Source organism: Lacerta agilis, chromosome 9, assembly GCF_009819535.1.
Source record: "Lacerta agilis isolate rLacAgi1 chromosome 9, rLacAgi1.pri, whole genome shotgun sequence".
In the NCBI taxonomy this organism is placed as follows: Eukaryota; Metazoa; Chordata; class Lepidosauria; order Squamata; family Lacertidae; genus Lacerta; species Lacerta agilis.
This window is the reverse complement of record NC_046320.1, coordinates 68,316,336-68,386,767: the sequence shown is the minus strand read 5'-3', so window position 1 is coordinate 68,386,767 and position 70,432 is coordinate 68,316,336. Positions and strand designations below refer to the sequence as shown.

Below are 70,432 nucleotides of genomic sequence, written 5' to 3'. Positions count from 1 at the left end.
ACCCCTCCCAGTTTGGTGTCATCTGCAAATTTGATGATCATCCCCTGTATGACTTCACCTAAGTCTTGTTGAACAACATCGGACCCAGGACAGAACCCTACAGCACCCCATTTGTCACTTTCTCCCAGGATTGTGAGGAACCATTGGTGAGTCCTTTTGGGGCTCAGTTAGTCAAACAGCTACAAATCCACCTAACAGTTCACACCCCCTAGCCCACATTTTACCAGCTTCACTGCAAGAATACCAGGGGAGACTTTGTGACCAACTCAAAAGGCTTGCCAGAAGATTAAAGCACAGAAAATTTCATGTATATTTTTTACTCCTTTCTTCCACAGAGGGTTGCACCACTGATGCAGCGTGCATGGATGAAAACAGCGGCAGGAGTCGAATGCCCTCTGAAAGGAACCTAACTTTGCTGGACAGCTCGGCAGGGGATCTCCTCCTCAAACTGATGCACATGGCGAATGCAAACAGGCAGCAACAGGGGAAGCAGCAGTTTTACTGAAGCCCACGGGGAGGCAGCCCCCAGAACACCGGTTCTCCAACTTATCTTTCAGAACGCCCTCAGAAAAAGAAGAATCCGAAGAATACCCTAAGTAGCATAAAGAAGAAATAAAAAATTGGGAGACGGAAATGTAAATACACAGCAAATAATAAAAGTCTTTTATTGCATTGTGTTGCATGTTTTGTCCTGTGTCATTTATGCAGGGAAACACTGGATATTTTCAAATACATGGTGGGGATACTTTGGGCCCCTTAACTCTGGTGATTTATTGCAGCTGTGTTCTGGACACAAATCCACATTGGTAGTGGATTTAGCCTGCTTTAGTTGGTTAGAATAATAGAATCATGGAATTGTAGAGCTGGAAGGGACCATGTGGGTCACCTAGTTCAACATCCTCCTGCAATGCAGAGTGTTTTTGCCCAAGGTGGGGCTCGAACCCATGACCCTGAGATTAAGAGTCTCATGCTCTAACAACTGAGCTATGGTTCTATCTGAACACATTGCTGCTGTCTGGAGGGGCTGCAGTGTTAGAAATGCACAGTAAGAAAATAAACCAAAGGGATTTCTTAAGACTACACACCATTCCCTGTTTCACTTGCATACCATCAGGTGGTAGCATGTAAATATTTTCAGCCAATTCATTGTACAAAAAAAGCTGTGTTGACATCGTGATGAGAAACGTTCAATTTCTCTTCAGTGGCAATTTTAAGCATTAATCCTATGCTTTCAAATTTCACAGTTGGTGAATAGGTCTCGTGGTAATCTTGATCCAGAATCTGTGAAAAACCACGAGCAACTAGTCTCGCCTTGTGCCGAATTACCTTTCCATGTTGGTGAGTCTTGGCCTTAAAGACCCGACGACTATCAATTAACTTCATGGAAGGTTGCATTGGAACCAATTCCCAAGTATTTTTCTTCTTTAAGGAATCACGTCCAGCCTTCATGGCATTAAGCCGAGGCTCAGCACCCTCTGAGGACAAACCTTGAACCTCTTGGAAATTTTCAGGTTCAAAAACCTGTTTTGCATTGCTAGCAAGAGCCATGTTAGCAATAGCCATGTTAGCATACTCACCATCATACCTTTTAGGAGGTTTAGTTTTAGTGGCTCTTTCGCTCCTGCGTATGATACATAAATCCTCAAGATCAGGTCTTTCCTTCTTTGGAGAAAGCCATCCTGTAGTGAAAAGGGGTACCTTTGATTCAGTATCAGACTCATCAGATGGTTTGAGGGATGTTTTGGTGCTTTCGTAATCGGCTGTGTCTGTATCACTACCATCATCACCATCTCCTACACGATCAACATCAGATGCATGAGCTGTATTATCAGAAGCAGGGTGACACTGAAAAATCCCTGTTGTTGTTCAGTCATTCAGTCGTGTCCGACTCTTCATGACCCCATGGACCAGAGCACGCCAGGCACCCCTATCCTCCACTGCCTCCCGCAGTTTGGCCAAACTCATGCCAGTCGCTTCGGGAACACTGTCCAACCATCTTGTCCTCTGTCGTCCCCTTCTCCTTGTGCCCTCCATCTTTCCCAACATCAGGGTCTTTTCTAGGGAGTCTTCTCTTCTCATGAGGTGGCCAAAGTACTGGAGCCTCAACTTCAGGATCTGTCCTTCCAGTGAGGATGGATAATTTGATCTTTTTGCAGTCCATGGGACTCTCAAGAGTCTCCTCCAGCACCATAATTCAAAAGCATCAATTCTTCAGCGATCAGTCTTCTTTATGATCCAGCTCTCACTTCCATACATTACTACTGGGAAAACTATACGGACCTTTGTCGGCAAGGTGATGTCTCTGCTTTTTAAGATGCTGTCTAGGTTTGTCATTGCTTTCATCCCAAGAAGCAGGCATCTTTTAATTTTGTGGCTGCTGTCACTATCTGCAGTGATCATGGAACCCAAGAAAGTAAAATCTCTCACTGCCTCCATTTCTTCCCCTTCTATTTGCCAGGAGGTGATGGGACCAGTGGCCATGATCTTAGTTTTTTTAATGTTGAGCCTCAGACCATATTTTGCACTCTTCTCTTTCACCCTACAGTGTCCCATTTTGCATTGCATTCAATACTCCTAGTCAACCTTATTGTTTTGGTATCAGACATTAACACATGATAAGCACCTTTCTCATAACCAAGAAATATGCCATGCAAACCAGGCTTGCTCAACTTGTTGTCCTGAGGTGCATGAACTCAGACATCTGAACCAAAAATTCTGAGGTGTTTGATGAAAGGCTTTTTTTCTGGAACAGCTTTTCATAAGGAGTGCAACCTATGTCCGATGAGAACCTGCGATTGTAGCAGTAAACAAAACAGTTAACAGCTTCTCCCCAAAAAGGGTCTGGCAAGTTGGCATCATGAAGCAAAGCCTTCATCCCCTGTTGGAGTGTTTGATTCACTCTCTCACAGAGACCATTTTGCCATGGTGACCTGGGACAAGAAACTTGATGCTCAATGCCAAGTTCAGCCAGATATTGCTCAAATCCAGCTGAGCAAAACTCTCCACCTTTATCCGTGAACAAACATTTCACCTGGGTATCATGAACATTTTTCAACAATGCAACAGAAACGCTTAAACCTAGAAAAAGCATCACTTTTATGACCCAGCATGTAGACATAAACATATCTGGAAGATTGGTCAATGAAGACAAAAAATAAATAAGTACCGTGAATTACCTTGGGAACTAGAGGTCCCACAAGGTTGGCATGAAAGAACTGATTAGGCGATGAAGCCTTCCTCCCGGCCATTCTTCCCTTGGGAGCCATTTTGACCTTGTTTTCAGCACAAGAAAGGCATTTCATGTGGTACTTGCAATTCTTCAAGGACATGCCCTCAACCCAACCCGGCATTTTAGCAATGGCTGAAAATGCAAATGACCTAGCTTGTGACAGTAATCATGTACACAATTATCATGCAATTTCACATTTTGTCATATTGCAACATTGCTCATCATTTACAGCATTAGAATGAACATCAGGTATAATAAGGCAACAGAAATAAACTCTTTTCAAATTTGCCATACAAAACGACCTCATTGCCCTTGATAATTTCACACTTGGTCTTAGTGAAACACACTCACAAACCTTGTGAAGTGAGCAGCAGTACGCTCAGACGATTATCTGCCAGGTGTGGGACATAATACGTTCTTGATTGTTGTGTTGAGGCTTTTAAGAAACACAGTCCCTTCTCCCTTGCTCTGCAACAGCCCTCCATCAGCTTGATGAATCTTTCCCTCCTGCATCTCAAGCTGGATGAACAGGCTTCTGTCTTTGCAAAGATGTTGGATGGCGCCTGAGTCAGTGACAAAAGACGACTGCAAACGTTTACTGGAACAGCGTGTGATCAAAGCTTTGGGTTGGGCGGGTCCCTGGGGTTCCCCCCACCCCACCCCATCCTCTGGAACCACATTTAGATTTAGTGCGCTTTTTACAAAACTTCTGTAGATGTCCCACTTCTTCACAGTTGAAGCATCACTGTGCTTTAAAAGCTGTGGCACCCTATGGACTCTGTGCAGATGGCTTGGGAACGTTGCTAGTAGCCCTCTCCTGGCAATGATTGATGGCTACTCTCTGATCCATCTCATTAAGCAAAACACACACACCCCATGATCAACAGTTAGCTGTGCTGCTGGGACAGCTGAGCAGCAATTGAATCAAAGCTTGCATCCAAACTGTTGATAATCATGAAACAGAAAACATATTCAGCAAGCATCACTCCCCACTTCTTAAGCTCCTCCCTAAGGAATGTTAGCTGCGTCAGATGTGATTCCAGATCACAACCAGGCTGAAGCTGCATTCAGCAAAGCTTCTTAAAATATGTGATAGAAGAGCCAGCAGCTGTTCTCAGGTGGATCTCTCTGAGAGCATCCCACATCTGCTGTGCGGTCTTCTTACCTTGCAGATTGATTAATTGGGCGTCAGACTCCTAATGCAATCGTGCCTCTGGCCCTCAAATCTGCAGTAGTCCACGCATCCGTGAGTGGGGCTGGGGCATCCTTCAACATGACATGCCATAGCTTCTCATGCAGCAGCAGACTCTCCATTCGAAAGCTGCATGTGACGTAATTCGTCGCATCAAGGCAAGGAATGTGAAAGCCTCGTTTCCACCCTGTGTTGCGGCCATTTCTACCATTCTCTTCAGCCAGAAAATGCATCCCACAACAGCAGAGATTTATGATTGGCAAAGCACTTCTCTTTCAGGCTAATCAGCAAACTAGCAGCAAAACAGACGTGCCTCATTTGCAGCTGGACTTGAGCCACATTCCATCATGTCGCCATAAATCACACAATTCTGGGCCCATAACTGATAACAGGTCACAGGACGCTCCCCTTGTTCTCGGAGTCCCATACACTGCAGCGACACACATCTGAAAGATATGTGCACGCTTTAGAAGAGTCAGCAAAAACAAGATTGTGCAGGAAATGTGGCATTAAGCATTTTATTTACAACAAAGAAAACAAACAAAACGAAAGAATAATGGTGTGCTGTGAGAGCGTCTTCTCACACATCCTCTCTGTCTGGAGAGAGAGAACAAAGAGCGGAAGTTGTCGACATGAGTTCCACCCTCATACATACAATGGTAAGAAATGTAAACATTGGATCATGTGACCCTTTGCAATAGTTGGCAGTGAAAATACTGGCAATAAATACATCAAACATTAAAAACTTCTGTAAACAGGGGCTGCCTTCAGATGTCTTCTAAAAGTCGGGTAGTTGTTTATTTTCTTGACATCTGATGGGAGGGGATTCCACAGAATCTGCCATGCTGATCTGCCCAGGCAGCCATGGGCCCTCTGAGAGGGGTTCATTGACACGTTTGCAATTCAGAAAACTCCCCCTTGCATATTAATGCCATGTTCCTAAGGTCATTCCCTGTGGGTGTCAGGTCTGGGAAGCGTCATCTGTTGGGAACCACACTGCAGGGGTGGTGTGGGGGCACCTAAGGAGAAGTTGCTCGGAGCTGGGGGGGAGTTGTTTATGCCCAAACAAACCACAACACTGCAAAACAGAGGGAGGAGGGTTGGTGAGGGTCAACTCACCAATGCGCACAACGTTGGAAGCCCCTGGATTAAAACATGGAGGTAGCAAACAGCCTTCACACCCAACAGTCTCATGTTAATGTCTCCAATGCAGCTGTTGAACATTTTGCAAAAGGATGAGAGTTAAGCATCTTCTGCCACTCCCATGCAACTGGGGAGCTAGGCACTGGATATCTCAAGGGGGTCAGTTGTCAGTCATCCCTCTTTTATGTGTGTGGCAGGGAGGGCCTATGGGGATATCCAGGCACGGGTATGTTCTGCTGTGAGGTACACCTCCTCTTTTCTGCTCTGTGGAACCATACAAATCTGATACGGACAAGCAATTGCTATATGTAGCAAGGAAAGAGATTCTGTACCTATTAAATTTCACTGGTTCTGCTCTGTGGAACCATACAAATCTGATACGGACAAGCAATTGCTATATGTAGCAAGGAAAGAGATTCTGTACCTATTAAATTTCACTGGTTCTGCTCTGTGGAACCATATAAATCTGATATGTTTGGCACCAACTTACCTGCAAGGGTTATTCTTACTTGGTTGCCTCCTTGTTGATACCAATGCAGTGGTGCCTTGGTTCTCAAACTTAATCCATTCCGGAAGTCCGTTCCAGACGGCGCACTTTCCCATAGAAACTAATGCAAAATGTGTTATGTACTGAGTTGAATAGGCATCCGCCACATCCGCTCAGCACCATTCCACCCTGCCACCAATGGCCAAGCAGAGCGCATGGTGCAGACCACCAAGGACACCCTACGCCGCATGACGCAAGGGGACTGGGAGTACCGCCTTGCCACATTCCTTCTAGCACAGCACAGCACAGCACCCCCCAGCTCAACGACTGGCCGGAGCCCCGCTGAACTACTAATGGGCCGGCGCCTTGCAATCAGACTGGATTGCAAGGCGCCGGTCCACCCCGACAGAGCTCAGGATGAGGTAGTGGTGGGTGAAGGTAGGAACCCCCGGACCTTTGTGGCCCAGGATCCAGTGTACGCAAAGAATTTTGGGGCAGGCCCGGCATGGGTACCCGCCACAGTCACCAGGGTGACGGGCCCCGTGTCATACGAGGTGCTAACAGAGGGGGGGCAATGCTGGCGCCGCCACTGCGACCAGCTACGGCGACGATTCCCAGGAGAAAACCAGGAGGAGGACAGGTCAGAGGAGTCCCAAGGGAACAGTGGGGCATTGAGACCCGTAGAGCAGGAGGGGCCGGCAGGGGAGGCAGAATCAGTAAATACTGAGAGGACCCGCGAGGCCGGGAGGGCACCAGAACCAGAGCCACGACAGAGCGAGCTGGTTGCGCCAGACCAAACAGCCCCATCACAACCAGCAGCCTCAGAACATGAGCCAGAACCAGAACCCCTGACCAGGGAACAGCCCAGGCCGCAACGCACACGTAGGCGACCAGCGTACCTTGAGGACTATGGATGCAACCTCCCAGGCAGGACTGGAACTTAGAGGGGAGGGGTGTTATGTACTGAGTTGAATAGGATCCAAACTGCAGCAGGCTGATTGGTCCTAGAACAATAGGATTGAGATTGCAGCAGTCTGACTGGTCCCAGAACAATAGGATTGAGATTGCAGCAGTCTGATTGGTCCCAGAACAATAGGATTGAGATTGCAGCAGTCTGGTCCGCAGGAGCCACCCAATCCAGCTCCAGGTGGAAGTGAATCTGCACTCTGATTGGCATACAGGAGTATCCCTGAATTAGCGAATCACGTGGGGCCCATTGTGTAAATAGTGTATATAAAGCAAACGTTTTGGGGGAACTACATTCCTCACTACTATGAGCTGAATAAAGAGCATGAAATTCACACTCGACTCCGAGTATCTTTCAAAATGGATAAATCTATTCCCGACACTTTTAAAAACAACCCCTGAAACAGCAATTTAACATGAATTTTACTATGTAACGAGACCATTGATCCATAAAATGAAAGCAATAAACAACGTACTGCAGTCACACAATCAATCAATCAGTAGCTGAACTGGGTTCCACACAGTCACAAAAACAAAATAAAAAAGAACCGCAAAAACAAAAACACAAAATAAATAGCAAAAACAGACAGACATACACTCAAAACAGAAGTGTGACACTCAAAACGGAGCACATTCGACTTCCAAAAATAGTTTCAAACTGGAACATTTACTTCCAGGTTTGCAGTGTTTGGGTTCCAAGTTGTTTGAGTACCAAGGCATTTGAGAACCAAGGTACCACTATAATTCATTTTCAAAAGCATTTTCTCTGTTACATGCCTGCAGGAATAAAGAGCAGAGGTAGTTTGTTTTGTAGAAAAACTGGACACGGAGGAAGAGTTTAATTTCCTTCATGAGTGTAAATCACCCCAAGAATAAGATAAGCCAACAGGCGCGTGGTCAGCCAAGCCAGTTGCTATGGTAGCAACCCAATGCCATCAATATAAGTAATTCTGGCACATCAGCTCATTGTGTCCAGGGTCTTGTGCTGTGTGTTGGGTTCAATCTTGTGAAGTGAAGGAGTCTGTCCGGAAGTATTGATTTGGACCCTGTGTTACGTCTTCACCTGCTGGAGCAGCAGAGATGCTTTCTACTTGTATGTATGTATCTGCAAAAGCTGTATGTATCTGGAACTGTTTTACTGAAGCGTTGTCTTCTTCAACAGTAAACTATTGGGACCTTAGGCTGCCTCTGTGTGGTGAACGGACCTGGGGGGACTTCCGCAACGTGGGTAGCTCACTTCAGATCGCCAACACATCTCCCTTCCACACTTTCCTTCTTGTGCAAGGCAGGTTACTCATCCCCTGGAGTAATGTTGCACAGAGAAGCTAGGGTGGCTGAAAACGAGGAAGAATCAGTCCCATCTCCACCCCGACCCCTGCAATGAAGACCCAACAGGGAAGTGTGCCTATGTGAATTCTTTGCAGCTTAGTGGTTTATCCCCAGTGGGACTGGGTTATGCTCTCTGCACATGCATAGAGGTATACCACAGGTATGTACTTGGGGAAGCATGTGTCCAAGATGAAGTCCTCGGTGTTGTATCTGCAGGACAACCCCAAAATGTGCTCTAGAGAGGCCTCCAATACTCTGGAGCAGATTTTGAGGGTGTGCCGGGGGCTACAGGCAACAAAAGCAGGGGATTTCACCAGGAAGACGAAGTCTGTTGAGTGAGTGGAATAGCAGCATTGGATATAGAATCACAGTATCACTGAGTTGGAAGGGACACAAAAGGGCCCCCATCCCCCTGCAAGGCAGGAATCTCAATGAAAGAGAATCATATACAGTGCCTGATTTACGTATAAGCTAAACAAGCTATAGCTTAGGGCTTCACTCTCTTGAGGGTCCGCAAAAAAATAAAAGGGGAAAAAACTGGATGTACATTTCCAAAATATAAGATAAAAAACAAATAAAACCTACATACAGCAACAGTATTTTGTTTTGTGTAGGCTCCTATGGTGCTAGCCTGCTCCCTAAAATATCACTGGTTTGCTCATTTCTCTATATAGGGTGCCTACATTCCGCATGTGCAAATGGCTTTAGATACCTATTAGGTCCATAAATTACCATATAGCATATATTCAACACAAAAGACAGCGACAATTTGTTGTTGACAAAGGACAGCTGGACATATAAAGGACCCCATTACCTTCAGTAGCTTAGGGCTTCATCAAACCTGAATCCGGCCCTGATAATATGACTCTCAGTTTCCTACCTGCAAGATTAGCAAAAAGAAGAAAACCCCATGACTGTTGGAGCCAGTCCACTGTTCTAACACAAGAGGTGTTCATGTGGAATATTACCTGAACCAAGGGGTCAAAGCCCATACTGTAGGACTGTCCCATTTGAAGAGGGACACCCTAGATTTACTGAAGCTGTTTGGGCTTCTGATACCAATCCCAGATGCCCTGTTTGGGCTCCAACGTTCTGGCTGCACATTTCTATTTTTTTCTTTTCTTTTTAAAATCTTTTGCATTGATTTTCAAAGAAATAAACATACAACATTAAATAGTACAAAATCCAAATATCGAGATTACTCTGAATCTCCTGGCTTCCCCCCATCCCTTCCATGGGTCCTATTGATTCTATTTTCAGCTGCATATCAATACTTCTCCAATTTTTCATCTTCCTAAGTTATCAATACCTTCTATACCTACTAGTGTATTTAAAATAATGCTAATGTTTTGACCTGTTTCCAATGATTTTGTATATACATTATAAACATTTCCCATTCTTCTTTTAAATTTCTTGTCTTCTTGATTCCTGAGCTTCTGGAAGTATGTCTGTTTTGTGGTGGCTGCAATGGTGGCAGAGAAGGAGGATGCAAAGGGAGGGAGGGAGTTGAGGGGGCGGGGCCAGAGTGAGAGGGCGGGGCCTCCATTGAGGTCATGATGACAGAAGTGTTGCATGGATGCAAAGGGAAGCTGCGAAGGGTATAAAGAGGGAGGTGGTCCAGGAAGGAGGCAGATGCAGGAGGCAGAAGCCAGGAGAGGAAGGCAGCCTGCGAGAGAGATTTGCATGCCCACCAAGATGCCTGAGACATCTCTTCCAGTCTATGTCCTCTGCCTACTCACATTGTCCTCAGCTTCCTACATCCAGATCTGGACTAGGCAAGAAAAGAGAGCATTCCCAGACACAGAAATCAGACAGGTAGGAGAGAGAGAGGGGGGGGGATCTCAGTTGATGCACCTGCAAATTTCAATTGATGCTCCAGTCTCCGAAAGAAACTACTTTTCTGCTTCTTTGCTAGTTAAGGGGGAATTGTTCCAAAGGTGTCTTTGTGTGCTTAATCCTTTTTCTGCTTTGCTCTGCCTCTCAGACCCGTTAGCTGCTCTAAAGGGATGGAGCTCTGCTCCTTATGGATGTGCAACTACTATAGCGAAAGAGTGAAGGAACGCTCACTCAAGGCTGCAGAGACAACCATGCCATTAAAGGACATTTAAAGCGCACCCACCCCAAATCCTGGGAATGGCAGTCTACCCCTCACAGAGCTACAATTCTCAGGACCCTTAAAGGTAAAGGTAAAGGGACCCCTGACCGTTAGGTCCAGTCGCAGACGACTCTGGCGTTGCGGAGCTCATCTCGCTTTACTAGCCGAGGGAGCCGGCGTACAGCTTCTGGGTCATGTGGCCAGCGTGACTAAGCCGCTTCTGGCGAACCAGAGCAGCGCATGGAAACGCCGTTTACCTGCCCACTGGAGCGGTACCTATTTATCTGCTTGCACTTCGACGTGTTTTCGAACTGCTAGGTTGGCAGGAGCTGGGACCAAGCAATGGGAGCTCACCCCGTTGCGGGGATTCGAACCGGCGACCTTTTGATCAGCAAGCCCTAGGCTCTGTGGTTTAACCCACAGCGCCACCCACTGTCCTCCTCAGGACTCTTAACGAACTACAATTCCCAGGATTGTTTAGGTGCTTTAGATGTGTTCTGAACACACGGGGAGTGCGCTGCCATAGATTATATGTCTATATGAGAGGGAGATACAACAGGCGTTGCCAACTGATAGGAAGCTTCTAGCCCTGCTGCTTTTAACCACTTTCTCTGCACACAGACCAGTGCAGCGTTGCCAACTGATAGGAAGAAAAGAGCCTGGTCTGCTCTTGTGCCTTTAGCAGCAACCTAAAGTGAGCATACCTGTAGTCACGTTGCCGTAGCCAAACTCAAACTCAGCACCACCCCTCACTCTCTGTCTCTCAGTGCATCACCTGTGGTCCTGAAGAGAAAGGAAACTGCTTTGGCCCCCGCATCTGCTGCGGAGAAGAATTTGGCTGCCTCATTGACACCCCGGAAACTCTGCGCTGCCTGGAGGAAAATGACCTGCCTGACCCCTGCATGTCTGGCTGGGACTTCTGCGGTGCAGATGGGAAGTGTGCAGTCCCAGGCACATGCTGCGGTGTTGGTAAGGGTATCTGATGAAGCTCACCAAGAGGGAGTCCTGGAGAGAGGAAGAGGGGGGAACGTGAGTCAGAAAAGTCACTGAAATATATTCAAGTGTGAATTTCATGATCTTTATTCAGCTCATAGTAGCAAGGAATGAATCTTTCCCCAAAACGTCTGCTGCATATACATTATTTACACAATGGTCCCCACGTGATTGGCTAATTCTGGGCTACTCCTGTGGCCCAATCAGGTTGCTGATTCACTTCATCCAGGAGCCTGATTGGCTGCTCTTGCAGGCCAATCAGGTCGCTGCTTCACTTCCACCTGGAGCTGGATTGGGTGGCTCCTGTGGACCAATCAGACTGCTGCATTCTAGACCCTATTGTTCTAGAATTCAGCTCAGTACATAACAGTCACATTAACTGCTACAAGTCATGACCATAGCATACTGCCTTTCTTCCACAGACAGCTGCTACAATGATGCCGAGTGCGTTCATCCGGAGTAGGCAACCCCCAGAACACCAGTTCTCCAACTTATCTTTCAGAACACCCTCAGAAAAAGAAGAATCCGAAGAACAGGGGTTGGCAGGGTTTACCTTGCCTGGACCCATTCAGTCCAACAGAGATCACTCTGTGGGCCAGATTGTGAGCGTGCGCACCCACAATTTCTGGCGCCTGCACAGACGCTATTTCCAGCGTCTGCATCAGTTTAGATGGTGTGCGTGGACTCGCTGAGCGGGCAGCTCGGTTCAGGGCGGCTCTTGGGCTGGTTAAAAGACCCCCATGGGCCACTTCCAGCCCATGGGCATTAGGTTGCCTACCCCTGCCGAAGAATACCCTAAATAGCATAAAGAAGAAATAAAAATTGGGAGACGAAAATGTAAATACACAGCAAATAATAAAAGTCTTTTATTGCATTGTGCTGCATGTTTTGTCCTGTGTCATTTATGCAGGGAAACGCTTGATATTTTCAAATACATGGTGGGGATACTTTGGGCCCCTTAACTCTGGTGATTTATTGCAGCTGTGTTCTGGACACAAATCCACATTGGTAGTGGATTTAGCCTGCTTTTGTTGGTTAGAATATTACAATCATGGAATTGTAGAGCTGGAAGGGACCACATGGGTCATTTAGTTCAACCACCTCCTGCAATGTAGAGTTTTTTTTGCCCAAGGTGGGGCTTGAACCTATGACCCTGAGATTAAGTCTCATGCTCTAACAACTGAGCTATGGTTCTATCTGAACACATTGCTGCTGTCCAGAGGGGCTGCAGCGTAACAAAGGCACAGTGAAAAAATAAACTGGAGCATTTGTGGATGAAAAAGTTATGGGATTTCCGCAGGTAGTTGCACGATATGCCCTGATTGGAAATGCAAGGCTGGAAGCCAGCACAGGGTGTGGGGGGGGGGGAATGGGAAAATTATTTCTTTACTTTCTCTTCTTGTTTTTTAAGTTAGGAAATTTTTGCTTTTAAGTTATGTCTTTTATGTATTTGCAAAATTATCAATAAAAAGTTAAAAAAAGGAAATGCAAGGGTGGATCTAGAAACTGGGGGGGGGGAGAGAGAGAGAGAGAGAGAGAGAGAGAGAGAGAGAGAGAGAGAGAGAGAACCCGATATAAATAAGTCAGGAATTAGATCGTTATTGCAAAAGAACAAAAAAACTGTAGAAAATCATGTTTTAAATTTTCCTGCTCTCTGGTGCCACCTGGTGTTGCATGTTTATAGCACATTCAAATTGCTGTTTTTTTTTTTTATTGAAGTGGCTGAGTCCCAAATGTGAGTCCACCCGAAAACTTTTGCAGGCACAAGCATCACTGATAGCCCAATGGAGTGTGACCACCCTGATAACATCATGTGCACAATTCATCATGCATGTGCAATAAAAAGAAAAGACCCTTTGAACTCTGTCCCAGAAAAACCTCTTTGTTACTGCCATAAAGTACTATGGCAAGGTCCAGCTGGCAATGCAGCACTGACATCTTATTTTGGTCCGAGCTTAAGGTAATAGGCTGCGAGTCGGACACCTCCAGGGAACATCCATACTACAGATTGAAAACTGGTTTAACCCTGGAACATGTGGGTTGAGGCCCACTGGCTACCCTCAACTGGTTTAGCCGGCCAGTGGAAGCTGTTCCCTGAGTGTGGCTGCTGTCGCATACTGACAGTTTCTAGGAGCCACAGGTAGGAGCTGAGTGCAAGATGGGGACCAAAGGTGGACAAACTACCCCAGAAGGTGGTGTTACCCACCAGGTGTACCAACCCTCCCCTAGAATAGAATAGAATAGAATAGAATAGAATAGAATAGAATAGAATAGAATAGAACAGAAATTTATTGTCATTGTCTCCTTGCGGGAAACAACGAAATTCCTCGGTTGCTGTATCAACTCAAATAAGGCACTCCACATAATTTAATATAACACCCCATGCATCCAACCTGAGTATAAGTGGGTAGTAATAAATTTATTTATACATACATACATACATACATACCGCACCCATCTGGCTGGGTTTCCCCAGCCACTCTGGGTGGCTCCTAATAGAATATTAAAAACACGATAAAAAACAGATCACTGGACGATCCCCTTGTTCTCGGAGTCCCACATACACAGCAGCAACACACACCCGAAAGATATGTGTGCACATTAGCAGAGTCAGCAAAAACAAAATTCTGCAGGAAATGTAGCGACAAGCATTTTATTTACAACAAAGAAAACAAACAAAACAAAATAATCATGGTGTGCTGTGAGAGCGTCTTCTCACACATCCTCTCTGTCTGGAGAGAGAGAGAATAAAGAGCGGAAGTTGTCGTCTTGACTTCCGCCCACATACACACAGTGATAAGAAATGGAAACATTGGATCCTGTGACCCTTTGCAATAGTTGGCAGTGAAAATACTGGCAATAAATACATCAAACATTAAAAACTTCTGTAAACAGGGCTGCCTTCAGATGTCTTCTAAAAGTCGGGTAGTTGTTTATTTTCTTGACATCTGATGGGAGGGGATTCCACAGAATCTGCCATGCTGATCTGCCCTGGCAGCTACAGGCCCTCTGAGAGGGGTTCGTTGATGCGTTTGCAATTCACAAAATTCCCCCTTGCATATTAATGTCATGTTCCTAAGGTCATTCCCTGCTGGTGTCAGGTCTGGGAAGCGTCTTCCTTTGGGAACCACACTGCAGGGGTGGCATGGGGGGCACCTAAGGAGAAGTTGCTCGGAGCTGGGGGGGAGTTGCTTGGGCCCAAACAAACCACAACACTGCAAAACAGAGGGAGGAGGGTTGGTGAGGGTCAACTCACCAATGCGCACAACGTTGGAAGCCCCTGAATTAAAACATGGAGGTAGCAAACAGCCTTCACACCCAACAGTCTCGTGTTAATGTCTCCAATGCAGCTGTTGAACATTTTGCAAAAGGATGAGAGTTAAGCATCTTCTGCCACTACTATGCAACTGGGGAGCTAGGCACTGGATATCTCAAGGGGGTCAGTTGTCAGTCATCCCTCTTTTGTGTGTGTGGCAGGTAGGGCCTATGGGGATATCCAGGCACGGGTATGTTCTGCTGTGAGGTACACCTCCTCTTTTCTGCTCTGTGGAACCATACAAATCTGATACGGACAAGCAGTTGCTATATGCAGCACGGAAAGAGATTCTGTACCTATTAAATTTCACTGGTTCTGCTCTGTGGAACAATACAAATCCGATACGGACAAGCAATTGCTATATGTAGCAAGGGAAGAGATTCTGTACCTATTAAATTTCACTGGTTCTGCTCTGTGGAACCATACAAATCTGATACGGACAAGCAGTTGCTATATGCAGCAGGGAAAGAGATTTTGTACCTTTTAAATTTTACTGGTTGGCATCTGTCTGTCTTGCGAGACAATGGAGTGTGCCTCTGCCTTAGCAGCACCGAAATGACCTCCCTGGGGTGCAAACCTGGGCAGGATGGATAATAACCCTGCCCAGATGACAACACCCTCCTCTCAGCCTTGCTGATGTGGTCCAAAGGAAAGCAGAGCAAGATGTTTGGCACCAACTTACCTGCAGGGGTTATTCTTACCTGCTTGCTGATACCAATACAGTGGTACCTTGGTTCTCTTTTTTAATCCGTTCCGGAAGTCCGTTCCAGACGGCGCGCTTTCCCATAGAAACTCATGCAAAATGGATTGCTCTGTTCCAGACACTTTTAAAAACAACCCCTGAAACAGCAATTTAACATGAATTTTACAATCTAACGAGACCGTTGATCCATAAAATGAAAGCAATAAACAGTGTACTGCAGTCACACAATCCATCAATCAGTAGCTGAACTGGGTTCCACACAGTCACAAAAAAGAGGCGCAAAAACAAAAACAGAAAATATATAGCAAAAACAGACAGACATCAGCGTAGCACTCAAAACGTAAGTGTGGCGCTCAGACTGGAAGCATAAGACTCAAAACGGAGCACGTTCGACTTCCAAAAAAAGTTCAAAGTTCATTGTGTCTGGGGTCTTGTGATGGAGTCTGTCTGGAAGTGTTGAGTCGGAGTCTGTGTTACGTCTTCAACTGCTGGAGCAGCAGAGATACTTTCTACTGGTATGTATGTATCTGCAAAAGCTGTATGTATCAACATCCGGAACTGTTTTATTAAAGCCTTATCTTTTGCAACAGTAAACTATTGGGACCTTAGGCTGCCTTTGTGGGGTGAGCGGACCTGGGGGCAACTTCCGCTACGTGGGTATCTAACCTCAGATCACCAACACATCTCCCTTCCAGACTTTCCTCCTTGTGCAAGGCAAGTTACTCATCTCCCGGAATAACGTTGCACAGAGAAGCTAGGGTGGCTGAAAATGAGGAAGAATCAGTCCCATCTGCACCCCCCTAAATCTGTCCTTGATCATATGACTCTCAGTTTCCTACCTGCAAGATTAGCAAAAAGAAGAAAACCCCACAACTGTTGGAGCCAGTCCACTGTTCTAATACAAAGGGCGTTCATGTGGAATATTACTTGAACCAAGGGGTCAAAGCCCATACTGTGCGACTGTCCCATTTGAAGTGGGACACCCTAGATTTACTGAAGCTGTTTGGGCTTCTGATACCAATCCCAGATGCCCTGTTTGGGCTCCAACGTTCTGGCTGCACATTTCTCTTTTTAAAATCTTTTTCATTGATTTTCAAAGATATACCTGTAAACATACAACATAAAACAGTACAAAATCCAAATATTGAGATTACTTTGAATCTCCTGACTCTCCCCCATGCCTCCCATGGGTCCTTTTAATTCAATTTTCAGCTGTATAGAAGTACTTCTCCAATTTTCCATCTTCCTAAGTTACCTGTAAGATCTATTACATTACAAGTGTATTTAAAATCCTGCTAATGTTTTGACCTGTTTTCAATGATTTTGTATATACATTATAAACATTTCCCATTCTTCTTTTAAATTTCTTGTCTTGAATCCTGAGCTTCTGGAAGTATGGCTGTTTGTGGTGAGTGCAATTGTGGCAGAGTAGGAGGATGCAAAGGGAGGGAGGGAGGTAGTTGAGGGGCGGGGCCAGAGTGAGAGGGCGGGGCCTCCATCGAGGTCATGATGATAGAAGTGTTGCATAGATGCAAAGGGGAGCTACAGGGGGTATAAAGAGGGAGGGCGTCCAGGAAGGAGGCAGATGCAGGAGGCAGAAGCCAGGAGAGGAAGGCAGCCTGTGAGTGAGATTTGCATGCCCCCCCAAGATGCCTGAGACATATCTTCCAGTCTATGTCCTCTGCCTACTCACCTTGTCCTCAGCTTCCTACATCCAGAACACACCTTGGCGAGGAAAGAGAGCATTCCCAGACACAGAAATCAGACAGGTAGGAGAGAGAGAGAGAGAGAGAGAGAGAGAGAGAGAGAGAGAGAGGATCTCAGTTGATGCACATGCAAATCTCAATTGATGCTCCCGTCTCCGAAAAAACTGCTTTTCTGCTTTTTTTCTAGTTATGGGGGAATTGTTACTTTTTCTGCTTTGCTCTGCCTCTCGGACTTGTTAGCTGCTCTGCAGGGATGGAGCTCTGCTCCTTAGGGAAGTGAGAGAGGTGCTGCAATTACGGATATCGAAAGAGTGAAGGAATGCTCACTCAAGGCTGCAGAAACAACCATACCATTAAAGGACATTTAAAGCACACCCACCCCAAATCCTGGGAATGGCAGTCTACCCCTCACAGAGCCTCAGGACCCTTAAAGGTAATGGTAAAGGGACCCCTGACCATTATGTCCAGTCGCAGATGACTTTGGGGTTGCGGCGCTCATCTCACTTTACTGGCCGAGGGAGCCGGCGTACAGCTTCCGGGTCATGTGGCTAGCATGACTAAGCCGCTTCTGGCGAACCAGAGCAGAGCACGGAAACGCCGTTTACCTTCCTGCCAGAGCGGTACCTATTTATCTGCTTGCACTTTGACGTGCTTTCGAACTGCTAGGTGGGCAGGAGCTGGGACCAAGCAATGGGAGCTCACCACGGGCCTTAGGATACCTACCCCTGCATTAGCTGCTCTGCAGGGATGGAGCTCTGCTCCTTAGGGAAGTGAGAGAGGTGCTGCAACTACGGATAGCGAAAGAGTGAAGGAACGCTCACTCAAGGCTGCAGAAACAACCATACCATTAAAGGACATTTAAAGCGCACCCACCCTAAATCCTGGGAATGGCAGTCTACCCCTCACAGAACTACAATTCTCAGGACCCTTAACGAACTACAATTCCCAGGATTATTTAGGTGCTTTAAATGTGTTCTGAACACACGGGGAGTGCGCTGCCATAGATTATATGTCTATATGAGAGGGAGATAAGACAGTAAGCATCTTAGGAAAGACTTTAGTTTGTGTCTTAGATTGTCGAGATGCTGATGCATCTACATTTATTCCGGCACAATCTCAGAAAGAGGCGAACCCTCTACTAGTAATGGTGTGGGGATCTCGAAGCACAGCTTGGAACCTTCCAAGCCGGCCCATTTCTATAGCCTGTGTTAAGCGCTGCCCTGCTCTGTGCTTCTATTCCCTTGCAGCGCTAGCAGAGCCAAGTGTGGTTGCTTGGGGTTCAGATTTGGCCCACAGCTTGCCACTAACCCATAGGTTAGATATGTTCCAGTCACCCTGCTTTATTTATCTGTGAGCTGGACATTGTGAAACCCTCCCTCGAGGGAAGCAATGAGGTCATGCTCTGTGCGCAGCTCACGCACTAGAAACGTTGCAGATTAGATTTATAAGCATTTTTCATACCAGCACTCGTATTGAAGCATTTACTCCCTTTTGATGCTCTTTTTCCAAGCAGCATAGCGAGTTCTCCGCCTTCCTGCAAGAGCTTTCCTTTGCAAAGGCCTCTTCAGTGAGGCACATGCAATTGATGCTTCGATAATTAAATGTGAGTGCGGTGCAAGCCTAGACATAGCTACTCAAAAGTAAGCCTTATTGAGTTCAATAGGACTTGCAACCAGGAAGTAAGTACAGTGGTGCCTCGCAAGACAAAATTAATTCGTTCCGTGTGTGCTGTCGTATAGCGGAAATTTCATCTTGCGAAGCACAGTTCGAGGGAAATTTGTCTTGCGAGTCACCCTTTCGTTTGCGGATGCCTTTCGTCTAGCGAGTTTTTCGTCTAGCAAGGCATTCGTCTTGCAAGGTACCACTGTTCAGGATTGCAACCTTGATCGCCAAAAGCAAGGGTGGGGAAGCGGAGGTCCTCCAGATGTTGTTGGACTACAACTCCCAGTATCCTCCGGGGCATTTGGCCATGTTCCCTGGGGCTGATGTGAGCTGCAATGCAATATCAGCTAGATAGCCACATGTCCGCCATCCCTGACTTCAAGCTTCTAGCCCTGCTGCTTTTAACCACTTTCCCTGCACACAGACCAGTGCAGCGTTGCCAACTGATAGGAAGAAAAGAGCCTAGTCTGCTCTTGTGCCATAAGCAGCAACTTAAAGTGAGCATACCTGTAGTCACGTTGCCGTAGCCAAACTCAAACTCAGCACAACCCTTCTCTCTCTCTCTCTCAGTGCATCACCTGTGGTCCTGAAGAGGAAGGAAACTGCTTTGGCCCCAGCATCTGCTGTGGAGAAGAATTTGGCTGCCTCATTGAAACCCCGGAAACTTTGCACTGCCTAGAGGAAAATAACCTGCCTGACCCCTGCATGTCCGGCTGGAAGTTCTGCAGTGAAGGAGGAAGATGTGCAGTCTCTGGAATATGCTGCGGTGTCGGTAAGGGTATCTGATGAAGCTCACCAAGAGGGAGTCCTGGAGAGAGGAAGAGGGGGGAATGTGAGTCAGAAAAGTCACATTAACTGCTACAAGTCATGACCAAGGGTCATTTAGTACAACCCCTGCAATGCAGGAATCCCAACTAGATCATACAAGACTGATGGCCACCCAACTAACCTTTAAAAACTTCCACTGCCAAGCGGCTCTTGCGCTCAGAGAGTTCTTCCGAATGTTTAGTCAGAATCTCCTGTTTTGTATTTGAATCTATTCCTTTGGGTCCTGGAGCAGCAGAGAGAATCTTGCTCCGTCTTCCATGGGACAGACCTTCAGATATTTGAAGACGGCTCATATCACCTCTCGGTCTTCTCTTCCCCAGGCTAAACATACCCAACACTCCTTCAACCATTCCTCATAAGGCTAGATTTCCAGATCCTTGGCCACCCTGTTTGCCCTCTTCTGAACACATTCCAGCATGTCAATATCTTTCTTAAACTGTGGTGACCAGAGTTGGACACAATGATCCAGGTTGGGTCTGAGCAAGGCACAATAGAGTGGCACTGTTACTTCCTTTGACCTGGACACTGGACTTCTGTTGATGCAGCCTAGAACAGTATTCACTTTTTTGGCTGTTGCATCACGCTGTTCTCTCCTTCTAAGCTTGTGGTCTACTAAAACGCCAAGATCCTTTTCAAATGTACTACAGTCAAGCCAGGTGTCACCCATCCTATATTTGTGCATCTGGTTATTCCTGCTTATGTGTCAAACCTTACATTTGTACAGTAGTAGCTCTGGATGCGAACGGGATCCGTTCCGGAGCCCCATTCGCATCATGAGCAGAACGCAACCAGCAGCGCCGCTTCTGCGCATGCGCGTAGCATCATTGTGCATGTCTGTGCATGCGCGAACCGCCGAACACGGATGTAACCTATTCCGGTATTTCCGGGTTCGGCACGTTCGTAACCCGCAGTGGCAGTAACACGAGGTATGACTGTACCTATGGAAATTCATTTTTAAAAAAAGTTTGGGCCCACTTCTCCAATCTGTGAAACTCATTTTCAATCCTGATTCTCTGAGGTCTTAGCTACTACAGTCTAGCCCAGTGTTTTTCAACCTTTTTTGGGCAAAGGCACACTTGTTTCATGAAAAAAATCACGAGGCCCACCACCATTAGAAAATGTTAAAAAATTTAACTCTGTGCCTATATTGACTATATATAAAGTAATTCTCTTGAATAGGAATCAAATAAACAAATTTTTCCCTCGGCACACCAGGCACTGTCTAGCCAAGTGTCACCCATCCTATATTTGTGCATCTGGTTATTCCTGCTTATGTGTCAAACCTTACATTTGTCCCTATGGAAATCCATCTTTAATAAAATGTTTGGGCCCAGTTCTCCAATCTGTGAAACTCCTCTTCAATCCTGATTCTCTGAGGTCTCAGCTACCCGGCCCAGTTTGGTGTCATCTGCAAATTTGATGATCATCCCCTCTATGCCTTCACCTAAGTCTTGTTGAACTACAACGGACCCAGGACAGAACCCTACAGCACCCCATTTGTCACTTTCTCCCAGGATTGTGAGGAACCATTGGGGAGTCCTTTTTGGGCTCAGTTAGTCAAACAGCTACAAATCCACCTAACAGTTCACACCCTCTAGCCCACATTTTACCAGCTTCACTGCAAGAATACCAGGGGAGACTTTGTGACCAACCCAAAAGGCTTAGCAGAAGATTAAAGCACAGAAAAATTCATTTTTTTTTTACTCCTTTCTTCCACAGAGAGCTGCTATGAAGATGCGGAGTGCGTTCATCCAGAGTAGGCAACCCCCAGGACATTGGTTTTCCAACTTATCTTTCAGAACACCCTCAGAAAAAGAAGAATCCAAAGAATATCCTAAATAGCATAAAGAAGAAATAAAAATTGGGAGATGAAAATGAAAACACAGCACATAATAAAAGTCTTTTGTTGTATGTTTTGTCCTGTGTCATTTATGCTGGGAAACGCTTGATATTTTCTTTTTTCTTTTTTAATAAGAATTTATTAAATTTTCCAATAAAACAAACAATACAAAACACAATAAAACAACAACAAACAAAAAAACCTACAATACTACAAAAACTACAAAAATACAAAAAATCTAACTATCTTTATCATATTCATAACATTATATTGGGACCTCCTCACATCCTCTCTTCTGTGTTCATTTCTAATCTTCTTTAGTAACTTTGTAACATTGTAAATCTTCTTTCTCACCTATTATTATCATTATTAACATTAATCAACATTTAACTCTATTATAATCCTAGTAGAATCCACATAACATAATTCTATCTACTTCTTATATCCTATTTGAAACTAACTTCTATCAATACTGTCTCTAATGCTTTAATCACGCTGGTTTCTGGGTCTTGTAGGGATAACACGAGGTCATCGGCAAAGGCTCTCAATTTATATTCTTTCTCTCCCACCCTTATTCATTTTATATGTTGTTCAGTTCTAATCATATTCAGTAGGACCTCCAGGACCGTTTTAAAGAGTAGGGGGGAGATAGGGCAACCTTGTCTCGTTCCTTTTTCGATTCTAATTTCTTCAGATATCACGTTATTTAATATAATTTTTGCTTTTTGTTCTTTATATATGGCATTTATGCCATTCAAATATCTTTGACCGACCTCCATCTTTTCCAAATTTTTCTTCATAAAACTCCAATAAATTTTGTCAAAGGCCTTCTCGGCATCTATAAACATCAGAGCAGCTTGTGTATTTATCTTTTTTCCAGTCTTTCCAATATATCCACGATATTTCTATTCATATGTCTACCAGGCAAAAAACCTGCTTGATCTTTGTAGATATATTCCTTCAATACTCTCTTTAACCTTGTAGCCATGACATTCGCAAAGATTTTATAGTCCACATTTAAAAGTGCTATCGGTCGGTAATTCTTCATCTGCGTTTTATCAGTCTCTGGTTTCAAAATCAACGTGATATATACTTCTTTCCATGAGTCTGGTGCCCTACCTCCCCCTAACATTCCATTACATACTTCTGTCAATGGTTGAATCAACCAGTCTTTCAACATCTTATAATATTTTGCAGTCAGTCCATCTGGTCCTGGGGCCTTGCAAATTTGCATTGTCTTAATTGCTTGTTCAATCTCTTGACTTGTAATAGGGTGGTTGAGTAATGCAGATTTTTCTTCTGGGATTTTGTGCAATCCATTCTTTTCCAAGAACTGTTCAATAGCATTCTCCTCTTGATTCTCTTGTTTGTACAATTGTTTATAAAAATTTTGAAAGCATTTTCTAATCTCCTCTGGATTCTCCACATTCCTTTCCTTTCCTTTAATATTTGTAATGGTATTCAATTTCTGTCTCTTCTTCAACTGCCAAGCAAGTAATTTTCCACATTTGTTTGCCGACTCAAAAGTTTTTTGCTTCATTAATCTGATTTTCCACTCTATTTCTTGGTTGAGCAGTTTAGAGTATTGGATCTAAACTTGGTTTCTTGGTTGAGCAGTTTAGAGTATTGGAACTGCAAGACTTTTATTAATTTCTGTATTAGTTGGTTCCTGGGGTGTCCTCTTAATTTTTTCTTTTTCAGCCTTATTTGTTCCAACAATCTTTCCTTTTCCAAAATTTGCTCCTTCTTTTTCTTCGCTTTCTCTCTTATGAGGAACCCTCTCATAACTGTTACAGGTGGGTAGCCGTGTTGGTCTGCCATAGTTGAAACAAAATAGAAAATTCTTTCCAGTAACACCTTAGCGACCAACTGAGTTTGTTCTTGGTATGAGCTTTCGTGTGCATGCACACTTCTTCAGATACACTGAAACAAAAGTCACCAGATCCTTAAATACAGTGAGGGAGTGGGGAGGGGTATTACTCTGAAGGGTGGTGGGAATGGGTGATCAGCTGATAGCTGTGGAAAACCTGTTGATGACTCTTAGCGGCTGCAATTAGTCTTGCAGGGAAAGGCAAGGGGTGAGATGGCTATAGATAGCTTTGTTATGTATAATGAGATAAGAATCCAATGTCTTTGTTCAGACCAGGTTTCTCCATGGTTTTAAGTTTGGTGATTAGTTGCAATTCAGCCACTTCTCTTTCCAGTCTATTTCTGAAATTTCTTTGTATTAAGAAAGCTACTTTGAGATCTTTTATAGAATGTCCTGGGAGATTGAAGTGTTCTCCTACTGGTTTCTCTGTCTTGTGATTCCTGATATCAGATTTATGTCCATTTATCCTTTGGTGTAGGGTTTGGCCTGTTTGTCCAATATAGAGAGCTGAAGGAGCAGAGATTTTGTCCAGTTGAAACACAATTACAGGACTGCTCTGTCTGGCATTCAGGCTTTGAAGGGCTACTGTGACCTTAATTAGAAGCTTCCTCCTCCAGAAGAGTTAGTTAGTTCCCCCTGCAATATCAATTGCTTTCCGTTAAGAGTCACCTGGTATTGTTGGCCAATTGCCCCATAATTAACCCATTCCTGTTCTTGCAGTGCAATCATTTTGCTGTAGAGGGAAGAAAGGAAACCATGATGAGAGGAAAGCCAGTAATTAAAAGTCCCCCCGCCTTTCAGGGAAGAGAAATGGCTCAATTCTGAGGCAATTTGTATGTAATGCTTCAGCTGCCCTATGCAATTAAGATGAAATTAGAGGCACATTGGGAGCAGAAGCCTGCAATTAGGAAGCAATTAGAAGCAGAAGTCACAAGAAGGAAACTTCTAATTCAGATTGCAGGGGAACGCTGCTGAACAGATTTCCTTCTGAGTACAGTAAATGTAATAGAAGGAGCTTGGCTTTGGGAATGGGCATTGCCTGATAATATAGCATTCTATATAGTGTTGTACAGAAAGTAAACTTGAATTCCACTTTCAGATGATTGTAGAAAAACACCACAGAAGGGCCATAACATGGAGACAACCTCCAAGCAACAGCCATTCTGACCTAATGTCTCCTTTATTCTCTTCTGGGTCAGGAATAAAAGCTCTTGCATGATTGCCGCTCTCTCTAATGCACCTGCTTTTTTCAGAAATTGCCCTAATGCAGTCTGGAAAACGGATCTTCCTCCTTACCTAACAGCTGCCTTCAAGCCAAGGTTGTTATGACCAGAACAACATACCAAACTAGTGTTTCCCCCTTGCTGGGCTTGAAGAAGAAAATCAACTTAAGGGAAAGCAGAGCTGGTGGGATGGTGTTAAAAAAAGAAACAAGCTGGCCTTCAGATTGGACCACACTCTGCTTTTCAGACCAGCTCTTCATCCAGATTAACCGGCCATTCGGACAGAGTAGTCACCTGCAAAAGAAGCCAGGGCTTTGCACCTTAATATTTAGTACTATTCAAATGCAGGTGTCTTGTGATTGCCCTATACTTAGGACCAATGAGAAATATCTAGTGCCCTTGTTCTGTTAGCGCAAGGATTTGTGTGGACGATAGAAATACTGCCCCCCCCTTTCCTCCACCTCTGCCCACCCCTGCACTTACCCCAGACCAGCCCTGGAGGGTTGGAGGAAGCCCAGAACAGATTTAACAGAGCATGGGATACAAATACAGGTGGGTAGCCGTGTTGGTCTGCCATAGTCAAAACAAAATCGAAAATTCTTTCTAGTAGCACCTTAGAGACCAACTGAGTTTGTTCCTGGTATGAGCTTTCGTGTGCATGCACACTTCTTCAGGTATCTGAAGAAGTGTGCATGCACACGAAAGCTCATACCAGGAACAAACTCAGTTGGTCTCTAAGGTGCTACTAGAAAGAATTTTCGATTTTGTTTTGACCATGGGATACAAAACCAGAGGTGCCACAGTCTCGAATTATGCTTCATTTGGAGATTTCGTTTTGGTAGGGGCAAAAGCTCAGACCCTCCAAGTGCCCCTATTTTCCAGGGACAGTACTGGAGTTATAGAAGTCGTCCCTATAACGATCTAATTCCTGACTTATTTATAGCGGGTCCCCCCCCCCCGGTGTCTAGATACACACTTGCATTTCCAATCAGGGCATACCCTGCCACTACCTGCGGAAATCCCGTAACTTTTTCATCCACAAATGCTCCAGTTTATTTTCTCACTGTGCTTTGTTAGGCTGCAGCCCCTCCGGACAGCAGCAATGTGTTCAGATAGAACCATAGTTCAGTTGTTAGAGCATGAGACTCTTAATCTCAGGGTCATGGGTTCGAGCCCCACCTTGAACTAAATGACCCATGTGGTCCCTATCAGCTCTACAATTCCATGTTTCTATTATTCTAACCAAATAAAGCAGGCTAAATCCACTACCAATGTGGATTTGTGTCCAGAACACAGCTGCAATAAAACACCAGTGTTAAAGGGCACAAAGTATCCCCACCGTGTATTTGAAAATATCAAGCGTATCCCAGCATAAATGACACAGGACAAAACATGCAGCACAATGCAATAAAATACTTTTATTATTTGGTGTGTATTTACATTTCCGTCTCCCAATTTGTATTTCTTCTTTATGCTATTTAGGATATTCTTTGGATTCTTCTTTTTCTGAGGGTGTTCTGAAAGATAAGTTGGAGAACCGATGTTCTGGGGGCTGCCTACTCCGGACGAACGCACTCCGCATCTTCGAAGCAGCTCTCTGTGGAAGAAAGGAGTAAAAAAAAATGAAATTTTCTGTGCTTTAATCTTCTGGCAAGCCTTTTGGGTTGGTCACAAAGTCTCCCCTGGTATTCTTGCAGTGAAGCTGGTAAAATGTGGGCTAGAGGGTGTGAACTGTTAGGTGGATTTGTAGCTGTTTGACTAACTGAGCCCAAAAATGACTCCCCAATGGTTCCTCAGAATCCTGGGAGAAAGTGACAGGCATAGAGGGGATGATCATCAAATTTGCAGACGACACCAAACTGGGAGGGGTAGCTAAGACCTCAGAGAATCAGGATTGAAGATGAGTTTCACAGAGTGGAGAACTGGACTCAAACTTTTTTAAAAAATGAGTTTCCATAGGGACAAATGTAAGGTTTGACACATAAGCAGGAATAACCAGATGCACAAATATAGGATGGGTGACACCTGCCTTGAGTGTAGTACATGTGAAAAGGATCTTGGCGTCTTAGTAGACCACAAGCTTAGCATGAGAGAACAGCGTGATGCAGCAGCAAAGAAAGCGAATACTATTCCAGGCTGCATCAACAGAAGTCCAGTGTCCAGGTCAAAGGAAGTAACAGTGCCACTCTATTGTGCCTTGCTCAGACCCAACCTGGATGATTGTGTCCAACTCTGGTCACCACAGTTTAAGAGAGATATTGACAAGCTGGAATGTGTCATTGCCTGGAATGGTATCAAGAGGATCCTGAGGTATTTGCAGGATACCAGAGCTTTCAAGCTCAGGCTGTCAGCGCAGGGTGACACTACGCTTCAGTGTTCCACTGACGCTGACTGGGCCAATTTGGCTGACAGAAAATCTGTTTCAGGTATGGTTGTGAAGTTTGGAGATGCTGTGATTGGATGGAGATCCAAGAAGCAAAGCCTGATAGCGCTTTCAAGCACAGAAGCAGAATTTGCATCTCTTTCAGACTCAGTTCTACAAGTGTTTGGTTCAGGAGATCGTTGGGGATTGTCCTTTGCCCATCACGGTTTGGGAAGACAATCAGCCCTGCCTGAAGCTCGCGGAGTCAGGCCAATTTAAATCTCAAACGAAACACTTGGACATACGTTTCAGGAACGTTTGTGAGTGTATTAGGACAGGAATGGTTAAGTTGCGGTACTGTCCTAGCCAGGAGAATCTGGCCGATGGGTTCACCAAACCTCTGGGAAACATCAAGCACAAGGTGTTCTGTGATGGGATTGGTCTAGGGTGAACCATTATGCCTATTGTTTCCAGCTGTGGAACAAGAGGGGGTGTTGGAGTAACAGGTTAACACAGGGTTAAACCTGAAGAGGATGTGACGCCCCTACAGCTGGATGTTGACATTGTTGTATTGCTATTGCTTTTCTGTGTGTCGCAGTTCTTTTTGTGTGAGCTCAAGAGCACAATGCAGGAAGAATGTGCTCCAGGCTAATCTGTATATATTTTGTAATAAAGTACAGTGGTGCCCCGCTAGACGAATGCCTCGCTAGACGAAAAACTCGCTAGAAGAACGGCATTCGTCTAGCGGAAGCTGCCCCGCAAAAGGAAAAAGTCAATAGGGCTGCTTCGCAAGACGAAAAAAAAAATTTTGGCGCGAAAACCTCCGCGCTCCATTGCCGCATCGCTAGACGAAAAATTCGCTCTATGAAAAATCTCGGAGAACGAATTATTTTCATCTAGCGGGGCACCACTGTAGTTAGAAGAAAGCTACTGACTCGGAAGCCTTATTAAGCCAACGTTCCAGGGACGAAGCTGTGCTGCTCTGCTAAGACTGCTAATTAAGTGCCTAATGAGGAAGCGCACAGACCCAAGTCGTGAGTACTCGATAGCCTGTGACCAATGGTCTGGAAATCTAGCCTTATGAGGAATGGTTGAAGGAGTGTTGGGTATGTTTAGCCTGGGGAAGAGAAGACCAAGAGGTGATATGAACCGTCTTCAAATATCTGAAGGTCTGTCCCATGGAAGATGGAGCAAGACTCTTCTCTGCTGCTCCAAGACCCAAAAGAACAGGTTCAAATACAAAACAGGAGATTCTGACTAAACATTCGGAAGAACTTTCTGAGTGCAAGAGCCGCTTGGCAGTGGAACTTTCTAAAGGTTATTTGGGTGGCCATCAGTCTTGTATGATCTAGTTGGGATTCCTGCATTGCAGGGGTTGTACTAAATGACCCTTGGTCATGACTTGTAGCAGTTAATGTGACTTTTCTGACTCACATTCCCTCTCTTCCTCTTTCCAGCACTCCCTCGCACACAGATACCCTTACCGAGAGTGCAGCATGTTCCAGGGACTGCACACCCCCCATCTTCACCATGGCAGAACTTCCAGCCGGAAAAGCAGGGGTCAGGCATGTCATTTTCCTCCAAGCAGCGCGGAGTTTCCGGGGTGTCAATGAGGCAGCCAAATTCATCTCCGCAGCAGATGTTGGGGCCAAAGCAGTGTCCTTTCATTTCGGGACCACAGGTGAGACACTGAGAGAGAGGGGGGGTGCTGAGTTTGAGTTTGGCTATGGCAACTTGACTACAGGTATGCTGAACTAGATGGATGTTTGGTCTGATCCATCCAGACCAACGTTCCCTGTCCCACAGCAAGAAGCCAGGTGCTGCCAGGTACCCCACAAGCAGGGGGATCCCTGTCCCTGCCTTAGCTGCTAGTATTTAGAGGTATATTGCCCCTGAAACTGGAGGTTCCATCCAACCATGCTGGCTAACACAGTCCTGTCCCCCAGAATTGATATCTCAAATTCCCCTTTTAAAACCATTTGAGGCTACACTCCTATGCATATTTCCTAGGTGTAAACACCATGGAGTGACATCCTACTTAATGTTACTCAGGTAACATTAAAGGTAAAAGGATCCCTGTGCATTAGGCCCAGTCATGGATGACTCTGGGGTTGCGGAGATTCTCTTTCTCTCTTTCTCTCCTACCTTTCTGACTTCTGGGACTGATCTCTTTCTTCCCTGACCGCAGTTCGGGGGGTAGCAAGCTGAGGACAAGGTGAGTAGGCAGAGGACATAGACTGCAAGAGAGGTCTCAGGCATCTTGGTGGGCATGCAAATCTCGCTTGCAGGCTGCCTTCCTCTCCTGGCTTCTGCCTCCTGCATCTGCCTCCTTCCTGGACCACCTCCCTCTTTATACTCTTTGTAGTTTCCCTTTGCATTGATGCAACACTTCTGTCATCATGACCTCAATGGAGTCCCCGCCCTCTCACTCTGGCCCCGCCCCCTCAACTCCCTCCCTCCCTTTGCATCCTCCTTCTCTGCCACCATTGCAGCCACCACAAAACAGACATACTTCCAGAAGCTCAGGAATCAAGAAGACAATAAATTTAAAAGAAGAATAGGAAATGTTTATAATGTATATACAAAACCATTGGAAACAGGTCAAAATGTTAGCATTATTTTAAATACACTTGAAAGGTATAGAAGGTATAGACAACTTAGGAAGATGAAAAATTGGAGAAGTATTGATATGCAGCTGAAAATAGAATCAATAGGACCCATGGAAGGGATGGGGGGAAGCCAGGAGATTCAGAGTAATCTCGATATTTGGATTTTGTACTGTTTTATGTTGTATGTTTATTTCTTTGAAAATCAATGAAAAAGATTTTTAAAAGAAAAGAAAAAAAGAGAAATGTGCAGCCAGAACATTGGAGCCGAAACGGGGCATCTGGGATTGGTATCAGAAGCCGGAGCAGTTCAGTAAATCTGGGGTGTCCCTCTTCAAATGGGACAGTCGTACAGTATGGGCTTTGACCCCTTGGTCAACATGAACACCTCTTGTATTAGAACCATGGACTGGCCTCAACAGTCGTGGGGTTTTCTTCAGTTTGCTAATCTTTCAGGTAGGAAACCGAGAGTCATATGATTAGGGCCAGATTTAGGTTTGAGGAGGCCCTAAGCTACTGAAGGTAATGGGGCCCTTTATATGTCCAGCTGTCCTTTGTCAACAACAAATTGTCGCTGTTTTTTGTGTTGAATTTATGCTATATGGTAATTTATGGACCTAATAGGTATAGGGTTCCATGATCACTGCAGATGGTGACAGCAGTCACGAAATTAGAAGATGCCTGCTTCTTGGGAGAAAAGCAATGACAAACCTAGACAGCATCTTAAAAAGCAAAGACATCACATTGCCGACAAAGGTCCGTATAGTTAAAGCTATGGTTTTCCCAGTAGTAATGTACGGAAGTGAGAGCTGGACCATCAAGAAGGCTGATTGCCGAAGAATTGATGCTTTTGAATTATGGTGCTGGAGGAGACTCTTGAGAGCCCCATGGACTGCAAGAAGATCAAACCTAGTGCGGACCCGGGGCGCGCCTCCTCCTCCTCCGTGCTTTAACCAGCAGGTCTCCTTTTGCACCCTCGCCTCTTGCAAGCGATTCATGGGGAGATGCGCTCTGGCTGGCTGGCCCTCGGTCTCCCGACGGCCCGGGCGCTTCACTGCCCCGCCGCCCCCCGTCGCCGCTCCGCAAGTGGCAGAGTGGCGGGGGAGGGGGGGAGCAGCCTTCTCTCTCTCTCTCTCTCTCTCTCTCTCCCTTCCGTCCGATCAGGAAACCGATCAGGCTTTACACGTACACATTTCCTTACTTATTTAAAGCTTTTATAAACCTGCCACCGTTAAGAAATGTCGTGACCCTGTGTAATGCGAAATATAAACAAAATTCGATATGAAAAGTTAAAACAGGTCAAACAATTAAAATAAAAATCCTCCTTTAAACGCACCCCCCCCTCGCCAACATAGTAGGGCCTGTGTAGAGGTATAACATGAATCGAAGTAGTCTGTTTCTTTGCCTGGATTTTGCGCGTTTATCTGCTCCAGTTGGTTACGGCGAAGCTAGCTTGCAGGCAAGAAACTTATATCAGGAGGGTAGCTAATATCTGGCTCCTTCCAGATGTTGTGTACTGCAATTTCCCAGCCAGTGACACCAGTGGTAAAGGTGATGGCAACTGTAACCCAAAACGTCTCTGGAGCGCACCCCACATTGGCTACCGATGTTTCTACACATTACTTGGAAGTATGTTGTGTTTATGGCACAGGATCGCCCTTCCCTTTCTGCTGAGCACAGAGGTATTTTTATTGTTGAAATACCAGTTAGCCTTGGGAGAGGAAATATTGCTCCTTCCTTCCTTCCTTCCTTCCTTCTCTCTCTCTCTCTATCACCCTCCCTTCCTTCTCTCTCTCTCTCTCTCTCTCTCTCTCTCCCTTCCTTCCTTCTCTCTCTCACCCTTCCTTCTCTCTCTCTCTCTCTCTCTCTTTCTCACACACCCTTCCTTCCTTCCTTCCTTCCTTCCTTCCTTCCTTCTCTCTCTCTCTCTCTCTCTCTCTCACCCTTCCTTCCTAACTTCTCTCTCTCTCACCCTTCCTTCCTTCCTTCCTTCCTTCCTTCAATTGGCCGGGGACGGGGGGACGGGACGCCAGAAGGTGATCCTGCCTAGGGTGCAAAAAACCCTAGCACCGGCCCTGCATATAGCAATTGCTTGTCCATATCAGATTTGTATGGTTCCACAGAGCAGAACCAGTGAAATTTAATAGGTACAGAATCTCTTTCCTTGCTACATATAGCAATTGCTTGTCTGTATCAGATTTATATGGTTCCACAGAGCAGAACCAGTGAAATTTAATAGGTACAGAATCTCTTTCCTTGCTACATATAGCAATTACTTGTCCATATCGGATTTGTATGGTTCCACAGAGCAGAAGAGGAGGTGTACCTCACAGCAGAACATACCCGTGCCTGGATATCCCCATAGGCCCTCCCTGCCACACACACAAAAGAGGGAGGACTGACAACTGATCCCTTGAGAAATCCAGTGTCTTCCTCCCCAGTTGCAAGTTAGTGGCAGAGAGTGCTTAACACGCATCCGGTTGCAAAATGTTCAACAGCTGCATTGGAGACATTAACATGAGACTGTTGGGTGTGAAGGCTGTTTGCTACCTCCATGTTTTAATTCAGGGGCTTCCAACGTAGTGCCCATTGGTGAGTTGACCCTCACCAACCCTCCTCCCTCTGTTTTGCAGTGTTGTGCTTTGTTTGGGCCCAAGCAACTCCCCCCAACTCCAAGCAACTTCTCCTCAGGTGCCCCCCATGCCACCCCTGCAGTGTGGTTCCCAAAGGAAGACGCTTCCCAGACCTGACACCAGCAGGGAATGAACTTAGGAACGTGGCATTAATATGCAAGGGGGGAATTTTGTGAATTGCAAACACGTCAACAAACCCCTCTCAGAGGGCCCGTTACTGCCCGGGCAGATCAGCATGGCAGATTCTGTGGAACGCCCTCCCATCAGATGTCAAGAAAATAAACAACTATCCAACTTTTTGAAGACACCTGAAGGCAGCCTTGTTTAGGGAAGTTTTTAATGTTTGGTGTGTTCATCGTGTTTTTAATATTCTGTTGGGAGCCGCCCAGAGTGGCTGGGGAAACCCAGCCAGATGGGTGGGGTATAACTAAATAAATAAATAAATAAATAATGCAATGACAAAAGGCCAGACTCCGAAAACATGGGAAGAAGTGTATATCACATTAATTCCCAAACAAGGAACAGATTTAATGACTGTAAAGAATTATAGACCCTTTTGTTGTTAAATAATGATTATAAACTTTTTTGCCAATATTCTAGCAAATTTAATTTGATTTTAAATCAGGTCTTTCTTCCTGGTTGCCAATTGAAAGACAATATGAGAGACATAATTGATATAATTGAAGATTTGGAGACCAGGAATGACAAGCAAGCCGCATTGATTTTCATAGACACAGAAAAGGCATTTGACAACGTTTCTTGGTACTTTATGAAGAAAAATTGGGAATTGATGGGTTTGGGGAGTGGGTTTTTGAAAGGGATAGAAGCAATTTATTCAGAACAAAAAGTGATGTTAATAGTTAATATTTTTTGACAGATAATTTTGAAATTTCTAAAGGAACAAGACACGGGTGTCCATTATCACCTTTATTGTTCATATCCATATGAGAGGTTCTGGTACAAAAGTTAAGAGAGACACAAAGTGTAAAAGGAATGAAAGTGGGCACAAAGGAATACAAGTTAAAAGTCTTTGCCATTGACTTGGTACTAATGTTAGAAAAGCCACAAGCCAGTGTAACAGAAGCAATTGAAGCATTGGGGCAATTAACAGGTTTTAAATTAAATAAAGCCAAAACAAAAATGATGGTTAAAAGTATGAATCAGGAACAAATTAAAAAATTACAAGATAAACAGGAATTTTGGTGGTCAAAAAGGTAAAATATTTGGGTATCTGGTTGACTCCCCAAAACATAAATCTATTTAAAGATAATTATGTATCTGTGTGGAAAGAGGTCAAAAGAAATTTAGAAATATGGGGGAGATTAAAATTGTCATTTTGGGGAAGAATCTCTGTGATAAAGATGAATGTGCTACCCAAAATGTTATTCTTATTTCAGACAATCCCAGTGATTAGTGGAATAGGACAGTTTAAAGATTGGCAAAAAGCATTGTCAAGATTTATCTTGCAGGAGAAGAAACCTAGAATAAAGTATAAACTTCTTACAGATAAAAAAAGAAAGAGGCAGAGTCTTGCTGCCGGATTTAAAGATATATTATGAAGCGTCCTGTCTGATTTGGTCAAAGGATTGGATGAAATTAGAAAACACAGATGTATTAGATTTGGAAGGTTGTGGAAACAGATTTGGGAAGCATGCATATTTGTGATATGACAAAATTAAATTACACAGAGGCTTCCTGAATCATGAAATAAGAAAACCGCTCTATGAAGTATGGGTTAGATATAAAGAATTATTAGAACACAAAACACCATGATGGGTCTCACCAGCAGAAGCAATTTCAGTCAAGAGGTTAAATATGAAAGCCAATTGGCCTACATATAGGGAGTTGTTAATGGAAAGTGATAAAGTGTTAAAAATGAAACCATATGACGAAATGTGTGATAAGTTAACAGGTTGGCTACAGTACCACCAAATAAATGACATATTTAAAAAAGACAAAATGAAGAACGGCTTTGAGACTTTTAGATCAAAGCTGGAAACCGAATTGTTAGACAGTAAAACAAAAATCCTACAAAAAATGTACAAGTTACTTCTAGGATGGCATACAAAAGATGAGGAAATTAAGGAAATACAGTAATAATAAAATGGGCAATTGATATTGGGCATAACACTGAATTTTATAAATGATCAAGGCTATGGAATATGGGTATGAAATTTACTGCATGCATGACATTTAAAAAGATGTTTAGGTACACCTTCCCAAAGAAACCAGAAGCATTTTTGTTAGGAATGGTAGGAGAGGAGGACTTCCAGTCTGTCTGCAGAATGGAATGTCGGTGCGAAATGGATTATCTCAGTGTTTTTCAACCTTTTTTGGGCAAAGGCACACTTGTTTCATGAAAAAAATCACGAGGCACACCACCATTAGAAAATGTTAAAAAATTTAACTCTGTGCCTATATTGACTATATATAAAGTAATTCTCTTGAATAGGAATCAAATAAACACAATTTTTCCCACGGCACACCAGGCGGAACAGTGGTTGAAAAACACTGGATTATTTGATTAAGAGATGACTGTTTCAGGCTATTCTGAACCTGCAGGGGAAGCGCTAGGGCTACACGCTCCCCTGAAAAAGCCCCACGGAAGAGTGGGGTCTCGAGGGGACCAGCCGAACGGGGAGCAACTTGTCACAATCTCCCTGCTACCTCACCGCTGTGTTAGCAGCGAGTGGGGGGGGGGGCAAGAAGCGGCTTAAGACCGTTAAGCTACCAACACGAGTCTGACCAAACTGCGGGAGGCCTGGCATGCTCTGGTCCACGGGGTCACGAAGAGTCGGACACGACTAAACTTCTAAACAACAACAACATGGATGTTCCCTGGAGGTATCTGACTCAGACCCTATTACGTTAAGCTCAGACCAAAATAAGACGTCAGTGGTGCATTGCTGGCCTGCCCTTGACATAGTAACACAGAGGTTTTGCTGGGACAGAGTTCAAAGGCTGTCTCCAAACATCCATTTTATTGCACATCAATGATGACTTGTGCATATGATGTTACCAGGGTGGTCACACTCCATTCCTCTATCTATCAATGCTGTTTGTGCCTGCAAAAGCTTTGGGGTAGACTTACAGTTGGGACCAGTGGCGTACCAAAGTCAGGTGGTACCTGATGCAAATTCCCCCCTTGAAATCCCCCCCTTGTCAAAGAAAGTAGCGCAGACAACTATCTGGTGTAGATCTCACCTTCTCCCCCTTCCTCCCTCCTTCAGATAGATTCCTGTGCAGCTGTCTTTGAGGGGGGGTGGAGGGAGGGAGGAGGAGAAGCCAGTATCTACATCAGATAGCTGCCTGCACACTGTCTTTGAGGGGGGGTGGAGGGAGGAATGCGTGGGATCTACATTGGATAGCTGCCTGTGTGCATGCATGCCTGCCTGAACATGCTGTGCACCTGGGGTGCGCCGCGATCGGCACCCCGTTGGGAAGGAACAGGACAGGAAAAGGAAGGAAATGAGACAGGAAGCCCCATCAGGGGCACTGATCAGCGCTGCGATCCCCACCCATCCTCAATCCTGGGTCTCTCCCCTTCAAGCCGGCTCCCAAGAACACACCCAAAGGTCACCCACAGGTGATCTACTGCCCACCCAGAAAGCCCCTCTCCTCAGTCACACACCCCAAAACACACCCTCCTATCCTTTGCCCCACAGATACACCCCCAAAATAAAGATACACACGTTTGGGGTAGTCGCGGGCGGGGGGCACAATGTGACCCCCGTCAGGCTGAAGGGTGGTGCCATTCGGCACCCCACCCCCAAGCCTACAGTGAGTTGGGGGGAAGGGGGGAGCAGCAGCAGCTGCTTTGCCGCTTTGCTGCTCACTGGGTTTGGGCCCGTCTTTAGTCTGACACCCGGTGTGGCCCGCACCCCTCGCATCCCCGTTGCTACGCCCCTGCTGAAGGATAAAATGATAAACCCAGAAGGAAAAGCATATGCTTACCCCATTGGAAAAACGATGGCCAAAGCTCAAGGAAGTCTGTGATTGGAGATGCATGCATCGCAGATCCGGCCACCCAAGTTGGAAAGGGCTTCTTTTCTGTATCCCAAAGAGGAAGGGAGGGTGTAAAGAGGAAGCCCTGGGCAAGAAGATGGGGTTTTTAGCTTCAACAGGAACCCCCACCCCCAGCCTATCAATGCCTGTATATGATCCTTCAAGCCATTTGATTTGCTCTTCTTTCTTCCAAAGAAGGGAACAAGCGACAAGTGACGGTGCCATCGGGAGGTGCTTGACTCAGAGGCTTTTGGGGTCAGGCAGGGCAGTCGCTTGGTGGCGCAGAACATGCTTTCTGTGTAAATGCAGACTGCCGTAGGCTGTCTACACACGTTGCCAGCTTGAAATGAAGCCGTGCTGTTCATTTTCTCGATTCGGATCGAAGCTGGTCTGAGGTGGGGGTGAGGAAATGCAGCATTTCATAATAAACCACAGCACAGAGACGGATTGTGGCCGACACTGTGTGTACGCCGCTTCCCAAATTGTCACCAGGAGCACACTGGATGAAGAACCAATGGGAATGTGAGCTCAACCCTTGGCACCTTCCTACCTCCTTGCATCCGAGGTGACTTGTACCGGCAGGCAACGATCCATAGGCGTAGCAAGCAACACTTACTAGCATGTTCCACTTGTTCAGGCAACCCTTGACCTTAATGGAGGTGAGATCGCGGCTTGGCTCACTTCCTTGAGTCTTCTGTTCTGGAGCCACCTGCTCTGCTGGTGCTGCTGCAGTGCACAATGAGCGTAAGAAGAGCTTGACCGCTGGATCAGGCCAAAGGTCCATGTCTCTTCTCAGATGGGGCCAACCAGATGCCTGTGGGAAGCCTGCAGGCAAGACATGAGTGCCACAGCACTCCCTACGCCATGCTTCTGATTCCTAGCGACTGATATTCAGAGGCCTACTGTCTCTGGTAAAATCTAGTAGCCTCTGACACTCAACCTCCTTGCAATGGTCTAACCCTCTTTTCAAGTCATCTAGGTTGGTGGCCATCATTGTCTCCTGTGGAGGGGAGTTCCATAGTTTAACAATGCACTGTGTGAAGTAGGACCTCCTTTTGTCTGTCCCGAATCTTCCAACATTCTGCTTCGTTGGGTCGCTCCGTATTTCATGCAGTTGCAGATATATCTATTCCCTTGCAGTCTGTCTGATCAGAGTCTTATCAAAGCAAGCGTTGCCAATGTGGAGACGAGTCTACCAATGGCGCAGCAAGTTGGATTTGCAACTTTCCTGCCCTCTCAGTCTAATGATGTCATAACAGTGGAGTAGATAACAGAATATCCTACATTACCCTCTGAATCTCGTCCCTAATTAGTTGCCTTTTAATACTCCTCACAATTTAAAGTCGGCGACCTGAACGGTCTTGAATTCACAGCGAGAATCGAGGTCCTCTGAATTTGACCTCCTGTGCCCCATTTAAGTGCCAAATATTAAGGCACAAGAGAGCAGGTAGCAGGATTGCTTCCTGGACAACGGTTAGGAGCCTGCTGGTCAATTAGTAAAGCCAAAAGTGGGGGCGGATGCATTACGGAGCGAAGACGTTCAATGCGGTTAAGAGTTTCAAGCCCTCGTCTGCAGCTGCAGAGTTGATGAAAGTGCTAACTGACTCTAACGAAGGTCAGGCAAAAAGGAACAGGTATGGCAGCAGTAGATATTAGCCCCGGTTTCATTAATAGTCGATATTTCTCATTTATATTCAGCATCACTGTCATTGCACCCTTCAGGAAGAAGCACCGATCCAATCCCAGAAGGCCACTCTAAACCTTGTTGTTGTTCAGTCGTTCAGTCGTGTCCGACTCTTCGTGACCCCATGGACCAGAGCACGCCAGGCACGCCTATCCTTCACTACCTCTCGCAGTTTGGCCAAACTCATGTTAGTAGCTTCGAGAACACTGTCCAACCATCTCATCCTCTGTCGTCCCCTTCTCCTTGTGCCCTCCATCTTTCCCAACATCAGGGTCTTTTCTAGGGAGTCTTCTCTTCTCATGAGGTGGCCAAAGTACTGGAGCCTCAACTTCAGGATCTGTCCTTCTAGTGAGCATTCAGGGCTGATTTCTTTGAGAATGGATAGGTTTGATCTTCTTGCAGTCCATGGGACTCTCAAGAGTCTCCTCCAGCACCATAATTCAAAAGCATCAATTCTTCGGCGATCAGCCTTCTTGATGGTCCAGCTCTCACTTCCGTACATTACTACTGGGAAGACCATAGCTTTAACTATACGGACCTTTGTCGGCAAGGTCATGTCTTTGCTTTTTAAGATGCTTTCTAGGTTTGTTATTGCTTTTCTCCCAAGAAGCAGGCGTCTTCTAATTTCGTGACTGCTGTCACCATCTGCAGTGATCATGGAACCCAAGAAAGTGAAATCTCTCAGTGCCTCCATTTCTTCCCCTTCTATTTGCCAGGAGGTGATGGGACCAGTGGCCATGAGCTTAGTTTTTTTGATGTTGAGCTTCAGACAATATCTTGCGCTTTCCTCTTTCACCCTCATTAAAAGGTTCTTTAATTCCTCCTCACTTTCTGCCATCAAGGTAGTATCATCAGCATATCTGAGGTTGTTGATATTTTTACCAGCAATCTTAATTCCGGTTTGGGATTCATCCAGTCCAGCCTTTCGCATGATGAATTCTGCATATAAGTTAAATAAGCAGGGGGACAATATACAGCCTTGTCGTACTCCTTTCCCAATTTTGAACCAATCAGTTGTTCCACATCCAGTTCTAACTGTAGCTTCTTGTCCCACATAGAGATTTCTCAGGAGACAAATGAGGTGATCCGGCACTCCCATTTCTTTAAGAACTTGCCATAGTTTGCTGTGGTCGACACAGTCAAATGCTTTTGCGTAGTCAATGAAGCAGAAGTAGATGTTTTTCTGGAACTTTCTAGCTTTCTCCATAATCCAGCGCATGTTTGCAATTTGGTCTCTGGTTCCTCTGCCCCTTCGAAATCCAGCTTGCACTTCTGGGAGTTCTCGGTCCACATACTGTTTAAGCCTGCCTTGTAGAATTTTAAGCATAACCTTGCTAGCGTGTGAAATGAGTGCAATTGTGCGGTAGTTGGAGCATTCTTTGGCACTGCCCTTCTTTGGGATTGGGATGTAGACTGATCTACTCCAATCCTCTGGCCACTGCTGAGTTTTCCAAACTTGTTGGCATATTGAGTGTAGCCCCTTAACATTTTAAATAGTTCAGCTGGAATATCATCACTTCCACTGGCCTTGTTGTTAGCAAGGCTTTCTAAGGCCCATTTGACTTCACTCTCCAGGATGTCTGGCTCAAGGTCAGCAACCACATTACCTGGGGGGTATGAGACCTCCATATCTTTCTGGTATAATTCTTCTGTGTATTCTTGCCACCTCTTCTTGATGTCTTCTGCTTCTGTTAGGTCCTTTCCACTTTTGTCTTTAATTGTGGTAATCTTTGTATGAAATGTTCCTTTCATATCTCCAATTTTCTTGAACAAATCTCTGGTTTTTCCCATTCTGTTATTTTCCTCTATTTCTTTGCATTGCTCTAAACCTTAAATATGTGTATAACAGCAATCGTGGTAGCGCATGTGGACCACTAGGTTTGGAAAGTTGGGTAGATCTCCTTTTGCTATACCAGGATGGGAAGCCTCAGGCCCAAGGGAGAATTGCACCACTCAAGTTCTCTTTATCTGTCCCTCAAAGTCTCCCTAAGCCAGATACAGTGGTAACTTGGAAGTCCATTCCAAAACGTTCCAAAACTAAGGCGTGCTTTCCCATAGAAAGTTATGCAACATGGATTAATCCGTTCCAGACACTTTGAATAACAACCCCTAAAACAGCAATTTAAAATGAATTTTACTATCTAACGAGACCATTGATACATGAAATGAAAGCAGTCATGCAATCCATCAATCAGTAGCTGAACTGGGTTCCACAGTCTCACACACACACAAAAAAAAGAGCCGCAAAAACAAAAACACAAAATAAATAGCAAAAACAGACAGACTGCAGCGTAACACTTGAAACGGAAGTGTGGCACTCAAAACGGAGCACGTTTGGCTTCGGAAAAAAGTTCGCTAACCGGAACACTTACTTCCGGGTTTGCAGTGTCTGGGTTCCAAGTTGTTTGAGTACCAAGGCGTTTGAGAACCAAGGTACCACTGTACAACACTCCTCGTGCTTGCTTGCTTACTTGCATCCTGCTTGAAGGTTTTTGCCTGGCTGGAATATGTCATCGAATGTTTCTTCCTTGCCTGTGTGGAAGACAGAGAGTGATGTGTGAGATGGGGGCGGGGGGAGAGACAGGAAATAGCCATAGAAGCACAGAATTGTACTGTTGTAGCGTGGGGATAGTGATTCAGCACGTGATTTCAGCTCTCTGACATAGCAGGCAAGAGACAGCTTCTTCACGTAACACTCTTTATTCAGGCAAACAAGACTGGGGAACTGAGGAGAGGGAAGCTACATTTATAGGGACAAAAGACTGGCTAGAAAGGATACATTTTGGAGGGAACAATCTCAAGCAATCACAAAGCTGCCTTTTGGTGGGAACCAATAAGACTGAGGATCCAAATGCAGCAACTTGAATGAACCAATAGTAGCTGTTCCTTCTGGAACAGGAAGGCAGTTATTTTCCCCTAATGTGAATAGAGACAATAGTAATACAGATATGATAACCCTTGAATCAATACACAACATGTACAATTGGAAGGGACATCAAGGGTCAGCTAGTCTAGGGTTGCCACCTTCGTTCTGGCCAAATACAGGGCGGGGTGGTTGGGGAGGTGATTTATTATTTCTCCATCTGGTGCTGAAATGACTTCAAAGCAAGCCATTACAATCTACAGTATTGCGGCCTAACAGGATGGCCCCAGCACACTGGGGGGTGGGGAGGATAAAAGGGCTGGTAGGCATTGGGGACCAATCTGAGCCGTTTTTGCATTTAATGGCGAACCTACCTAATTCACACTTTCTAAAACAATACGCTGAAACACAACTGCCCTTCTAAATCTGCACCTTTCCCAATTTTGCAATGTAGCCCAAGTAATGCATGCAAAAATGGATATCCTAGGGTTAAATGTGCATATATTGGTGAAAATAGCGTACAGAAATGCACTTAGGGAAAAGACAAACATATGGCTGTGTACAGTATATGCGGCAAAACGGCATACAAAAATGTGTTCTGTTGTGGAGAAAATTAGCCTAAAAAGCTGAAAAGTTTTGCTGAGAACTTTAAAACAATAAAAAAATTGCAAAGTTATGGAAAAATGTGGAAAACTGACACAGATTGGGGGAGGGAAATGAGAAACCGAAAAAAACTGAAATTGACAGATCTGTCTATCCCTAGCAGAGGGAAGAGGCAAGGGGCGCAATGGTTGCATGTTCTTCTTCAAACTTGCAATGTGGAGATATCAGGAACAGGGCCTATTCCATTTTACAGATCTTAAGTTGTTGAAACACCAAAAGCTGCAGAGAGTTAGATTTGGAATCCCTTAATTCTGAGAGCTGGCCCTACCAAGCTACAAGAACTCATCTGACTTGGAGTGAACTAGCTCCTTATTTTTATCCAAGTGGGCGAGAGGAATGACTTACTGGTACCCTCTTTTTTCATTTATGCCAACCCATTTCTAGTAAACTGCACACACGCACCATAGAACATAACGCTAACTGGGACGGATTCTATACTTCAGCAGCCTAAGAAGACGTTAAGGTCACTCTTTGTGCACCATCTACTGGTTCAGCAGACACACTCTGTGCACAGCAACAACTTTTTGACTTGGGCAAAGAGATCCAAAATAAATATAAGCCCTCTTTGGAGAATGCCCTGCCTGAAACGAAAGTTTCAGGAGCATTATCGCAAGTGGTTTAAATGTTTTTAATTGCCTTAAGTATGTTACTGTTTTCTTCTTAATAGTACGGCTTTACCACTTTGGTGTTTGCCGTCCTAGGTTCCTTTGGCAGACAAAACCATAAACTTAGAAGGGACCATGAGGCTCATCCTGGTCCAAGCCCTTATGCCCAACATGGGGCTCGAACCCACGACGCTGTGTTTAAGAGCCTCATGCTCTAGCCACTGAGCTACTGTATTCCAACAGGAAATTTTTAACATTTTCATTGCCTCCACTAGAAGCTGAGCCTTTCATGTTGGCAGGCCCAAGCTGTGGAACACTCTTCCAGAAGAGACAGGCCTATGCACCATTTAAATTTTTAAAAAATGTATTTCTACCATTTAAAAGATCGTTTTGTACTGTTTCCATGCTGTTTTATATTCTACTGTATATATTGCTGCACACCGACATCTTATATTGTATGAACAGGTGATTGTTGTTGTTGTTGTTCAGTCGTTCAGTCGTGTCCGACTCTTCGTGACCCTATGGACCAGAGCACGCCAGGCACGCCTATCCTTCACTGCCTCTTGCAGTTTGGCCAAACTCATGTTAGTAGCTTCGAGAACACTGTCCCACCATCTCATCCTCTGTCGTCCCCTTCTCCTTGTGCCCTCCATCTTTCCCAACATCAGGGTCGTTTCTAGGGAGTCTTCTCTTCATGAGGTGGCCAAAGTACTGGAGCCTCAACTTCAGGATCTGTCCTTCTAGTGAGCACTCAGGGCTGATTTCTTTAAGAATGGATAGGTTTGTTCTTCTTGCAGTCCATGGGACTCTCAAGAGTCTCCTCCAGCACCATAATTCAAAAGCATCAATTCTTCGGCGATCAGCCTTCTTTATGGTCCAGCTCTCACTTCCGTACATTACTACTGGGAAAACCATAGCTTTAACTATACGGAACAGGTGATATATACGGGTAAATACTTTTACTATATAAAATAAATAGATCTAATAAGAATGGGTGGTGTTTGTGCTTTCCACAAATGGATGTCCTCCTAAAATGACAGGAGGTTTTTTCCGAGAGGGCTATGGTCCAGGCCAGAGTCTCATACAGATCAGATCTCCCCAAAATCCAGGGGAAAAGAATTTCAGATCTCCCGAAAGCCCGACGAAAAGTATTCATATTCTCCTCCCCAACCTCTGGTGACATCAAAGACTTCTTCAATTAGGGAGAACTCTTGGCCTTTGATGCATCTTCCACCCAGTTTGCAATGAAACGAGAGAGAAAATTGCCCATATTTCAGTGCCCTCACATCTGCGACCTTGTCTTATTAGACATGACACTTGGCGTGAAGAGCAATGCCTTGTGCTTTTTAAGAGATATGAGTAACAAGGGCTATAGCATGGCTCAACAGGCCTGTCCACCAGTATATATATACACCTACGGCCATAAAGGCAAAAACCAGAAAGACCTTCTCCATTCCTGCTCCTCAAGAGAACCAGCTGGTGGCAACCAGGGCGACCATGTCTTACAATATGCTAGCCTTCTGCTTGCTTTGGCTCCTGGCTCTCTCTTCGGCTTGCTACATCCAGAATTGCCCCATTGGAGGGAAGCGCTCCCTCCTGGACATGGAAGTCAGAAAAGTAAGTCATGGCGGGTTTAAGGCATGAGAAGGCAAGGTGGGAGAGGGCTTTGGCTCAGTGTTAAGAGCATCTGCATGCAGAAGACCGCAGGTTCAATCCCTGGGCTCTCCATATCAGGTCGGGAAAGAATCCTGTCTGTTGGGGTATGTGTGTATGCTTTAAATGTATGGTTTGCATGCCATCCAAGCCACTTTGACTGTAAACATCACCAGACATCTGATTATGTAAACCAGCAGGGCCGTCTTAAGCATATCCGGCGCCGTGGTGCAAAGCTCCCTCCAGCGCACCCCCCTTTCCCATAGTTTTTTAGGGAGGGCGGAACTGCCGGCGGGGCTGGAAGAGGCGGGCAGTGGCTGGAGGGCGGCTCCTCCGGCAGGGAAGAGGTGGAGGCTGGACGTGGCACCTCCCGGCTCAGCTGGCCGCTTTGTGCCACGGTGGCCACGGCAGATGGAGGCTCTGGGCACTGCGCTGCTTCAGCGCGGCATGGCGGAGGCAGGCGAGAGCAGCGAGCTGATGCCAAGAGGCACCACATCCAGCCTCCGCCTCTTCCCTGGCACCCTCCAGAACTTGGCACCCCGGCGCCCCGCACCACTAGCCTCTATGGGTAAGACGCCCTTGTAAACCAGACTTGGCTAAAGCTACATTTCCCCCGTTTTGTGCCCCACACCAGTGCATCTCCTGTGGGCCAAGAAACAGAGGGCATTGCTTTGGTCCCAATATCTGTTGTGGCGAAGAACTAGGCTGTTACTTTGGCACAGCGGAAACCATGAGATGCCAGGAAGAAAATTTCCTTCCAACGCCTTGCGAGTCTGGAAGGAAGCCGTGCGGCAACAGCGGAGGGACCTGTGCCGCATCAGGCATCTGCTGCAGCAATGGTGAGGACATCTCCCCATCAGAAACCCACCCTTTTCCTTTTCTTTTTTAAATAAATTTCATTGGATTTTACATTTTTATCATACTGACAATATACCACATAACAAAATACAGAGCCCCCTTTCCCCCCTCGACTTCCCTCAACTTCCTTTTCTGGTTTTTTGTGTAATAACTTCTCCTGCTTACTTTGTTTTATCTTAATACTGAGTTCTCTATATTACTTCTTGTTGTACTCTTATCTTATTTAACAACCTCTTAGTAGTTTCTATGTTTGTTTCAGTTGATTGTAAGTGTTTACTCAAACCCTGCTAGTGAGTCCATCTCTTTCCATTGTTTCTGTATATACAACATGAATGGTTCCCATACTTTTTAAAAGTCACTACAGTATTGTCTTTTATCTCTTAAGTCTTCCCGTCAGTTTTGCCATTTCAGCATATTCCATCCATCAGCTTTCCTTCCCATTCTTCTTTTGTTGGAATTTTGTCGCTTTTCCATTTTTGGGCTAACAATATCCTCGCCAAGGTTGTAGCATACATGAAAAGTTTGTTCTTCTCTTTTGGCTGAAACCCGCCCTTTTCACCCATAACATTCATTGCTATGCTGTCCGTATCTGTGCAGCGCATATCACCCTTTTTGCTTTTTCAAGTGAGCGCGATTTGGTTTCTGCTAGCTGGAAATTGCTGTAGGCATAGAAAAGAGCTGCTGCTACAGTTGCTGTCAAGCCTGCTGTTAAAGGGTCGAGGGTGAACATGGAAAGCATAGTGCCACATCACATCTCTGCTCAGCTACATAAAGCCAGTTTAGATGTGGGTGGACCTCTGTCCTTGTGCAGAGGTTCAAGTCAACATGTGGGTGATGGGGATGGGAACCCCAGGCATGGTTCTGATCCTCCATTTAAATGCATTTTAAACAGCCACAAATTGCTACCGTGAAACAGGCACAAATTCATTTGTTACCTGCTATGGAATACATGCACCTTTCTTGAAGCATAATGATATTTTTGAATGGAAAGTTGCATTTCTTAGAATCATAGAACTACAGAGTTGAAGGGAACATAAGGGTCATCTAGTTCATTCCCCTGCAATGCAGCTGCTTCTTAGCATACGGTTGCCAGATTTTTTTCCCAATGAATCCGGGGACACTTTTCAACTTCAGATAGGATTTTGTCAAGGGGCTGATCTGTAAATCCGGGGGCTGTCCCCGGGAAACAGGGACGTCTGGTAACCTTATCTTAGCAACTAGTTGATGCCAGCCTAAGCAAATCAACATTTCCCTGCAATATGCCACTTCCCCTGCATCTTATGTGATGCCGAGGAGCATGAAAGAGTACTTGAAATGACCAAGAGTTGGCGAGAATACTGTTTTCTCATTTTAACATTTTCCATTTCCCTTTTGACAACTGTCGGGGACTAAGGCTTGGGCAGCTGAAAAGGACCAGAATGCTCTTGATGAGATGTGTTGAGCCATCAGGAACAAGGCAGGAATGTTCCTCGATGATGCCTCTTGCTTGTGTGGATGGAGAATGCGGGGGGGGGGGGTATGTGAGAAACTAGCCAACTGTAAAACTAGCCAAAGGTAAAATCTACATGCACCGCCCCACCCACTTTTATGTACTCTGGAATTCCAGAGATATACCTGTATAACCAGAAAGCAATTTGCTAAGCCAATCACGCAGGCAACATTTCTCCCCTCTCAAGATGTTGGCAGGCGCTCCTCGAATTTTGGCACTACAGACAGCTGCCCAGGTTGTCTCTGTTGTTGGGCTGGCTCAGTATGCAACCTGCCTTGGGCAGATCTGTTCCTGTGAAGATCGGAAACGGCCACAAAAGATGTGGCACACGTTGGTTTCTTTTGACGAATTTCCTTGCCATTTCAGAGGGCTGCATGGTAGACTCTGCCTGTGACCAAGAATGAGAAGACAACAAGGAACGAGGATCACGTGAATCCACTTTTAGATTACGAACTTGCAGGCAACGCCAGTGTCACACGTCAAGTACGCATGCTGGATGCCAATGGCCGACAAACTTGTGCAAAATAAAAGTTGCATATCAGCAACAGCAGTCTATGATTTTTGTTCTCCTGGCTTTTCAATAAAGTTCTATTAGCATGTCTATTGCTTGTGTAACTGTTCATCTGGTTAACTATATGGCATTGAAGGGGGATACATTTGTTTATTCATTCATTTACTTGAGTCATTGTTTGCCTCTTGGCAAAAAAAAAAAGGGCTGCCAAGACTACCGTAAAAAGATTTTTAAAGCACACATTAAAACAGTAAAAGGTATTATTGCAAATTCTCAAAAAATGCTACAAACCGCAGCAAGAACTAGTCACAATTCCAACCAATCTCAACCTTCCAAGGCCTGGTGGAATAGAAAGGGCCTGTTTCAAGAGCCCACATAGTGTAGGGTAGAATAGGCAATGGTCAGCAGCTAGAGAAGGGCTTTTAGCAATGTGTAATATTTGGAGGGAGGTGAGGTGCCAGACAGTGTAAGAATGCAAGTACGCAACAGTGCCCCCATTTCCCTTGTAGCCTTATTGCAGGCCTTTCCGTTAACCTTGGGTTCTTTGTTGCACCCGGGGGGGTGAGGGAGGAAGGAGTCAAAAAAAGACACTGAGGATTTGAAATAGAGAAAGAGTTTTTATTCCTGTCATTTAGAATGGCAGGAAGGCACCCGCGTGATAATTCACAGCGAACTGCACCGAGCATCAGTTGCATACAGTTTATATAATCTTCAAACCCCTCTTTCCCCCTCCCCAGGAATCTGTGCACGTCACAGCCTTAGTAACATCCTTGAAAATTCCTGTTTTTACAATCTTCTAGGCCAAAAGGTCACTTAGCGTTGAGTTCGTTCCTGGTGCCTGCCTGTCTCCTTGAGTGGGCCCCTCTTGATCTATTCCTTTCCTGGCTTAATATGCCAGTAAGGAATGCACTACTAATCAAGGTTCATATCTATCAGAACAGGTTTCATCTAAACAGGTTACAGAAAAGCTTTTACTTAAAGGGTTTCAGCCTTGAGTTCATTATTGGGTGAAAGTTCCTGTCTCGCACTCTTATCTCAAAGTGGGGGTTAAGCAGCCCCTGGCTGCCCCTGGTACCTCCCGCCTTTCCTTCCAACCGGCAGGACCATCCATCAAAGAATTATCCTGTCTCTGGCTATCTGGCAACTCTCACATCCCTCGGCCAGGAATTCCTGTGCCATCCAGGGAAGGGGGCGCTCCAGCGAAGGGGCGCTTTTCATTGACTAATGATATGCCAGAGAGGTATGCACTAAGAGAATAAGTTGCACAAAGACAGAGCTTACAGTAAAAGCTAAATATTATGCCAATAACATAGAAATATTAAAAAGGCCATGCAAATAGTATCAAATAAAAGGGGCTACAGACAAAAGCCAAAGTTTTACAAACTCAGGTAAAGTCTAAATACCATTTATAGAGAGGCTAGGAATGCTACACATCAGTAGAAGCTACATGTCAAATAAAAGAACTTAAAAAGCATTAGAGAGAGACACAAAGAATCTCAGTTTAAAAGACTTAAAAGGGAGAAAGAAGGAAGGTAAAAAGGGGACTTAAGAGAGACTTACATAGAGAAAGGAAAGTCAATTAAAAGGACTTAATTGCATAGGGAACAAGGTAAAAGGGGAACTTACATCAGGCTTTCCAGGAGGCTTTCAATATATAATCACAGAATAGAATCATAGGGTTGGAAGAGACCACAAGGGCCATCCAGTCCAACCCCCTGCCAAGCAGGAAACACAATCAAAGCATGCCTAACAAATGGCTATCAAGTCTCTGCTTAAAGACCTCCAAAGAAGGAGTCTCTCCTTGGTAGCAAATTAAAAGACTGTCTTTCAGAAGAAGAATCTACCTGTATTCAGGGAGGAGGGTCTCTTTCTTTTCCAGAAAAGGAAGATTTTCAGCCCAGAAATCCAGTTCAAAATTAATTAAAAAGCTCTCTCTCTCTCTCTGTTCAGAGACTGTCCTTCAGAGAAAACCAAATGCGCGGCTCTGAGCCACTAAAAAAAAACCTGACTTTCAGTTCAGCGAAAGTTGAAAGCTCTAGCCAAAAAGAATGCCATGCAGTACCAGGAGAAAGAGATAAGGTGAGGAGAGAGAAGAGGAGAAAGGGGGAGGAAGCCCCCTCCCTTAGCTGCCCGCTTCTGGATTAACAGTATGTCAGTAAAGAATGCATTAGCAGACGAGCTCTTAGCTAAAAACTTTTTTTTTTCAACTTATACAGAGAGAGAAAGCTAACCAAGAAAGCTTGGTTACAGACTTATAAACTTATAAACTGGAGAATTAAAACTCTCCCTCTTCATTCCCTCCTCTTCTTTTGGACAGCCTTACGGCTCGTCCTTGGGAAATGACCGATATTCTCTAGCAAGGGCAATAGGCTGTAGAATCCATGACACAACTTTGTGAATCATTATATGCACACATTGCATTAAGCAGGGAATACAGAAGCGTAAAAGCAATAAAACAGCAAGGGGACTTTCTAATATAATGAAAATACCCCTGAATCATCCTAGATTGGTTAACCTATCTGTAACTGGTCAACACAAATTAAGGCAATACAATCGTCCGGTCCTCCCATTCAGTGTTCTTTTCTTCCCTTTCTTCTATAGGCGTGCGCAGGGCCAATGGCTCCCGGTGCATTGGCAGCAGGCCTTTGTTGCCTTTGGAGACCGTGCTCTGACCCACTCCCGGTGGGGTCAGAGACAGGGTTTCTCTGGATCTTCAGCTTCTAGGGATATTTCGGCACACTGCAGCAGATTCACTTTCTGCATGAGCAGGGAGACACCTCATCCACTTAGATTTCAGAGCCACTGCATAGGGATAAACTGGCTTAGCAAAACTACACGGCGTGCATTAGAGAGCTTTCCTGTTAAAAGAATAGAAGACACGTGACAGAGATAATATCTGCGCTTGGAGGGTACGATCGATAATGGTCACACCTCAGTCCTCCTACCTGTTTGAGGTAAGCTAGAATACCCTAAACAAATAAGGATGGCCTCCCATACACTCACAAGGTAAAGCTGACCATGTCAGATCACTATCTCCTCGAAATACAATGTTCTTCCGCAATGATTATCCCATAGCTCCACCCCTTGATCCTACATGGTCTACTCTTTGGCCCAGGGAAATAATTTGGTTCATTTTCCCAATCCATGGAAACACTCTAAACTTAGAATACACACAAATATAAACAAATACACAATACCACATATTTTGAGCCATTTCCAATTTATATTGATATTCAAGATAATATGTCTTCTATCTGTTAATACCTTCAGCACTTCCACTTGAATATCACATTCCAATCTTCATAGATGTGCAGTAGGGTAGATCTTGCCCTTAATGTCTATTGCTGCTGTCTAATCATATTGATTAGATAATATTTTATTATAACCTTTATATCTTGAATCAACACACCAGCTTCCTGCAATATTTATCATTTCAAGATGACCACCTAAAAATGCCAGTTTATTATCCAGAACTTTTAAACCCATAGCATTAATAACTCCAACTCCTGCAAATCAGATTGATATATAAATATATAAGTTATATATTCTTATCCATACGTTAACCCTTCAGTCATCCCACAGGGGATTGATTCCATTCCATAATACCATATTTTATAATAGTTGATGCCTTCTTTAGACAAATATCCATACATTGAAAGGTGACATTCTATTATTATTATTGTTGTTGTTATTACTAATATTATTATCATTATTATTCAGCCCAGTTTAGCATAAAACTCTGCTGATGTCAAGGAACAGAAAGGTACAATCTCTCCCAGATAAGATCCATTTCCTATCCCAATTATATTATCGGTTCCAACAGCTATATCAGAGATTAACTTTCCTTCCTCTTCTGTTTGCCTGCATCCAAACAGACTGGAGAGTCCGTGTCAGCTAAGACACAAAGCCTCCATCACCTGTGGATGACAGGTGTATTCAATTACTCAGAAATCTGCTTTACACCTGAATCATGCCCAGCTGGATCTTGGTACAATCCGCCTGTATGAGCAATGAGAATCTGCAAATCCCGCCCAGGGACATTATTACCCACTCTTCAATAAAAAAAACAAAACATGGGAGAGAGACTTCACTTTGTGACGTATGCATGCCTCCCGAAACCACCAGCCCATTGTTGACCCTCAGGAGAACTTAGGGAGGGATCTGCAAACAGGGCAGTAGGGAACAAGTCTGACAGACTTGGGTTGCCAGACAGAACTTGGCCTATTTATTTCGCTTCAGAGCCATCAATAGGTCGCTCTCATCATCTCACGCTGCGTGGTAGCCAGCTTAGCAAGGTTGCCAACTTCACACACAAAAAAATGTTTCATTTGGACAATGGAGTTAAAACCTCGATGTGCTCATTCAAAAGGTGACAATTTTCAGGGTTCTTTTAGGTTACAACAAATTATGGACAGGGCAATAGGGAGAGCCCCTGTCTATTTAAAAACAGTCTTTGAAGGGTTTGCTATATCTTACCACCTCTGAAATATCAGAGCCATCTCTAGGCTCCTCTCATCGTCCCATGCTTCCGCGGCAGCAGCTTGGCAGGCCGCCAACTCCTTGCCGGGCCACCAGCCCTGCTCCATGGTGCCTTGTTTGGGCGATGGAGTCACCCCTGAGATGTGCTCTGCAACCTGGGCACGGCGGGTGGTGAAGCACACTTCAAATCTGTAGGAGATAAATATTGCCTTCAATGTGTACATACATTCTCTTTGCCATCATTTTTTTTCTTCCAATCATTTAAAATTTCTATCCCCTTTTCTCCTGAGGTTCAAAATTTCCCAAATCCTCACAGTGTCAGGGCTCCTGTTGCAATTACTGCTTGCCACGAGCCCTCCCTATTCAGCTTTTAACATTCCTTTTTTTCTTTATTCCACATACTATATCTTCAAAAAAACTTCCTAGAAAAACTTAAGACCTGGAATATAAAATAAAACTTTTCCTCTAATCAACCTTTAGTGAAGATCATCAGCCTGCTTAGAAGACATATCACCTCCCCTCAAGCCGGTGGGAGAGCCAATTCCCTTCCATGGTTTGCTGCTGTGAAGAGAAAAAAATTGCTCTTTAAAAACTAGGCTTTTTGCTTTTTTAAAAATGAGGCTTTTCTGTTTCCCCCGCTCCCCTTCCTTTCCATTCCTGCTAGCAAGCTTTTGTTAGAGATTGTGGCGATCTCCCTGCCACATTCCTTTAGTGAGCACGTTACTCCTTTATTACTTAACAAATGTCAATTAAGAAACAATCAAGGACTGTATTAGCTTCAAAAACAAACAAACAAACAAGCAGCCCTCCTTTCAATGCAAAACACACTCACATTCACCTAAACCTTGCAGAGAAATAGACTTTTACAGCCTGATCTATTGAATATACAAGCCTTGGCATACAAACAGTTTATAAAACACACTCACCAAACCCTAGGTTCAAACAGATTCCTCGAAAAGGAAGCTGGAGGACATAAAAACAAAACATATACAAAGGGACTGTCACTGTGCAGACACACGTCAATTTCAAATCCATCTGAGAAAGCTGCTGTTGTGCAGCCACATATACAAAAAAGCCAAGGGACAAGACAAAGGTCAACTTACAAGGATAAAAAAAGAGATTGGGGAAAGCCAACCCCCCTTCATACACAGATAGAGCTTTGCAAGAGGGTTGACTTTAATGAAAATAAATCTTCTCTCCTCTATCCCAGCTCTTCACTGAGACCCGAAGTTCTGTCTTCGACACAAAACACAGTTGTGTTAAGGCAAAGAGAGAAAGGAAAAACAAACAAACAAACCCACACACACAGAGAGAGCCTGCAGCAACTTAGCCCCCTTTTGGCTAATTCCTGCTGGCACACACACAGTATCAGTGATCACTAATTATTGGAGGGGTTGTGAGGCCCCCTTCTTGTTCTTCCCTCTTGCTTAGATTGTTATGTAAGAGGGGCTTCATGACAAAATAAAAACTAGAAATGAGAAACACAACACAATAGGTAAACAGGTGCAACTTGCTTCCAAAGTCAAAGAAACACACAACCAAAAGGTGTAAGTTGTCATGGGGGTTTCAAAGACCATGCTCCCACAACAATGTGCACACAGATAGCCTGGCAGCCCGTAGCTCTTCCCCCTTCCAAGGCAGGGTCTGGGAATTTGATGGGGATGCGGGAACAAGCAGGTATACTGCTTGCTTTGGGGACACACAGTTCTATTCACACACTCTCTAAGGAGGTGGCAGCCCTCCCTTTTCACCTACTTAATGCCAAACGCTTGGGGCTGCCCTCTGCACCCCCTGTTCTGAATGAAATGCAAGCCTCAAACAGAAAAGAAACCTTCATAATTTTTGCAAAAAGCAATAAGGAGACATAATCATTCACAGAGATCTGGAAGAAATAGGAGGAAAGGCGGGTGCCACCTGCACCCCCACTCACTCACACACACATTGAGAGGGAAGGAGGAGGAGAGGTCAGGCAGTCCCTGTCTGCTAGACAACTGGAGTAAAAAATTTCCCTTCTCTCCAAGGATAACACTTGGAAAGAAAGCATGGAAATAATCTCTCCCGTCCCAGTTTTTCACTGGAACCTTCAAACAGAGGCAACAGAAATTCACCCAGATAGGCTATTCTCCTAGAAACCCGCACAGACCCACACATAAAAAAATTCATTTCACAAGGCATACTGGATTAGCAGTCAAAACAGCCTCTTGTGGCATCACTGCAGACACAGACAGACTCATACAAAATCACACAGCATGGCATCTTTGAGACACAGACAGGCACATACACACACAAGAGGAAATTCACAATATCATAACATTATTACAAATCATAAATTTTTACACAGCAACAAAAATTTCAATTGACCTGGGACACTCCCCCCACCTAACCAAATTTCTCTCACGCCCACATTCACATTAAAGACAAACATTTCGCCTTGCCAGTGACTCTGAGTCCTAGCGTCTCATTCACTCAAATCATTCATTGGAGTGTCCCCATACACCCATTCACTTGAACAAAGTAAACCTCCCCTCTATTCCCTTCTTCCCAAAACCAGCGGCATTTGCTGCACACTGCTGGCCCTGGCGGCACGCCATGTGCTCACTGCCAGGTTAAAGGCGGCACTCACTGCTCACTGCCTTTGTGGGGTTGATCAAGCCCCGTACCTCCCAACCTCTGGAGCTTACCTTTTCCCTCCAGATTTCCCCCCTGTGCGGCCGCTCCCTTTCTCTCATCTCTTGCAGCGTCTCCACTCAAGAACGGAGTGGCTAGCTCCTCCTACAAACTGGTAGGTGCGCGCAGGAGCGCCAAGCCGAACTGAGCTGTTCGCCTTGCAGAGATGCCTCAGACCTAGTCCCTCAACCCCGGGGAACGCCAAATCCCGGAAAAGAGCCCCCAGGAAAATGTAGCCTTATTGCAGGCCTTTCCGTTAACCTTGGGTTCTTTGTTGCACCCGGGGGGGTGAGGGAGGAAGGAGTCAAAAAAAGACACTGAGGATTTGAAATAGAGAAAGAGTTTTTATTCCTGTCATTTAGAATGGCAGGAAGGCACCCGCGTGATAATTCACAGCGAACTGCACCGAGCATCAGTTGCATACAGTTTATATAATCTTCAAACCCCTCTTTCCCCCTCCCCAGGAATCTGTGCACGTCACAGCCTTAGTAACATCCTTGAAAATTCCTGTTTTTACAATCTTCTAGGCCAAAAGGTCACTTAGCGTTGAGTTCGTTCCTGGTGCCTGCCTGTCTCCTTGAGTGGGCCCCTCTTGATCTATTCCTTTCCTGGCTTAATATGCCAGTAAGGAATGCACTACTAATCAAGGTTCATATCTATCAGAACAGGTTTCATCTAAACAGGTTACAGAAAAGCTTTTACTTAAAGGGTTTCAGCCTTGAGTTCATTATTGGGTGAAAGTTCCTGTCTCGCACTCTTATCTCAAAGTGGGGGTTAAGCAGCCCCTGGCTGCCCCTGGTACCTCCCGCCTTTCCTTCCAACCGGCAGGACCATCCATCAAAGAATTATCCTGTCTCTGGCTATCTGGCAACTCTCACATCCCTCGGCCAGGAATTCCTGTGCCATCCAGGGAAGGGGGCGCTCCAGCGAAGGGGCGCTTTTCATTGACTAATGATATGCCAGAGAGGTATGCACTAAGAGAATAAGTTGCACAAAGACAGAGCTTACAGTAAAAGCTAAATATTATGCCAATAACATAGAAATATTAAAAAGGCCATGCAAATAGTATCAAATAAAAGGGGCTACAGACAAAAGCCAAAGTTTTACAAACTCAGGTAAAGTCTAAATACCATTTTATAAGAGGCTAGGAATGCTACACATCAGTAGAAGCTACATGTCAAATAAAAGAACTTAAAAAGCATTAGAGAGAGACACAAAGAATCTCAGTTTAAAAGACTTAAAGGGAGAAAGAAGGAAGGTAAAAAGGGGACTTAAGAGAGACTTACATAGAGAAAGGAAAGTCAATTAAAAGGACTTAATTGCATAGGGAACAAGGTAAAAGGGGAACTTACATCAGGCTTTCCAGGAGGCTTTCAATATATAATCACAGAATAGAATCATAGGGTTGGAAGAGACCACAAGGGCCATCCAGTCCAACCCCCTGCCAAGCAGGAAACACAATCAAAGCATGCCTAACAAATGGCTATCAAGTCTCTGCTTAAAGACCTCCAAAGAAGGAGTCTCTCCTTGGTAGCAAATTAAAAGACTGTCTTTCAGAAGAAGAATCTACCTGTATTCAGGGAGGAGGGTCTCTTTCTTTTCCAGAAAAGGAAGATTTTTCAGCCCAGAAATCCAGTTCAAAATTAATTAAAAAGCTCTCTCTCTCTCTCTGTTCAGAGACTGTCCTTCAGAGAAAACCAAATGCGCGGCTCTGAGCCACTAAAAAAAAACCTGACTTTCAGTTCAGCGAAAGTTGAAAGCTCTAGCCAAAAAGAATGCCATGCAGTACCAGGAGAAAGAGATAAGGTGAGGAGAGAGAAGAGGAGAAAGGGGGAGGAAGCCCCCTCCCTTAGCTGCCCGCTTCTGGATTAACAGTATGTCAGTAAAGAATGCATTAGCAGACGAGCTCTTAGCTAAAAACTTTTTTTTTTCAACTTATACAGAGAGAGAAAGCTAACCAAGAAAGCTTGGTTACAGACTTATAAACTTATAAACTGGAGAATTAAAACTCTCCCTCTTCACCCTCTGAAATGTTGGAGTGCATGGAAGAAACACCTCGTAAAGAATGGAGGTTCTCTGAGGTAATAACAATAACCCTTTGACACGGCCTTCTTGGTAGTGGCTCCCCACTTGTGCAATGTTTTCCACCATTCTTAACATTCAGGAGAAATTTTAAAAGCAGGCACTTTAACGGTTGAAAAATTCTGTTCCCAGCATCCTTGAAATCATTAACTGTGAGGATATGTTATTGTTTAATTTGTTATTCTTGTTTTTAATTGCACTGTTTCGCTGTTTGCCACCCTGGGCTCCTTGGTAGGACAGGCAGGTGAGAATAATGCTAATACTGTAGTAATAATACGGGCGAGGAGGACCAGGAACTGAGGTGCAGTTTCCCCCGCTCATTTTATTTATTATTTGCTGCATACCACCATTTCTCCTCCAAGGAGCTCAAGGTGGGGTACATGGCTCTCCCCCCTCATTAACCCCCCCCCCAACAACCCTGCAAGGCAAGCTAAACGCTTGAGTGACAGGGAAGAGGAACTACATTTTCCCATCACGCCCACATCCTACTTCAGGTGCCCTGCACGCCGTCCAGCAGATGAGGCGCCGTTTTTCCCGCTCATTTCCTTGATTGACAGCGGGAGGGAGGACTACATTTCCCGTCACGCCCACGCCCCATTTCCGGTGTCCTGCTCACCCTGCCTTCCGCCTGCCTTTATTTCTGAGGTAGGCCGCGCTCGGTTCTCACCCGCCTCACGAACCCAGCAAATACGGAGCTTAATAGCAAGAGACGGGAGCTGGTGGCGAAAGCAAGAGAAGTTGAGTATGAGGAGGAAGACTCCATTCCCCATCGTGCCTCAGCCCCACTTCCGGTGCTTAGAGCCATTCATGTGAGGAAAAAGAACGCGACGAAACTACATTTCCCATACAGCCCCAGCCAAACTTCCGGCGTGCGGACTTTCTCCTCAGGGGTGTGATTCCGCTTTAGCCGCCGTCGCCGGGATGCTTCGCGGGCTCGTCGCCTTCTCCGACCGGGGCATCTTTCTGGGCCGGAGCCTGGCGCCGCTCCTGGCCGCCCCTTCGCGGGGCCGTAAGACGCGCCACGACCCCAAGGCCAAATCCAAAGCCGGCAGGATCAAGGTGCCGCCGCCCGTCGACCCGGCCGAGCTGCTGGTGGTGCTGGGCCGCTACGAGCGCTATAGGCGGGTAATGACCGCTCTCAGGTGAGGCGCTGGGGAAGCCTGTCACTCAGCCCGACCGGCCAATCAGGGCAGCCGGCGGGCCTGTGGAGGCGGGACCACGTGGACCTCGAAGGGGAGTGTGTGGGTCGCAAGTGGAGGGCCGGCCTATGGCCCCTCTCAATTTCTCTGTCTCTCTCTGCTGCTCCCATTTAGTTATTATAGACCACAAGCTGAACATGAGCCCACAGGGTGATGCAGCAGCAGAATAGGTGAATGCTATTCTAGGCTGCATCAACAGAAGTCTAGTGTCCAGATCAGGGGTCAGCAACCTTTTTCAGCAGGGGGCCGGTCCACCATCCCTCAAACCATGGGGGGGGGGGGCGGACTATATTTTGAAAAAAAATAATGAACGAATTCCTATGCTCCACAAATAACCCATAGATGCATTTTAAAGAAAAGGGAACATTCTACTCATGTAAAAACCACACTGATTCCCAGACCGTCCGCGGACTGGATCGAGAATGTGATTGGGCCGCATCTGGCCCACAGGCCTTAGGTTGCCTACCCCTGGTCCGGATCAAGGGAAGTCATAGTACTGCTCTATTCTGCCTTGGTTAGACCACACTTGGAATATTGTGTCCAATTCTGGGCACCACAATTGAAGGAGGATGTTGACAAGCTGGAAGGTGTGCAGAGGAGGGTGACTTGAGCGTCTGGAAACTAAACCTATGAGGAAAAGTGAAAGGAATTGGGTATATTTAGCCTGGGAAAGAGGAGACAGAGAGGAGATATGTGAGCCATCATCTAATACAGGGGTCGGCAAACTTACCCAGCCTCAGGCCGGTTCCTCCGGCGCAGATCGCGGGGCGGTGGAGTGCGTGCCCATACACGCGTGCACTCGTTTTTTTGGCGCACTTCTGGCGCGGCACCAAAAATAGCTTGTGTGCATGTGCAAGCGTCACTTCCAGCGCACTTTTAGGTCGGTGTGGCACCGGAAATAGCTTGTGCGCGTGTGCACAGGCCTCCGCAGACCCAAAAGTGCGCTGGAAGTTATGCATGCACACAAGCTATGTCCGGCGCTGCACCAACCTGGAGATGGGCAGCCGTGCCACGCCGGTAAGAGCAGGTGGCTGCGTCAGGGGCCGGATAATTGGCTCGCTCAGGCCGCATCCGGTTCACGGGCCTTAGTTTGACGACCCCTGATCTAATATCTAAAGAGCTGCCACATGGAAGATGGAGCAAGCTTGTTTTCTCCTGCTCTGGAGAGTAGGACTTGAACCAATAGCTTCAAGTTACAAGAAAGGATCTGTCATGGATGCTTTAGTTGAGATTCCTACATTGCAGGGGGTTGGACTAGGTGCAAAGATGTGGCGTGATGGTGTTTGAAACTCCCATTGTTCTAGGTGCTTTTTTTGCGACAGGGAATTTCATTAGCCTGAGCAGTTTCTGAGCTCTGGGCACAGTATTGTGCCTAAGATTTCAGATTAAAACTCCAGAGTGGAAGGAAAGGAGGATGTTTTTCTGCCTCCCCACTTCCAGGTACTCTCTGAAAACTGGAGAAGAGACCCTCTTAAAAAATATTAGGGGGGTGGGCAGGGGAAGGACTAGACCATGTGATAAATGAACATAATATTTTAGCTGCAGCTCATTCATTTTCAGCTTTGTATTCTTGTTATTAAAAAAGTGCACCTATCCAATGTTGCACCCATAACCTAGGTTTAAGGTGCCATTTAGATCCTAGCTTTCATATCTCAGTTTCTAACACTGCTTCAAATGTCTGAAGGGCTGTGACATAGAGGATGGAGCAAGCTTGTTTCCTGCTGCTCCAGAGGCCAGGACTTGAACCAATGCCTTCAAGCTCCAAGAAAGGAGATTCAAACTAAACACCAGGAAGAACGTTCTGACAGTAAGAGCTGTTTGACAGTCTCGCTTGGGAGGTGGTGGACTCTCCCTTCTTGGAGGGTTTTAAGCAGAGGTTGTCACGTTGATTTAGTTGAGATTCCTGCATGGTAGGGGATTCTGTGATTTAATATTAAATGTGTATAACACCCTTCATCTGAAGAGTTCAGGCAGTTCACAGGATAAAAATACAAGATAAAAACACAACTGCACAAACATAAATTTTGAATGACTGATAGGCATACATCAGGGTTGGGAGACCTGCGATGAGAGTTGTAGTTCAGTGACGTCTGGAGGATCACAACCCTGCATATGACATATGGGGCCCTTGTGACTCTTGCCTCTGCAGGGACGATATCAGTAACAAAGGGACAGCTGCTTTTTTAACATTCCCTCCTATGCTCTCTACCAGAGGCGAGTTCAAAGAAGAGGTGCTGCGGAAACATTATGCAGAGAAATATGGGGAAGTGTGGAAGCAGAGAGAGGAGGCTGCAAACAAGGAGCATCAACAGCTGATGGCCTGGAATGACGCAGAGAACAGGCGTCTACAGGAACGGAGGTGAGCATGGCGTGCCTCTCGATTTTAAAATCTGCTGTTGATTTCGTTACTCTTCTTGGAGTTTTTTTGTGCTAGTAGCCAATTGGCCTTTGGCTGTTTCTGTTGTGTCGAGAGCAGCAAGTGCTAAGTTCCCTCTGTGTCTCTAACCCCAGGAAGGAGCGCCTCCGAAAGGAAGAAGCAGCTGATGAAGAACGCCGACTGCGAGGAGCCCAGAACCGGGCTACCTATATGGAAGAAATTCTCAAGGAGAAGGAGAGAGAGGTGCTCCAGCTGCAGGTAGGGAAGCCGGCATGCTGCAAACAGCTGCCTTCACTTTGACACTTCTTCCTTGGAGCAATCTTTTTGCTACTGCGGACTGGTTAAATGTCAAAATGCTACCTAGTTTTGATGATGTTTGGGGGACACAAAAATAAAAGAGAAAGTTCATAGGAGAACAGCCAGAACTCCAACCAGGATCCTTTGGCTATTGTTTTAGGTTACCAGAGGAGGGTGTGGCTGGGTTAAAAGTGGTAGGAGTCCAGGTACAGCGCTGGGGGATTTTAGTGAAGGCCACTGCTGCCTTTTCTCCAACGCTTTGGGCGCTGATGCAAAGACTTGAAACGGGCAACCCTGTGTGTTTGGAGTGTTGTTCGGGTGGGAAATACTGTGTTTGTAAAATGCCTTCTTTTCCTCTTTTGTTGATGCAGGAAGAAGCCAAGAACTTCATCACCCCTGAAAATATAGATGAGCGGATTGAGGAGTGCCTAGACAACCCCCGCAACTACAATTTTGCCATTGATAAGGAAGGAAGGATAGCCAAGCGGAGCGTCTTGCCTTAGCAACTCATACCAGAGGAGCCTGGGCGTCCCCGGTATTCCCTGCCAGAGTGGTTCAGTGTCCTTTCCATCCAGCTGCCAGATTCACTTTGAGGGAACCAGGACTGGCTTGCTCAACTTCATCAGTAGGACTGCTTTGAGACATTCACCCTGAAAGATGTATATCTTTGGGGTTTTATACTTCCAGAACATTGGTGCCCTTCTTGAAGACTTTGTTGCCGTTTTTCCGGAATAAAATAATGGGTTTCTCTTAGAGCTTGCATTCGCTATGCCCTGAGCATTTTAAAGGCCTATGGCAAAGAGGGGTCACAAAAACTTCCCAGTGAGTATTGGGCACAGAATGGTGAGTGACCGTTGGGGAGGAAGCATGGAAATTGGGGTGGAGCAGGGTGGATTCTTGTTCTCAGGCTAACCAAACACTGATTAGTGCACATGCGGCAATGTGAGTGGCAAAGAAAGCATATTACAGCTTGGTACCTGATTGGGAGATCTCTTTTGGATAGTTCAGAGGGGGAAGGATCCCTGGAGCTCTTGAGGCCAATTGGCTGCACATTTTGTGTATAAAGTCGCTCAGCTTCTGAGAGACTTTGGTTCCACAGTTGTTGCAGTTCCAACTGAAGCACCAGGAAAATGATGTTCAGCCCCCTCGCAGTTATGCTATGGGCCCTATTTTATCCCCAATGCTATCTAATATCTATATGACGCCATTAGAAGTGGCCCTCCAGATCTTGCTGAACTAGAACTTCACCCCATATGTGCTATACTGGCTGGGGCTGATGGAAGTGCAACAGCTGGTTCCCCATCCGTGGTCTGATGGTTCAAAACACCCTTTGGAGAATCCCCTTCTCGCTTCCATACTACAATCAGAAGCATGCAAGTAGAGCTTACAGAATAAGGCCAAATGCCCATCTAGTCCTATAGAGCACGAGACTCTTATTAATCTCAGGGTCTTGGGTTCGAGCCCCACATTGGACAAAAGATTCCTGCATTGCAGAGAACTGGACGAGATGGTTCTCGCGGTCCCTTCCAACTCTACAATTCTGTGATTTTGTGCTCACAGTGGCTAACCAGATGCCTATGGGAAGCAGGACATGGGTGCAACAGCAGTCTCCCCACTTGTAATTCCCAGCAACTGCTATTGAGAGGCATCATGTCACCTTGGCTAGCAGACATTAATAGCCTTACCCTCAATGAATTTGTCTTGCCCTCTTTTCAAGCCGTTCAACCTAGTGGCCATCACTAGGTCTTCTGAGAGAGATTCGACCCTTTAACCATGTGTCGTGGGCCACGCTTCGAATTTCTCTGTAACTTTAGATTAAGTGACCTACGAAGTGCAGCTTAAAACCTGTAAATGGTGATGTGTCTTTGGACACACATGCAGAGTGCAAACACAGATGTGTGTGTAGCAAAATAAAGTATTTTATTCAACATAATTGAGTTTTACATGTGCATAAAGAACTCCCTGCAAATCTTCATTCTGACTGGACAACAGTAAACACAAATGCTTTTTTCAGTCACTAGAGTAGTATGTTCACATGCTGGGAATTTGAGTAAAGGCTGCTACAGTATTCTTGAGAATTTGACAGTGGGCTGGGCACATCACTTCTACAAGCAGAACACGTTAAGCTGAAGAAGAGGGGTGGGTCATCGGTTCAGATGCAAAACATTTCCCAAAAAACATGCAAAGGGGCATCATTTTTTCTTCTGAAGTTGTCTTGCTAGCATGTCGGCCTGTTAAAATGAATGCAGCAGCATAAGGAATTGAATGTTCCAGAATGAACAAGGATCGACTTCGGTCTGAAAACATCTTAGCAGGGAGCAGATGCAGAACTAGTCCCCATGGATGCAAATTCTAGCTAAATGATGCATACATGAACTGATTCTGTTGAAAAGGGTTATGCATGAAAAGGATGTAGCATGAGGAAATATTCCCTGATCAGTGTCTGATCTGTAGAGACGCATGCATGGATGGCCAAATTAGGCTGGAGTAGGGGAGGTCAGTCAACAGCCATTACTGCACACTGTACTCCTTTCCTACAGACCCTCGGGTATTAAGATCTGCACACAGGAAGGCCCTCTTGGAATTATTATTATTATTATTATTATTATTATTATTATTATTATTATTATTTATTTGTATACTGCCCTTCATCTGCAGATCACAGGGCAGTTCTCAGCATAAAAATACAACATAAAAGCACAAAATACATGATAAAAAAGAACAAGAAAACCCAAACCAATACCCTAACCCTCCACATCCACCCTGTTTAGTTCATCCATTCTGGTTACTTTGGGATTGTGGTGGCCCAAGAGAGGCCCAGTCTCCAAACTGCAGAATTCCCTCCCTTGGCACCTTCGCGGTACAGCTTTCATCATATGCTGAAGTTACACCTTTTAATCCTTTTTATTTGACACCTGAGATAATTTTGTAAGGACCCACAACATTCTTCTGATTGTTAATTGTTTTAACTGATTTTAGCATTGGAATATGTGTGTGTGTGTGTGTGTGTGTGTGTGTGTGTGTGTGTGTGTATATATATATATATATATATATATATATATATATATATATATATATATATATAGTTTGCCTTACCTAAAGAGCAGTTAAGAAATCATCATCATCACTGTCATATTACTCTTTATCACTGGAAACAAACACCACACTTAGAGATTTTTCTGAAGACCAGGTACCATAGGACAAAGAGCAGCACTGGGGCAGAGCCCTCCTTTCCTGCTCATGGTCTTCCTGGAAGCTCAGCCATTTCCCAGTGCTCCCCCCCCCCACCAGCAGCTGGCATTAAGTGATGGTACTACTGCCTCTGAAGCTTTAAGAACCAACTACTTTTAGTTGTCACCAGCTGCCTCCCATGAGCCAATCCCAAGAGAAATTTGCAAAGCCCTGCAAATATTAATCTCGCTCTGCTCTCCTCCAAAGAGGCTCTGAATTGACAATGCCGCCCCCTTGCTTACCAGCAGCGTCTTCACAATTTTATCTCTCGGGATCTTCAGATAAGTGCAGTCTTCCCCATCACATAATTTGATATCTTCAGAGACCTGAATCCAGAGCAAAAGAGAGAGAAAAGTGGGCTTAGGCAGCTCAACTGACTTAGGCGGACGATGCCAGGGTAAGGACAACATTGGCGTACCTCTGGACTTTGTGGCAAATCGATCTCTCTCTTCCCTCCGGGGTACCAGCCGTGGGACCAGTGCTGAGCACTTGATAGATGCATGCTGATGGTGAGCATTATGCACAGAGAAAGCAGGAGGGACCTTTGGTATGCCATAGTGATGCCTGGAGCCTCACTGCCTCAATAAAATCTGCAGAGGGAGGAAGGAAGGAAAAAGCATTGGGAAGTTCTGCAAGAGCAGGAATTGCAAGGCGGCGTTTTCTAGTATTGGGCCATTCCTACAGGACTGCCATTAATAACCAAGTTTTCACATGGGCAGACTATGAAAGCCACAGATGTGCAGACAACAGGTGGTGGCTCCTTAACACATACGTATCATGCCAATGTTGAAGGACTTGCACATTTTCTTTACTACCCACCGAGCCAGTCTTGAGATCTTGTTGCTTAAAAGCGAAGCCCCAAACTACTCTGGACCAGGTCACCTGAAATACCAGCTTCCCATCCCTTGGCCATTAACAGGATTAAGATCAACAAATGGAACCTGGGTGGGCTTGACATGGACTCGTGTTAATGCGGAGATGGGCTTTTTCACTGGTAGCAACAGTATTGTAGTATGCACTCCCTCAATCTGCATTGGCCATTCCACCAGCTTTTTGAAGACACGCCTATTTTCGCAGCCGTTCCCTTGATCTCTCGTCCTGTCTCCTGTTTTAATTCCCGTCCTGTTTTAATGGGACTGCTTTAAGTGGGGACTTGAGTGGGACTTGGAACGCTTTGGAAGAGAGGTTACTGGGGTCCACCAGTGGCAGGGAGCAAGGTTTGCTGCTGCCCACCCCACCCTAATGGTGTCTCCAAGTTCTGAATTTTATTTCCCCCCATTGGACTGACTGGCTAGCACCTATTTGCTTATATGGGAGTAAAAAAGGGGTCCCTGGAGACATGGTTGCTGTGCTCTTCATCCCAGCCCACATATAACTGGGGAGGGTACATTTCCGTCTTCTATTCCAATCCCTGAAACTGGTCACACTTACATCTGGATAACTGCAGACATTCCTCCTAAGGCTGCTTGAAAAAACTGCCATTTCTTCCATGGGGAGTCAGTTATTACTAGACAAAACAGAGTACTCCACTGCCTATAACAAAAAATTGCATCTACTCATGCTAATCCAACAGCAGTTTGGTTTTTTTTTAAAAAAAAAAAAAACTGCAGTGGAAAGTGCTCTTTTTGCAAAGAGTGCATTACTCAGGCATTCAGTGCTCACATCAGCAGCAACCATATCTGCTGAAAAAGACCCCCTTTTTCAAGCACCCTCCGTGGTGATGAATCTGTGTGGAGCACTTTGCAGCTATAGCTAGAAGTAATTCACAGAGATAAGCAAGGAACTACCTGGGGGTACCTGCAGCACAGCGCTATCGCAACTTGGCAAAAGATGGCAAACACCCAAAGGTAGAAACAGCACAAATATTGTATGCCCCGGGGGATATATAAAACACATTTGCAATTAACATCTTTAGAACAAATCCCCTCCAACAAAACTAGACAGATGTGACGCTCGGCTTGCGAGTAAGGACGTCGTTCAAGTTACCTGCAAGACATGAATTGTTAAGAGAAGCTTAATGAAAAGTCTACTCACGGTGACTTGATTGCTTTTGCTCCTCTCCCTCTGTCCTGAAATTCCACGGATGCTCAAGCAATTTGCTCCGGGTATTTATATTTTTCTTTGTGTACTTCAGCGCAAGCAACTGGTTGCCCCATTGGCCAAGGCTGTTTGCTGACGTTTGCTGCATCAGACTCTATGGATGGCAACATTATGCATCTAAGCTTCCCTCCCATCAGGACGATGCTCAGCTAATACTCTTTCAGCAATCTGTCTTCTGACCCTTTCATTTGGCAGTAAAACTGGGGAACTCTGGAGTGAAAAGGTTCCGCAGCTGCATAAGCCCTCGATGCATTCCAAAAATATTTGTTAGATGGGACCGCTTGCCTCAGATACTTGCTGGTCGGAACTTCTGCAAGCTTTGCCTGACCCAGATGGCTGCAGAGCCTGATCTTAAAAGCCCACTAAAGGGTTGTAAAATGTATGGAACAGCTGTTAATAGACTCATAGAATTGTAGAGTTGGGAGGGACCACAGGGTCATATAGTTCAATCCCCTGCAATGCAATACAGAGTTGCGTGCTCTACTGCTCCCCTCTGTATGCTCACATTAATCTTTGACTTTTCACTTCCCAGCTTGCAGGGGTGCCAACTGGAATACAAACTGGGGGTTGCTCAGGTAAGCCCCACCCTGCATAATCGATCACAAGGCATTTGAACGGCAATGCCCATCAACACTTGGAGGCCCCAGGCCCCTCAGATATTTTATTGGGGGGCTGAAGACCTACTGCCAAGCCAGGTGTCCCGTATCTTACATTCGTTCACCTGATTATTGCTGCCTAAGTGCAGAATCTTACATTTGTCCCTACTGAAATTCATTTTGTTAGCTTGTGCCCAGCTCTCCAATCTGCTAAGGTCATTTTGAATTCTGATTCTGTCTTCTGTGGCATTAGCTACCCCTCATGTGCATGTGTCATGTGCAAATTTGATGAGCATCCCCCCAATTCCTTCATCCAAATAATTTATAAAGGTGCTGAACAACAAAGGGCATCTGTATCAACATCTGTTAACCACATAATTGTCGCTGTTGGTCCATTTCTGCATTTCATTTTTAAAAAAACTTGTTTGGCCTCCCCAAATTATGGTGGAATCTAGACACATTTAAAAAAAACCCCCTGTGAAAATGCTTTTTAAAAAAAAGTTTCGAAAAATATATTGATTTTGCCATTAGCTCACCATCGCCATCTAGTGTCCCATTTGTATAATGCACTTAAAACGTTATTGTTGTTGTTGTTCAGTCGTTCCCGACTCTTCGTGACCCCATGGACCAGAGCACGCCAGGCACGACTATCCTTCACTGCCTCTCGCAGTTTGGCCAAACTCATGTTAGTAGCTTCAAGAACACTGTCCAACCATCTCATCCTCTGTCGTCCCCTTCTCCTTGTGCCCTCCATCTTTCCCAACATCAGGGTCTTTTCTAGTGAGTCTTCTCTTCTCATGAGGTGGCCAAACGTTATACAGTATTTACAGCTGTACAGCTGAGTGTTTCTTTCAGATGCCATAATAAATTCATTAGCCTATCGGTGCCACAAGACTCTTCGTTTCATGTTACTGCATGGAATTCTTACTGTATTTTTTTACAGCTGGGGAGAGGCATTTCTGGATTTCTTTTTGCCTCCGGTGTTAAAATAATGATGCCCTTTGACTTGGGAGGTTCACACTGTTTGCTGTTCTGCTTCAGGCAGCAAAATGTCTTCTGCAGGCTCTGCTTCTTCACCGTGGCTTTGCATGCCAACAAGGCAGACATGTGGACAGGGTATGAATAATAAAATTATTGTTGTTATTATTATTATGATTTACTTGGGTGCCCTATCACAGCTACTGTGGCCTGGAGGAAGCCCAAACAAGCTTCCAAGACAACTCCTTGCCACTCACCCCATCCCAGTTGAAGGCTATTACTCTTCAGGGGAAGCCCTCAAATTGAACAGAAGTTTATATCCTTTTGCACAACCCCAACAATATGAAACACTGGGAGCCATTAAGTAGTCAAAATGCAGGCTGGGAGCTGTTTGCTCAAAGAGAAAGTGATCTGTCAAATAAACAGGGTTAAATAAATTTTGCACACTTCCAGGTAAACAGAATGTTTGTAAATTCATTTATTCCTCAGACATAAAAGGCTACAGAGACTTCAGACTCTCTTCATCAGCACGTAATCTCATTCCAGGAGCCTCTAGATTCATACTTTCAAAATTCCTCTCAGCAGCTCCATCAAAACCTATCCAAATTTGTTAGGTGAATATCTCTTTACTGTTACAGGTGGGTAGCCGTGTTGGTCTGCCATAGTCGAAACAAAATAGAAAATTATTTCCAGTAGCACCTTAGAGACCAACTGAGTTTGTTCTTGGTATGAGCTTTCGTGTGCATGCACACTTCTTCAGATACACTGAAACAGTTTTACTGTTTTCAACAGGATGGAGGGGGTTAATAGCAGCCTCTATATGTGAACACATCAGGACTGTGGCTGTGGGCCTGGGATAGCTCAGTCTCAGCATGAGACTCTTAATCTCAGAGTTGTGGGTTCGAGACCCACATCAGTGTCCTGCATTCCAGGGGGTTGGACTAGATCTAGACCCTCGTGGTCCCCTCCAGCTCTACAATTCTATGATTCTAAGCTTCTCTGAATACTGTACACATGTGCAGCATATACATGACTCTAAATCAATACATTGGGCTACAACATTTAATTAAAAACTGGTTGATCGAGGTTCAAAATGACCTGAACAGGTTGGGGGAACGGAGCCCATACTAACCACATGAATTCCCTAAGGACAAATGTAAGGTCCTGCACTTAGACAGGAATAATCAGAGGCACAAATGTAAGATAGGGGACACCTGGCTTGACAGTAGTTCATGTGAAAGCGATCTGGGGGGGTCTCGATAACAAGCTGAACAAGAGTCAACAGGGTGATACAGCAGCAAAAAAAGCTAATTCTATTCTAGGCTGCATCCACAGAAGTCTAGCGTCCAGGTAAAGGTGTGGAATGCTGTGTCTAGTTCTGGGCACCGCAGTTTAAGAAGGATGTGCAGAGGAGAGCAACCAAGATGATCAAGGGTCTGGAAACCAAGCCTTATGAGGAACGTTTGAAGGAATTGGGTATATTTGGCCTGGAAAAGAGGAGACTGAAAGGACCTATGAGAGCCATCTTCAAATATCTCAAGGGCTGTCACATGGAAGACAGAGCAAGATTGTTTTCTCCTGCTCTGGAAGGTAGGACTCAGACTAATGGCTTCAGGTTACAAGAAAGGAGATTTCAACGAGCCGTTTGACAGTGGAATGGTCTCCCTCCGGAGTTTGTGGACTCTCCTTCCTTGGAAGCTTTTATGCAGAGGTTGGATGGCCATCTGTCACGGATGCTTTGGCTGAGATTCCTGCATGGCAGGAGGTTGGACTAGATGACCCTTGGGGTCCCTTCCAACTCTCCAATTCTATAAGTCATAGGCAGTAGTCAATTAAGCCAAACTGAAATTAATGAGTAGGGTTACCATATTTCAAAAAGTAAAAACCAGGACACCCTGGTTGAGCTTTTTTTGGAGAAAAAACAACAACACCAAATTGTTGAGCTATTTTTAGGAAAACCCGAAAGTTGATGAAAAAATGCAATTTTTTAAATTGACTTGCCTAAGATCCAGGACTAAGCCCTGCCTTTCGGAAATTCTCCCTGGACGTCTGCCTTTGAAATCCCAGTAATGTCCAGGAACATCTGGCAGCCCTATTAATGAGGCTAACTCAATAGTACTCAATAATTTCAGTAGGTGTACTCTGGGTAAAACTTAGCTGAATACCATCAATTATTATAAATTATTAAAAAATGTTACGAGGGCACTGAAGACAGGGCCTATAAGCTATGGAAAGGAATGCTGGACTTCCCATGAAGTCACCGGATGTAGCCAAGTCAGAAGTGTAGATTTTGCACAAAAACAAAACAAAACTCAGCAATTTTCACTTTTTGGCAACCCTAGGTGACCTTTTCCTTCAAAATTATAGGAAGGACTTCAACAAAATTTCCTTCATTTGGTGAAGGCATGTTATTTTCAGGATAAATAGGTCTCCATTTTTGCTCCTATACACACCCCACTTTTCATAGTTCTCCAAGACATGGAGGAGAGGAAAAAGGAAACCTGGGATGAAATAAAAAAACGGGATGGCTTCTGTAATTCTAAGACTGTGACCTGGAAAATCGGGACACTTGGGGGGTATGTGGGCTCAGGGATCTTTTATGTGTTGCATATACATATTAAGGTAAAGGTAAAGGGACCCCTGACCATTAGGTCCAGTCGTGTCCGACTCTGGGGTTGCGGCGCTCATCTCACGTTACTGGCCGAGGGAGCCGGCGTACAGCTTCCGGGTCATGTGGCCAGCATGACAAAGCCACTTCTGGCGAACCAGAGCAGTTCACGGAAACGCCGTTTACCTTCCCGCCGGAGTGGTACCTATTTATCTACTTGCACTTTGACGTGCTTTCGAACTGCTAGGTTGGCAGGAGCAGGGACCGAGCAACGGGAGCTCACCCCGTCGCGGGGATTTGAACCACCAACCTTCTGATCGGCAAGCCCTAGGCTCTGTGGTTTAACCCACAGCGCCACCCGTGTCCCTATATACATATTGCACATACACAATTTGTACCTACCCAGCCTAGAGCTGATGGAAGTTTTAGTTCAAAACAATTGCAAGGCAGTAGGTTAGCAAAAGGCTGAACTAACCAGGCTCTGGGCAAGTAGATTTAAAACTTTGCTATCTCTGTAAGTCTGCACTGCTAAAACACCAGGGCTGTTTAACTGTTGTTTATTACAGGTGGGTAGCCGTGTTGGTCTGCCATAGTCAAAACAAAATAGAAAATTCTTTCTAGTAGCACCTTAGAGACCAACTGAGTTTGTTCCTGGTATGAGCTTTCGTGTGCATGCACACTTCTTCAGATACAGTGTTGTTTATTAAGAAGCATGGAGATAATTGGACATGGAGCTCATCATAAATGCAAAGCGGTCGCATTAATATCCAGATCTGGAAGGTGCATTAATATCCCAGGATGAAAAGTGTGCCAGAGGCACAAGTGATTGATGGCACTTTTGAGTGCGCGATCAATGCAAATCTGCTCTGCTTCAAGGTGGCAGTGACAGGTTGGCGCCAGGAGCATTTCCTGGGTATTTCAATTCAATCCGGGAAGATCAAAGTGGAGTAAGAATATTTCCCTCCACCGGCGAGAAAACTCGCAAATCCTTTCCAAAATAGAAAACTTGCAAATCAAAAAAGTTTAAACAAGGCCGCAACTAATTTTATCTCCTCTTGCCTTTGCACCCTTGGGTCTTCTAAACACAAGACTTTAATTGGATGCTGTTGTTGAGAGAATCAGGGTAATGTATACCAAAGAACAAACACAGGTAGCTGACTGCTAAAAATAAATTGAATTAAAGGTCCAGTGCACCTCATTTCCTCCCGTGTCATCGTGACAATCTCATAAGTCAGGCACTCGACGAGTACTAAGCAAACAGCAGCCAGACAAAGATTTGATGCTTTCATATTCAGCTCCTGTTT

The 70,432-nt window shown here is 45.2% G+C and overlaps 5 protein-coding genes across 5 annotated transcripts in view; 3 read left to right on the top strand and 2 right to left on the bottom strand.

Moving 5' to 3' along the window:
- The window catches only part of LOC117053472 (vasotocin-neurophysin VT-like), a 5,179-nt gene extending 4,518 nt beyond the window's left edge, over window positions 1-661 (top strand). Inside the window, exon 3 of the mRNA XM_033161205.1 lies at window positions 336-661. Within this exon, the coding sequence (XP_033017096.1) occupies window positions 336-505 (170 nt within the window). The 3' untranslated portion in view covers window positions 506-661. The remainder of the gene's footprint in view (window positions 1-335) is intronic.
- Window positions 662-26,024: 25,363 nt separating this feature from the next.
- LOC117053300 (neurophysin 1-like) lies at window positions 26,025-29,282 on the bottom strand. The gene is made up of 3 exons (XM_033160933.1): window positions 29,090-29,282; window positions 28,429-28,633; window positions 26,025-26,179 (listed from the first exon to the last, which is right to left on the bottom strand). The coding sequence occupies exons 1-3, from the start codon at window positions 29,264-29,266 to the stop codon at window positions 26,139-26,141; spliced, it is 423 nt and encodes a 140-aa protein (XP_033016824.1). The 5' UTR covers window positions 29,267-29,282; the 3' UTR covers window positions 26,025-26,138.
- Window positions 29,283-43,429: 14,147 nt separating this feature from the next.
- LOC117053478 (neurophysin 1) lies at window positions 43,430-46,604 on the top strand. Its single transcript, XM_033161222.1, has 3 exons — window positions 43,430-43,620; window positions 44,291-44,495; window positions 46,370-46,604. The coding sequence occupies exons 1-3, from the start codon at window positions 43,501-43,503 to the stop codon at window positions 46,405-46,407; spliced, it is 363 nt and encodes a 120-aa protein (XP_033017113.1). The 5' UTR covers window positions 43,430-43,500; the 3' UTR covers window positions 46,408-46,604.
- A 10,044-nt stretch (window positions 46,605-56,648) lies between these two features.
- MRPS26 (mitochondrial ribosomal protein S26) lies at window positions 56,649-60,368 on the top strand. Its single transcript, XM_033160997.1, has 4 exons — window positions 56,649-56,884; window positions 59,154-59,300; window positions 59,453-59,576; window positions 59,987-60,368. Exons 1-4 carry the CDS (start codon window positions 56,664-56,666, stop codon window positions 60,116-60,118), a joined length of 624 nt encoding a protein of 207 aa, XP_033016888.1. The 5' UTR covers window positions 56,649-56,663; the 3' UTR covers window positions 60,119-60,368.
- Window positions 60,369-61,512: 1,144 nt separating this feature from the next.
- Window positions 61,513-65,007, bottom strand: LOC117052934 (progonadoliberin-2). Its single transcript, XM_033160316.1, has 4 exons — window positions 64,881-65,007; window positions 63,265-63,436; window positions 63,089-63,172; window positions 61,513-61,846 (listed from the first exon to the last, which is right to left on the bottom strand). The coding sequence occupies exons 2-4, from the start codon at window positions 63,400-63,402 to the stop codon at window positions 61,808-61,810; spliced, it is 261 nt and encodes an 86-aa protein (XP_033016207.1). The 5' UTR covers window positions 63,403-63,436; window positions 64,881-65,007; the 3' UTR covers window positions 61,513-61,807.
- Between the last annotated feature and the right edge of the window lie 5,425 nt (window positions 65,008-70,432).

Coding starts and splice junctions, on each gene's coding strand:
- LOC117053300 (XM_033160933.1), bottom strand. CDS start 29,266: ATGCAGGAGGCAGAAGCCAGGAGAGGAAGGCAGCCTGCAAGCGAGATT. Junction 28,634..29,089: donor CAGTCCCAGAAGTCAGAAAG/GTAGGAGAGAAA, acceptor CCTCTCTCTCAG/TGTCTCACCTGTGGTCCCGA. Junction 26,180..28,428: donor TGGAACATGCTGCACTCTCG/GTAAGGGTATCT, acceptor TTTCTTCCACAG/AGAGCTGCTTCGAAGATGCG.
- LOC117053478 (XM_033161222.1), top strand. CDS start 43,501: ATGTCTTACAATATGCTAGCCTTCTGCTTGCTTTGGCTCCTGGCTCTC. Junction 43,621..44,290: donor TGGACATGGAAGTCAGAAAA/GTAAGTCATGGC, acceptor GCCCCACACCAG/TGCATCTCCTGTGGGCCAAG. Junction 44,496..46,369: donor AGGCATCTGCTGCAGCAATG/GTGAGGACATCT, acceptor TTGCCATTTCAG/AGGGCTGCATGGTAGACTCT.
- MRPS26 (XM_033160997.1), top strand. CDS start 56,664: ATGCTTCGCGGGCTCGTCGCCTTCTCCGACCGGGGCATCTTTCTGGGC. Junction 56,885..59,153: donor CGGGTAATGACCGCTCTCAG/GTGAGGCGCTGG, acceptor GCTCTCTACCAG/AGGCGAGTTCAAAGAAGAGG. Junction 59,577..59,986: donor GAGAGGTGCTCCAGCTGCAG/GTAGGGAAGCCG, acceptor TTGTTGATGCAG/GAAGAAGCCAAGAACTTCAT.
- LOC117052934 (XM_033160316.1), bottom strand. CDS start 63,402: ATGGCATACCAAAGGTCCCTCCTGCTTTCTCTGTGCATAATGCTCACC. Junction 63,173..63,264: donor ATTTGCCACAAAGTCCAGAG/GTACGCCAATGT, acceptor CTCTGGATTCAG/GTCTCTGAAGATATCAAATT. Junction 61,847..63,088: donor AAATTGTGAAGACGCTGCTG/GTAAGCAAGGGG, acceptor TCATTTTAACAG/GCCGACATGCTAGCAAGACA.